The 72089-nt window shown below is 44.9% G+C and overlaps 1 protein-coding gene and 1 pseudogene across 2 annotated transcripts; both read right to left on the bottom strand.

Moving 5' to 3' along the window:
- Window positions 1-20334: 20334 nt before the first annotated feature.
- Window positions 20335-25764, bottom strand: LOC125509042 (annotated as a pseudogene).
- Window positions 25765-37522: 11758 nt separating this feature from the next.
- LOC125509039 (GBF-interacting protein 1-like) lies at window positions 37523-48174 on the bottom strand. 2 transcript variants are annotated; one of them, XM_048673907.1, is made up of 12 exons: window positions 47769-48174; window positions 45629-45672; window positions 45119-45224; window positions 44285-44408; window positions 43583-43698; window positions 43361-43495; window positions 43159-43263; window positions 41341-41725; window positions 40253-40514; window positions 39636-39794; window positions 38750-39250; window positions 37523-38332 (listed from the first exon to the last, which is right to left on the bottom strand). In XM_048673907.1, the coding sequence occupies exons 1-12, from the start codon at window positions 47923-47925 to the stop codon at window positions 38039-38041; spliced, it is 2388 nt and encodes a 795-aa protein (XP_048529864.1). In that variant the 5' UTR covers window positions 47926-48174; the 3' UTR covers window positions 37523-38038. The 2 variants fall into 2 exon arrangements, with proteins under 2 accessions (XP_048529864.1, XP_048529863.1); XM_048673906.1 differs by having other exon boundaries at window positions 43361-43698.
- Between the last annotated feature and the right edge of the window lie 23915 nt (window positions 48175-72089).

Here is a 72089-nt window from a genome sequence, read left to right as displayed (position 1 = left end):
CATGCTATGCTATTATTCTTGCCATGTCTAGCTTGCATTTTGTGTGTTCTTGATAGATGTATGCTTAGCTTATCATGTCTTGCTCTGTATTGAGTGCATCGACCTCGTAAACATGCCTTCTTGATATCTGTTTTCAGCATGCTCCAGTTTTCACCAAGTCTGTGATCTGATTATGTTTTTGCTATGTTCACATGCTTGAAATTGTATTTTCTGATCCCTTTTGGGTCAAGGTCACTAAGGGACTTTTGTTAAGCTCTTTGAGTAGCTCCATGCGATGCTTTACTTTTCCATATTCAGGTCCTGTAGCATGTAGTTTTGTTGCTCCGAAGAGTGCTACCTGATCTGAAATTCCAGACAAGTGTTGATTTCACTAAGTCTGAAATCTGTTTGCCATATGCATTTTTGTCATGCTTGTTTGAACCTGTTAATGGATGAATTGGTTGTAGCTCAGTGCTAGACTTTTGTTAAGCATCTTGAATGCATCCCTGCCATGTATTTTGTTGTCATGTTTGAGTGTTGTAGCATGTTCATCTCATTGCATTTAGATGGCTACTTGCTGTGAATCGCAGACCGGTGCCATATTTGAATCGCTTGCCATTTCCAAACCGTAACTCCGATTCCGGCGTTCTTTATATCGTTTTCAAGCGATTTCATCTCATCTTTCCAGTGGCACACTTGGATTCCCAAGTTGAGGCCAGATTCATGCATTCCTTGTTAAATCTTGCATATGCATCCCGCATCGCATCCCGCATAGCATATCATCTTTGCATCATCTTGTTTGATCCTTGCACGTGGTTGATTGTGTCATTGTTGCTTGTTTGTCTTGTTTGGGTAGAGCCGGGAGACGAGTTCGCTAATGAGGAGCCCGTTGAGTTTGCTTTCGAGGATCCAGTCAACTCTGACAACTTTGCAGGCAAGATGATCATACCCTCGAAATCACTACTATCTTTGCTTTGCTAGTTTGCTCGCTCTTTTGCTATGCCAATGCTACGATGCCTACCACTTGCTTTCAAGCCTCCCAAATTGCCATGTCAAACCTCTAACCCTCCATATCCTAGCAAACCATTGATTGGCTATGTTACCGCTTTGCTCAGCCCCTCTTATAGCGTTGCTAGTTGCAGGTGAAGATTGGAGGTCGTTCCTTGTTGGAACATTTATTTACTTGTTGGGATATCATTATATTGCCATGTTATCTTAATGCATCTATATACTTGGTAAAGGGTGGAAGGCTCGGCCTCTCGCCTAGTGTTTTGTTCCACTCTTGCCGCCTTAATTTCCGTCATATCGGTGTTATGTTCCCGGATTTTGCGTTCCTTACGCGGTTGGGTTATAATGGGAACCCCTTGATAGTTCACCTTGATTAAAGCTTTTCCAGCAATGCCCAACCTTGGTTTTACCATTTGCCACCTAGCCTCTTTTCCCTTGGGTTTCCGGAGCCCGAGGGTCATCTTATTTAACCCCCCCCCCGGGGGGGGCCAGTGCTCCTCTGAGTGTTGGTCCAAACTGTTAGCCGCCGGTGGCTACCAGGGGCAACTCTGGGCTGGCCTACCGGAAGTTTAGACAATCTGAGTGTGCCCTAAGAAAGAGATATGTGCAGCTCCTATCGGGATTTGCCGGCACGTTCAGGCGGTGTTGCTGGTCTAGTTTTAACCTGTCGAAGTGTCTTGAAGAACCGAGATACCGAGTCTGATCGGAACGTCTTGGGAGGAGGTCTATTCCTTCGTTGACCGTGAGAGCTTGTCATGGGCTAAGTTGGGACTCCCCTGCAGGGTTTTGAACTTTCAAAAGCCGTGCCCGTGGTTATGGGCAGATGGGAATTTGTTAATGTCCAGTTGTAGATAACTTTAATCTTAACTTAATTAAAATGAATCAACTGAGTGTGTTACCGTGATGGCCTCTTCTCGGCGGAGTCCGGGAAGTGGACACGGTGTTGGAGTAATGTTTGCGCAGGTTGCTCTCTAGTTTCTCGCTCGCGCTTTGCCTCCTCTTCCCGCTCTCTTTGCGAATAAGTTAGCCACCATATTCGCTAGTCGCTTGCTGCAGCTCCATATATTTACATTGCCATACCTATAAGCTTAAATAGTCTTGATCACGAGGGTGCGAGATTGCTGAGTCCCTGTGGCTCACAGATTACTATTACACCATATGCAGGGCCTGATGATTACGCTCCAGGAGACGCGCTTGAGCTCAAGTGGGAGTTCGACGAAGACTCTCAACGTTACTACGTTTCCTTTCCTGATGATCAGTAGTGGTGCCCAGTTGGGGTTGATCGGGATCGTGTCGCTTGTTGGGTTATCTTTTATTTTGGCGCCGTAGTCGGGCCATGAGTGTTTGGATGATGTAATGTTATTTATGTACTTGATTGACGTGGCGAGTGTAAGCCAACTATGTTACCTCCCCTTTTATTATATTATTACATGGGATGTTGTGAAGATTGCCTAACTTGCGACATATGCCTTCAATGCGATTATGTCTCTAAGTCATGCCTCGACATGTGGGAGCTATAGTCGCATCGAGGGTGTGACAACCTATTAACCGGGGGCCCAGCCCAAATTGCTTTTTTTTGCCTATTTTAGTGTTTCACAGAAAAGGAATATCAAACGAAGTCCAAACGGAATGAAACCTTCGGGAACGTGATTTTCTCAACAAACGTGATCCAGGAGACTTGGAGTGGGCGTCAAGAAACAATCGAGGAGGCCACAAGGCAGGGGGGCGCGCCTACCCCCCTGGGCGTGCCCTCCACCCTCGTGGGCCCCTCGTTGCTCCACCGACCTACTTCTTCCTCCTATATAAGTCCACGTACCCCGCAAACATCCAAGAGCACCACAAAAACCTAATCCCACCGTCGCAACCTTCTGTACCCGAGAGATCCCATCTTGGGGCCTTTTCTGGAGCTCCGCCGGAGGGGGCATTGATCACCGAGGGCCTCTACATCAACTCCATGGCCTCTCCGGTGATGTGTGAGTAGTTTACTTCAGACCTTCGGATCCATAGTTATTAGGTAGATGGCTTCTTCTCTCTCTTTGAATCTCAATACAAAGTTCTCCTCGGTCTTCTTGGAGATCTATTCAATGTAATCTTCTTTTGCGGTGTGTTTGTTGAGATCCGATGAATTGTGGGTTTATGATCAAGTTTATCTATGAACAATATTTGAATCTCCTCTGAATTCTTTTATGTACGATTGGTTATCTTTGCAAGTCTCTTCGAATTATCAGTTTGGTTTGGCCTACTAGATTGATCTTTCTTGCAATGGGAGAAGTGCTTAGCTTTGGGTTCAATCTTGCACTACTAGAAAAAAAGCTGTTAGTGGCGCACCTATTTTGGCTATTAATGGCGCACTATAGGTGCGCCACTATTACCACGCCACTAGTAAAAAATACTAATGGCGCACCTCTGGTGCGCCATTACTATTGCTATAGGTGCGTCACTTGTAACTTTTTTTTTGAATTTTTTTGATTTTTTCTGATTTTAAAGGCGGGAAAATAGTAGTGGTGCACCGCCTAACCCCCATCGTGCGCCATTGCTATTTTTGAATTTTGAATATGGATCTGGATCACGATATTTTTGCCCTTTTTTGCTCTTTTTTGCACGATATTTTTTCAAATTTTGTTCTCGTTTTTGGATCTTGTAGGTTCTTTTGCCGGAGAGGAGTTCACCGAAGAGGAGGGTCGAGGAGAGACCGTGATAAGGAGAGGAGGGAGGAGGAGGAGGTCACCGGAGAGGAGCTCGCCTACATCGTCGGAGAGGAGGAGGAGGAGGTCACCAGAGAGGAGCTCGCCTACATCGCCGGAGAGGAGGAGGAGGTCGCCGGAGAGGAGTTCACCAGAGAGGAGGGAGGAGAAACCGTGAGGGGAGGGGAGGAGAGGAGGGAGGAGGAGCTCACCGGAGAGGAGGGAGGAGGAGATCACCGAAGAGGAGGGAGGAGGAGCTCACCGGAGAGGAGGGAGGAGAAACCGTGAGGGCAGAGGAGGAGAGGAGGGAGGAGGAGGTCGCCGGAGAGGAGGAGGAGGAGGAGGAGGAGGTCGCCGGAGAGGAGGAGGGGAGTATGGTGGAGGAGAGAAGGGGAGATGGAGTGGAGGAGAAAAATAAAGAGGTAAGGAGGAAAGGACCCCGCCCAGCCATATACCTATGCACACGCAAAACTGTTGGGGAACGTAGTAATTTCCAAAATTTTCCTACGCACACGCAAGATCATGGTGATGCATAGCAACAAGAGGGGAGAGTGTTGTTCACATACCCTCGTAGACCAAAAGCGGAAGCGTTAGCACAACGCGGTTGATGTAGTCGTACGTCTTCATGATCCGACCGATCAAGTACCGAACGCACGGCACCTCCGAGTTCAGTACACCTTCAGCCCGATGACGTCCCTCTAACTCCGATCCAGCCGAGTGTTGAGGGAGAGTTTCGTCAGCACGACGGCGTGGTGACGATGTTGATGTTCTACTGACGCAGGGCTTTGCCTAAGCACCGCTACAGTATTATCGAGGTGGACTATGGTGGAGGGGGCACCGCACACGGCTAAGAGACGATCAACTTGATCAACTTGTGTGTCTAGAGGTGCCCCCTGCCCCTGTATATAAAGGAGCAAGGGGGGTGCGGCCGGCCAAGGGGAGAGGCGCGCCGGAGGAGTCCTACTCCCACCAGGAGTAGGACTCCCCCCTTTTCCTAGTTGGATTAGGACTTGGGAGGGGGAAGAAGGAAAGAGGGGGGCCGGCCCCCTTTGCCCTAAACCAATTCGGTTTGGGCCTAGGGGGCGCGCCCCACACTTCCCTTGCTTCCCTCCTTTTCCACTAAGGCCCATGTAGGCCCATTAAGCCCCCGAGGGGTTCCGGTAACCCCCCGGTACTCCGGTAAAATTCCGATTTCACCCGGAACACTTCCGATATCCAAACATAGGCTTCCAATATATTAATCTTCATGTCTCGACCATTTCGAGACTCCTCTTCATGTCCATGATCACATCCAGGACTCCGAACAACCTTCGGTACATCAAAACATAAAACTCATAATATAACTGTCATCGTAGCGTTAAGCGTGCGGACCCTACGGGTTTGAGAACTATGTAGACATGACCGAGACACGTCTCCGGTCAATAACCAATAGCGGAACCTGGATGCTCATATTGGCTCCTACATATTCTACGAAGATCTTTATCGGTCAGACCGCATAACAACATACGGTGTTCCCTTTGTCATCGGTATGTTACTTGCCCGAGATTCGATCGTCGGTATCTCAATACCTAGTTCAATCTCGTTACCGGCAAGTCTCTTTACTCGCTCCGTAACACATCATCCCGCAACTAACTCATTAGTTGCAATGCTTGCAAGGCTTATAGTGATGTGCATTACCGAGTGGGCCCAGAGATACCTCTCCGACAATCGGAGTGACAAATCCTAATCTCGAAATACGCCAACCCAACAAGTACCTTCGGAGACACCTGTAGAGCACCTTTATAATCACTCAGTTACGTTGTGACGTTTGGTAGCACACAAAGTGTTCCTCTGGTAAACGGGAGTTGCATAATCTCATAGTCATAGGAACATGTATAAGTCATGAAGAAAGCAATAGCAACAAATTAAACGATCAAGTGCTATGCTAACGGAATGGGTCAAGTCAATCACATCATTCTCTAATGATGTAACCCCGTTAATCAAATGACAACTCATGTCTGTGGCCAGGAAACTTAACCATCTTTAATTCAACGAGCCAGTCAAGTAGAGGCATACTAGTGACATACTGTTTGTCTATGTATTCACACATGTATTATGTTTCCGGTTAATACAATTCTAGCATGAATAATAAACATTTATCATGATATAAGGAAATAAATAATAACTTTATTATTGCCTCTAGGGAATATTTCCTTCAGTCTCCCACTTGCACTAGAGTCAATAATCTAGTTCACATCGCCATGTGATTTAACATCAATAGTTCACATTACCATGTGATTAACACCCATAGTTCACATCATCATGTGACCAACACCCAAAGGGTTTACTAGAGTCAATAATCTAGTTCACATCGCTATGTGATTAATACCCAAAGAGTACTAAGGTGTGATCATGTTTTGCTTGTGAGGGAAGTTTAGTCAACGGGTCTGCCACATTCAGATCCGTATGTATTTTGCAAATTTCTATGTCAACAATGCTCTACACGGAGCTACTCTAGCTAATTGCTCCCACTTTCAATATGTATCCAGATTGAGACTTTGAGTCATCTGGATCAGTGTCAAAACTTGCATCGACGTAACCCTTTATGACGAACCTTTTGTCACCTCCATAATCGAGAAACATATCCTTATTCCACTAAGGATAATTTTGACCAATGTCCAGTGATCTACTCCTAGATCACTATTGTACTCCCTTGCCAAACTCAGGGCAGGGTATACAATAGGTCTGGTACACAGCATGGCATACTTTATAGAACCTATGGCTGAGGCATAGCGAATGACTTTCATTCTCTCTCTATCTTCTGTTGTGGTCGGGTTTTGAGTCTTACTCAACTTCACACCTTGTAACACAGGCAAGAACTCCTTCTTTGACTGTTCCATTTTGAACTACTTCAAAATCTTGTCAAGGTATGTACTCATTGAAAAACTTATCTAGCGTCTTGATCTATCTCTATAGATCTTGGTGCTCAATATGTCAGCAGCTTCATCGAGGTCTTTCTTTGAAAAACTCCTTTCAAACATTCCTTTATGCTTTGCAGAATAATTCTACATTATCTCTGATCAACAATATGTCATTCACATATACTTATCAGAAATGTTGTAGTGCTCCCACTCACTTTCTTGTAAATGCAGGCTTCACCGCAAGTCTGTATAAAACTATATGCTTTGATCAACTTATCAAAGCATATATTCCAACTCCGAGATACTTGCACCAGTCCATAGATGGATCGCTGGAGCTTGCATATTTTGTAGTACCTTTAGGATTGACAAAACCTTCTGGTTGCATCATATACAACTCTTCTTTAATAAATCCATTAAGGAATGCAGTTTTTTTATCCATTTGCCAGATTTCATAAAATGTGGCAATTGCTAACATGATTCGGACAGACTTAAGCATAGATATGAGTGAGAAACTCTCATCATAGTCAACACCTTGAACTTGTCGAAAACCCTTTTGCGACAATTCTAGCTTTGTAGATAGTAACACTACTATCAGCGTCCGTCTTCCTCTTGAAGATCCATTTAATCTCAATGGCTCGCCGATCATTGGGCAAGTCAATCAAAGTCCATACTTTGTTCTCATACATGGATCTCATCTCAGATTCATGGCCTCAAGCCATTTCGCGGAATCTGGGCTCATCATCGCTTCCTCATAGTTCGTAGACTCATCATGGTCAAGTAACATGACCTCCAGAACAGGATTACCGTACCACTCTGGTGTGGATCTCACTCCGATTTACCTACGAGGTTTCGGTAGTAACTTGATCTGAAGTTACATGATCATCACCATTATCTTCCTCACTAATTGGTGTAGTAGTCACAGGAACAGATTTCTGTGATGAACTACTTTCCAATAAGGGAGCAGGTACAGTTACCTCATCAAGTTCTACTTTCCTCCCACTCACTTCTTTCGAGAGAAACTCCTCTAGAAAGGATCCATTCTCAGCAATGAATATCTTACCTTCGGATCTCTGATAGAAGGTGTACCCAACATTTTCTTTTGGGTATCCTATGAAGATGCACTTCTCCGATTTGGGTTTGAGCTTATCAGGTTGAAACTTTTTCACATAAGCATTGCAACCTCAAACTTTAAGAAACGACAGCTTAGGTTTCTTGCCAAACCATAGTTCATACAGTGTCGTCCGAACGGATTTAGATGGTGCCCTATTTAATGTGAATGTAGTTGTCTCTAATGCATAACCCCAAAACTATAGTGGTTAATCGGTAAGAAACATCATAGATCGCACCATATCAAGTAAAGTATGATTACAACGTTCAGACACACCATTATGCTATGGTGTTCCGGGTGGCGTGAGTTGCGAAACTATTCCACATTGTTTCAAATGAAGACCAAACTCGTAACTCAAATATTCTCCTCCACGATCAGATCGTAGATACTTTATTTTCTTTTTATGATGATTTTCAACTTCACTCTGAAATTCTTTGAAATTTTCAAATGTTTCAGACTTATGTTTCATTAAGTAGATATACCCATATCTGCTTAAATCGTCTGTGAAGGTGAGAAAATAACGATACCCACCACGAGCCTCAATATTTATCGGACCACAAACATCTGTATGTATGATTTCCAACAAATCTGTTGCTCGCTCCATAGTTCCGGAGAACGGCGTTTTAGTCATCTTGCCCATGAGGCACGGTTCGCAAGTACCAAGTGATTCATAATCAAGTGGTTCCAAAGTCCATCAGTATGGAGTTTCTTCATGCGCTTTACACCGCTATGACCTAAACGGCAGTGCCACAAATTAGTTGCACTATCATTATCAACTCTGCATCTTTTGGCTTCAACATTATGAATATGTGTGTCACTACTATCGAGATTCAATAAGAATAGACCACTATTCATGGGTGCATGACCATAAAAGGTTTTATTCATGTAGACAGAACAACAATTATTCTCTAACTTACATGAATAAATGTATTGCAATAAACATGATCCAATCATATTCATGCTCAACGCAAACACTAAATAACATTTATTTTAGGTTTAACACTAATCCCGAAAGTATAGGGAGTGTGCGATGATGATCATATCAATCTTGGAACCATTTCCAATACACATCGTCACTTCACCCTTAACTAGTCTCTGTTCATTCTGCAACTCCCGTTTCAAGTTACTATTCTTAGCAACTGAACTAGTATCGAATACTGAGGGGTTGCTATAAACATTAGTAAAGTACACATCAATAACATGTATATCAAATATACCTATGTTCACTTTGCCATCCTTCTTATCCACCAATTACTTAGGGTAGTTCCGCTTCCAATGACCAGTCCCTTTGCAGTAGGAGCACTCAGTTTCAGGCTTAGGTCCAGACTTGGGTTTTTTCACTTGAGCAGCAACTTGTTTCCGTTCTTCTTGAAGTTCCCCTTTTTTCCCTTTGCCCCTTTACTTGAAACTAGTGGTTTTGTTTACCATAAACACTTGATGCTTTTCTTGATTTCTACCTTCGTCGATTTCAGCATCACGAAGAGCTTGGGAATCATTTCTATTATCCCTTGCATATTATAGTTCATCACGAAGTTCTACTAACTTGGTGATGGTGACTAGAGAATTCTATCAATCACTATTTTATCTGGAAGATTAATTCCCACTTGATTCAAGCGATTGTAGTACCTAGACAATCTGAGCACATGCTCACTCCTGAGCTATTCTCCTCCATCTTTTAGCTATAGAGCTTGTTGGAGACTTCATATCTCTCAAATCGGGTATTTAATTGAAATATTAACTTCAACTCCTGGAACATCTCATATGGTCCATGACGTTCAAAACGTCTTTGAAGTCCCGATTCTAAGCCGTTTAAGCATGGTGCACTAAACTATCAAGTAGTCATCATATTGAGCTAGCCAAACGTTCATAACATCTGCATCTGCTCCTGCAATAGGTTTCTCACCTAGCGGTGCATCAAGGACATAATCCTTCTGTGCAGCAATGAGGATAAACCTCAGATCACGGATCCAATCCGCATCATTGCTACTAACATCTTTCAACTTAGTTTTCTCTAGGAACATATCAAAAATAAAACAGGGGAGCTAAACGCGAGCTATTGATCTACAACATAGATATGCTAATACTACCAGGACTAAGTTCATGATAAATTTAAGTTCAATTAATCATATTACTTAAGAACTCCCACTTAGATAGACATCCCTTTAATCCTCTAAGTGATCACGTGATCCATATCAACTAAACCATGTCCGATCGTCACGTGAGATGGAGTAGTTTCAATGGTGAAGATCACTATGTTGATCATATCTACTATATGATTCACGCTCGACCTTTCGATCTCCGTGTTCCGAGGCCATATCTGTTATATGCTAGGCTCGTCAAGTTTAACCTGAGTATTCAGCGTGTGCAACTGTTTTGCACCTGTTGTATTTGAACGTAGAGCCTATCACACCCGATCATCACGTGGTGTCTCAGCACGAAGAACTTTCGCAACGGTGCATACTCAGGGAGAACACTTGTTCCTTGATAATTAGTGAGAGATCATCTTATAAAGTTACCATCGAACTAAGAAAAATAAGATGTATAAAAGATAAACATCACATGCAATCAAAATATGTGACATGATATGGCCATCATCATCTTGTGCCTTTGATCTCCATCTCCAAAGCATCGTCATGATTTCCATTGTCACCGGCATGACACCATGATCTCCATCATCTTGATCTATATCAATGTGTCGTCACATGGTCGTCTCGCCAACTATTGCTCTTGCAACTATTGCTATCGCATAGCGATAAAGTAAAGCAATTATTTGGCGCTTGCATCTTATGCAATAAAGAGACAACCATAAGGCTTCTGCCAGTTGCCGATAACTTCAACAAAACATGATCATCTTATACAACAACTTATATCTCATCACGTCTTGACCATATCACATCACAACATGCCCTACAAAAACAAGTTAGACGTCCTCTACTTTGTTGTTGCAAGTTTTACGTGGCTGCTACAGGCTTAGCAAGAATCGTTCTTACCTATGCTTCAAAACCACAACGATAGTTTGTCAAGTTGGTGTTGTTTTAACCTTTGAAGGACCGGGCGTAGCCACACTCGGTTCAACTAAAGTTGGAGAAACTGACACCCGCCAGCCACCTATGTGCAAAGCACGTCGGTAGAACCAGTCTCCCGTAAGCGTACGCGTAATGTCAGTCCGGGCCGCTTCATCCAACAATACCGCCGAACCAAAGTATGACATGCTGGTAAGCAGTATGACTTATATCGTCCACAACTCACTTGTGTTCTACTCGTGCATATTACATGAACGCATAAAACTTGGCTCGGATGCCACTGTTGGGGAACGTAGTAATTTCCAAAAATTTCCTACGCACACGCAAGATCATGGTGATGCATAGCAACGAGAGGGGAGAGTGTTGTCCACGTACCCTCGTAGACCGAAAGCGGAAGCCTTAGCACAACGCGGTTGATGTAGTCGTACGTCTTCATGATCCGACCGATCAAGTACCGAACGCACGGCACCTCCGAGTTCAGCACACGTTCAGCCCGATGACGTCCCTCTAACTCCGATCCAGCCGAGTGTTGAGAGAGAGTTTCGTCAGCACAATGGCGTGGTGACAATGTTGATGTTCTATCGGCGCAGGGCTTCGCCTAAGCACCGCTACAGTATTATTGAGGTGGACTATGATGGAGGGGGGCACCGCACACGGCTAAGAGACGATCAACTTGATCAACTTGTGTGTCTAGAGGTGCCCCCCTGCCCCTGTATATAAAGGAGCAAGGGGGTGCGGCCGGCCAAGGGGAGAGGCGCGCCGGAGGAGTCCTACTCCCACCGGGAGTAGGACTCCCCCCTTTTCCTAGTTGGATTAGGACTTGGGAGGGGGGAAGAAGGAAAGAGGGGGGCCGGCCCCCTTTGCCCTAAACCAATTCGGTTTGGGCCTAGGGGGGCGCGCCCCACACTTCCCTTGCTTCCCTCCTTTTCCACTAAGGCCCATGTAGGCCCATTAAGCCCCCGAGGGGTTCCGGTAACCCCCCGGTACTCCGGTAAAATCCTGATTTCACCCGGAACACTTCCGATATCCAAACATAGGCTTCCAATATATCAATCTTCATGTCTCGACCATTTCAAGACTCCTCGTCATGTCCGTGATCACATCCGGGACTCCGAACAACCTTCGGTACATCAAAACATAAAACTCATAATATACTTGTCATCGTAGCGTTAAGCGTGCGGACCCTACGGGTTCGAGAACTATGTAGACATGACCGAGACACGTCTCCGTCAATAACCAATAGCGGAACCTGGATGCTCATATTGGCTCCTACATAATCTACAAAGATCTTTATCGGTCAGACCGCATAACAACATACTGTGTTCCCTTTGTCATCGGTATGTTACTTGCCCGAGATTCGATCGTCGGTATCTCAATACCTAGTTCAATATCGTTACCGGCAAGTCTCTTTACTCGTTCCGTAACACATCATCCCGCAACTAACTCATTAGTTGCAATGCTTGCAAGGCTTATAGTGATGTGCATTACCGACTGGGCCCAGAGATACCTCTCCGACAATCGGAGTGACAAATCCTAATCTCGAAATACGCCAACCCAACAAGTACCTTCGGAGACACCTGTAGATCACCTTTATAATCACTCGGTTACGTTGTGATGTTTGGTAGCACACAAAGTGTTCCTCCGGTAAACGGGAGTTGCATAATCTCATAGTCATAGGAACATGTATAAGTCATGAAGAAAGTAATAGCAACAAACTAAATGATCAAGTGCTATGCTAACGGAATGGGTCAAGTCAATCATATCATTCTCTAATGATATGACCCCGTTAATCAAATGACAACTCATGTCTATGGCCAGGAAACTTAACCATCTTTGATTCAACGAGCCAGTCAAGTAGAGGCATACTAGTGACATACTGTTTGTCTATGTATTCACACATGTATTATGTTTCCGGTTAATACAATTCTAGCATGAATAATAAACATTTATCATGATATAAGGAAATAAATAATAAGTTTATTATTGCCTCTAGGGCATATTTCCTTCAATTGATACCTTGGTTCTCAAAAACTGAGGGAAATACTTACGCTACTTTACTGCATCACCCTTTCCTCTTCAAGGAAAAAACCAATGCAGTTCTCAAGAGGTAGCAGGGAGCACGCTGGTCGGTGTCTGCCGTGCGTGTTTCCTCGCGCCTCCAGATGACGAGCCACTGGCCACCGGGGTGGCGTTAAGGTCGATGGGCGTGGGTGTGGAAGGCGCGACCACGCTCACATCGGGCGAGCACTCCCCGGAGAGGCGGGAGGCCTGCGGGTACACGTGGAAGCCGGGCATCAGGTTGCAAGCCAACGTGCGGGGCGAGTCAGGCAGCACCATCCGACGAAACGCCGATGAGCCGATGCTGGCCGCGGCGACGGCGGCATTGAGGAGGTTGTGCTGGCTAGGGTTTAACCCTAGCATGTAGAGCGCATCCCTCGTTGCCGCCGCGACGCGGGCGTTGGTGACCTCCTGTTGCGCGGCGGCGGCGATGGCGGCAGCCGCGACGGCTTCATCCCTCATGTCCGCGGCGTGCCTCCGACCCTTCCTCTTGGCCGACACACTTGCCCGTTGTTCGGACGTCAGCGCCTTCTTTGGCTTGGGCGCGGCGGCGGTCTTGCGCAGGGCAAGAGGCTTGCCTTTGCCGGAGGGGGCGGCCGTCTTGCCGGACGAGGCGAGGAAGGCGAGGCCGAGGACGGCGTCGAGGTCGAGGTCGAGGTCTTCGTCCATGGTGGGTGGGGGGCGGGAGCTCGCGCTGGCGGGTTTTTTTGGGAAATGGGAGGAAATGGTGGTGGATGCCACTGACCAGCAGGCCCGGGGAAAGAAGTAGGCGCACGCGCGTGTCTGTCTCGTGCCCGCGCCGATGCAAATCCGACTCAAAATTGGGCCGAGAATGGGTCGTCATGCGGACACCAAACGGATGCGTATCCGTTTGGGTCGGCTCATTGGGCCGCATTTTGTATCCGCGCGAACCCAAACGGACGCCAGCAGACGAAATGAATCGCCCCATTGAAGTTGCTCTAAAGAATTATTGTGATCTTACGTAAAAAATAACTCTTCTCATTCACATCGGTGTCGCTATGCTTTTTTGTGCTAATTCAATACAGCGCCTGACCACAATTACTTACTACCTCCGTCCTCATTTATTGATCCTCTTCACATTTTGTGTCAAAATTTAATATAGATTTAACTGATAAAATATTAATGCATGTCATTAAAATTATATCATTAGATTCATGTTTGAATATAGTTTTAAATGATATTATTTTTTATGACATGCATTAATATTTTGTTAATTAAATCCATGATCAAACTTTGGCACAAAATACTAAGGTTGCCAATAACCACGGCAGCTGAGGCGGTGCTGCTAAAGGCCCTTGGCATTGCGCATGACGATCCGGCAGTGCATGATGGCGCGCTGGGACAATTGCGTGAACTGTTCGACTCGCCAATCCAAGAGCCCCAGCTCAAGGCGATTGCGGCCATTTTTGGCAAATCTATCCCGTTTGACCTGGGCAAGGAGGAGGCCACGAGGGTGATTGTGCTTGCCTAATTGGCAGGCCTCGGCGCGACTATCTGCTGCTATGTCGTCGCCCAATCTAGAGTTGGTGTGCTGGAATGTGCGCGGCCTCAACAGTCCCGCGAAGAAAAAGGCGCTGCGGGAATTCGCAGATACGACTCACCCGGCGATTTTCTGTATTCAGGAGACTAAATTGGCATGTATTGATGATTTTACAGTTATGCAATGTTTAGGCCCCGCCTATGATGGTTTTGCTTATCTTCCGGCGATTGAGACCGGGGGGTATCATGGTTGCCTGGAACTCTTCGTTGGCGCGCATTTCGAACCATGTGCTTGACACAAACTTTTTCACGGGCTACGTGACACCCATCGATGGTGCGCCCTGGTGGCTAACCACCGTCTATGGCCCGCAAGAAGATGAGGAGAAAATCGCCTTCCTGGAAGAACTAACTGCTAGAAGGTAGCTTTGCCCAGGGCCATGGCTTGTCATTGGCGACTTCAACATGATTATGCAAGCCTCGGACAAAAGCAATACGAACCTGGATAGGAGAATGATGCATAGGTTTCGCCAATTCGTTGATGGCACTGGTTTGAAAGAATTGATCCTACATGGCAGGAAGTTCACTTGGAGTAACGAACGCGAGGCCCCGACCCTCACCAAAATCGACAGAGCGCTGGTTTCGGTGGATTGGGAGATGGAGCACCCGGATTGCCTTCTGCAGGCCTTGTCGATGGCTTCATCGGACCACTGCCTGCTGCACTTGGCTCTGCATGAGCATTTGCACCCACACTGGAGGTTTAGGTTTGAGCTGTTCTGGACAAAGCTCGAGGGATTTGAGGATGCGGTGAGAGAAGCCTGGCAATGCGACCAGGAGATCACCGACCCCTTTATGAGGATCGACCTCCTGCTCCGGAACACGGCGAGATTTCTTACGGCTTGGGGTCAGAAGAAAATGGGCAATGTTAAGCTGCTTATAGCTATCGCCAATTGGGTTATTTTCCAGCTGGACGTCGCTCAGGAAAGAAGGAGGCTCTCTGAGGAAGAGAGGTGGTTGAGGAGAACTCTCAAGCTGACCACCTTGGGTCTAGCTTCGCTAGAGAGGACAATTGCACGGCAGAGGTCTAGAATTAGATGGCTCCAGGATGGTGACGCTAGCTCCAAACTGTTCTACCTCGTGGCCAACGGCAGAAAAGTTAAGAATTTCATCCCTGCTCTCTCACATGAGGGAAACCTGATCACGAATCAAATTGGCAAGGAACACATCTTCTACGATACTTACAAGGAGTTGCTGGGTACGACCACTATCCGCGAGCACACTTTGGACCTAGACTTTCTAGGCATCACACCCTTGAACTTGGAGGATCAGACCGTGATATTTACAGAGGAGGAGGTGTGGGCAACCATCAAGGAGATTCCCTCGGACCGTGCCCCGGGTCCGGACGGATTTATTGGTATTTTCTTCCAGAAAGCTTGGAGCATCATCAAGGATGATATTATGGCAGTGATTCACAAGATCTTCATGGATAATGGGCATGGCTTTGGCCGGCTCAACCAGGCCTTGATTACTCTCATTCCCAAGAGGTCGGACGCCTGCCACGTTGGAGACTTCAGACCCATAACGTTGGTGCACAGTTTGCCCAAAATCTACTCGAAGCTTCTGTCCAAAAGGCTATGCCCTCGCATGTGTGAACTTGTGCAAGCAAACCAATTGGCTTTCATAAAAGGGAGAAACTTGCATGACAACTTCGTGCTAGTTCGACAAGTGGCCAGATCCCTTCACCGTAGGAAGGCCAAGGGAGTTATGCTTAAGCTGGACATATCTCGTGCTTTCGACACCATAGCATGGCCCTTCCTTTTTGAAGTTCTCACGGCCAAGGGATTCCCTGATCTTTGGCTTTCATGGATTGCAACCCTACTCACCACAGCTTCGTCTAGAGTGGTAGTAAATGGATATGTTGGGCCGAAATTCATGCATGCCCAAGGCCTCAAACAAGGCGATCTGATCTCTCTCCTTCTCTTTGTCATCGCCATGGATGTCCTGACATCGATCGTGTCTAAAGGTCAGGAGATGGGAGTCCTCGGTACGATGCCAGGCTGCTCCTCGATGCAAAGAATATCGATATATGCTGATGATGTGGTGCTATTTATCCGGCCTTCTCTGCCTGATCTCCGGTTCGTCAAAGAGGCCATGCTCATCTTTGGGACAGCATCGGGACTGAAAATTAACTTTGCTAAATCTGCGGCAATTCTGATCCGCGAGGAGGAGGGAGACAAGGAACTTGTAGCTGCTGCCCTACCATGGAAGATGGACAAATTCCCATGCAAATACCTCGGGCTGCAGCTATCTATTTGGCAACTGACTCGAGCGAAGTGGCAACCGATCGTGGACAACATTTTGAACTTCCTCCCTGGATGGCAACGAGGACTTATTACTCGTGCGGGCCGGCTGGTTCTCGTTCATGACGTCGTTATGGCTAGGCCGACGCATCATCTTCATGTGGCAGATGCACCAAAATGGGCTGTTGAGTGTGTGAACAAGAGATGTCGAGCCTTCTTCTGGGAAGGAACAGAGCAGATTCATGGAGGGCAGTGCTTAGTCTCTTGGCAAAAGGTATGTAGACCTAAAGAGCTCGGCGGCCTCGGCATCATGGACCTAAAGAGACACGGTCTAGCTTTAAGACTGCGCTGGGAGTGGATGCATCGCACCGATCCTTCTAAACCATGGCACGATCTGCCGATGACTTGCGACCCACAAGTTCAGATAGCTTTCAACAGCTTGGTGCATTGGAGATTAGGATCTGGGGATAAGGTGCTATTTTGGAAGGACAGATGGATCGATGGGGCCTCGATCGATGATATTGCACCTGATGTCAAGAAACTGATTCGCACCCAAACCGTCAACAAGAGATTGGTGAAGGATGGATTGCTGAATCATAGATGGGCATCGGACATAGCAGGAGAGTTGTCCACTGATGGCCTAATCCAGCTGATCCGACTTTGGGAGATCATGTTGAACACGCAGCTCATCCCCAACCAGCAAGATGAGGCGATCTGGCCATGGAACGAACGCGGAGTCTACACTTCTGCTTCGGCTTATAAGATGCTCTTCATGGGAGCAATTAAGGCCGCTTTTGCTTGCTGGATCTGGAAGTGTTGGGCGCCTTTACCCATCAAAATCTTCATGTGGCTAGCTTTGCAATACCGTTTCTGGACTTCTGACCGTAGGCTGCGACATGGTCTGCAAGAACAAACTTCATCTTGCTTTCTTTGCGACCAAGAAGAGGACAACGTAGACCACATTATGACTCAATGTGCCTACTCTAAGCAAGTATGGTTCACGACCTTCTCCAGGAGCAGGATAGATACACTACTCATACCCGATGGCAACAACACTCTGGAGACTTGGTGGGGTGCTGCTCGCAAACACATCCACAAAACACACCGTCGTGCTTTCGACTCACTTGTGAGCCTAGTTTGTTGGAGCATATGGAAACAAAGAAACAACCGAGTGTTCCGCGATAATTCCAGTTGGATGAGTGCCACGGAGCTAGTCACAAGGATCTCCGAAGAGCTACATTTGTGGACGCTCGCAGGAGGAAAAGGAGTTAGCGTGTGGTGTGAGTAGTAGTGTGAGATAGCAGGAATAGGAGTGGAGTGTCCTTCATGCCTCAGACGACTTGTGGCTTTGATGCATCTAAACTCTTGTACATACGCTTTCTATCTTCTATCAAGCTATGGTACGCAATTTGCGTGCTCTCGAAAAAAATAGTACTAACATAATGGTTCTTTTATCTGTTTTGCCGTTGGTTGTGTCGACACTCCTTCATTTTCGCCACTACAAGTGTCAACAACTCAAAAATGCCATCTTTTCATTAAATGTGTGCTAAAAAATGCAACTCACCATCGCACGGTTAAAGGCCACTAACCGGAGTGCAATGGCCAAATTACCACGGCCAATTGTCTTTGACCGACGATAAAGGTGTCGACTATCATTTCTAAGCACACGCTTAACAGAAAGATTGCATTTTTAGATAGTTGACACTTTTAGTGCCAAGATCGAGTAGTATGACACAACTAGTGACAGAACTAATAAGAAAACTAACATAACTGTTGTTATTGTGCATCACAGAAACTTGACATCTACCAAGTAAATTTCGCTCAAAACTAATTTCATCATTGACACGAATTTTACTACTCCTTCGGATCCATATTACTTGCCGCTCCGATCCATATTACTTGTTGCTTAAACGGATGTATCTACCACTGGATCGAAGGGAGTGTCTCAACAACTGCCCATGTTGAACTTGCCACTGTTCCTTGCTCTTCTACTTCCCACTCAGGACAATCGGCGATGAAATGGCTATTCTTCTTGCATTTGAAACAATTATTTTCACTAGAGGAATTTGAGCTTGAGACGGAATTTGTGTTACTTTTCGAATTCTTCATCTTGCATTTGAAACAATAAAGTTCAGTCAACGACCGGGTCATCCACCTAGACGCCACTTGGCTCTCTCTTTCGCTCAGGACCAAATTGTCACATCTGCCACAAGTTTTAGAACGGCGGGGTGGACTTTTTCAAATTGTTCTAGGGCTTGGGTGCTTTTGACTCATTTACTTGTGTTGCATGGGCCCACCTTTGTAGGGCCACGAGTAATCATCTGACTGGCCAAGGACAAGAACGTAGGGTATAACAGCCTACCGCCGAGGTCCCTGGCCGTAGGGTTGCACGTCCTATTGCAAAAAAAAAATTAAGTTTCAGACACAATGCGTGTGTGCACCTACCGCCGGGCACCTTGATGGTAGGGTTACGCATGCTACCGCCATCCCCTGTGGCGATAGGGATGCGTTGTGCTGACGTGGTCAAGTTTGTTACCATCAGAGGCCTTGGTGGTAGGCTGCTATACCCTACCGCTATACCCCCTGGCGGTAGGAAAGGGTACCGCGAACACAGTTCTGCCTGTTGTCCAATTCTGCAGCATGGGGACAAGAATCCTTACTTTTTCCTCAGCTTTGGCAAGGTAAATTAGACTTTCATCGAACTGGAAACTGCATTGCTGACCAACAACAGAAAGCGTCTGTAGTCTGTACAATGTAAAGCAACGCTATGGGTAGAGAGCTTCAACTGCTCTGTCCGGCACCATCTTTATCTTCGGTCAGCCCACAGTCCGGTCCTGCAGTATGTAGACAACACACCCTTGCTCTTTTTTTTCTTTTACTCAGCTTTGGCTTGCACAGTGAAAACTGAAAGGCCATAACTTACACCAGATAGGAAACTGTCTCCCTTTGGTTCCCAAGCAAGTATAAAAGGCTTGCCCCAGACTGCGCAACTAATTGAGCATAGCTTTACGTGGTCTGTTTCCCGGCGAACAAAGGCCCTGTTTGGATTTTCTAACTCAGTTAGAGATTAAAGTTAGATTCTAACCCTGAATTAACTCTAAATTAACTCTAGCTAGAGAGGTGTTCGGATGGCAGGGTTAGATGAAGCGCGGATACGGCGAGACGCCTTCACGGACAGTGCGAGAGGTCGGGAGGAAGAGGAGGAGAAGCTTCGAGGAAGTGAGGAGGGATCTGCTGCAGGAAGAGCGAGAGAAAAATGTGTTTTTTAATGGCCCTAAAAAGAACTAACCCAAATAAGCACCTCTTGGATGGGTTAGACTTTTTGAATAGGTTAGATGCATCTAACCCAAACTAACCCTTCTGTTTGGATATTTTTGAATTAGTTGAGTCCAAACTAACCCAAACTAACTCTAATCCATGGATCCAAACAGGTTGACGGAATCGTGGTGACACAGGCGCATACTACCTACGTATTTCCAGACGAACGCAAGCTCACGGGTTCCAGTCCAGCGAGCATATGTAGCACTAAACTACATGTTCTGCTGAATGATGAATGCTACATGTTCTACACAAATTCGCTCAAGAGCAGTATTGAAACTAAGCTACAACATTTTTATTTTATTTTTGAAACTAAACTACCTAGGTTGAAGACTTGAACCAGTCCCTACGGAGACAATTAAATCTGGTTGTGTGTCCACGGTACACAACCATGCAGTTCAACAAATCAGGAGAATAGAATGTTAAGAATCAAAAGTGCGATGAGTATTACTGGCATGCTTAGATAACAGTTTTGAGAATATTAAGTCTAAATGATGCTTAGATAAAATACAAATATAGGAGCTGACATTGCTTAGATAGTCTAATTAAACAAGGTAATAGGAGCGCTTCTTCCTCTCGCGTTGCGTGGAGGTGCACATGGCATTAGTGAGCCGAGGTGATAGGATTCCAACTGACTTCAAATAAAAACTGTGCTGATTCCGCATCTCAGAAGTCAGGAACCTGATTCACATAAATTGCAGATATAAGCCATAAAAGCTAAACTGATAAGCAAAAGGAAATTTTAAGCTTATACTCCCTCCATTCCTTAATATAAGGTGTATTATTTTTTCAGAAAGTCAAACTTGTCTAACTTTGACCAAGTTTATAGACAAAAATATCAATGTCTAGACTACCAAACCATTATCACTAGATTCCCTATGAAGTACATTTTTATATTTTATATATTTAGTATTGTAAATCTTTATATATTTTGCTATAAAGTTGGTCAAACATAGGTTACGTTTGACTTTTTGAAAAACTAATACACCTTATATTTAGAAACGGGGGGAGTATATAGATGGTGTTACAAAAACTGAAACAGGCCTGAGAACTCACTTTTCCAATAAAAAAATTTCTGAAAGAGTTTTCTGAGAGTTTGCACAATTTCAGCTGAACTGAAAAGTGCTGAGTATTCTGAGAAGAATATTGTATCAATTGGGCTGTTTGCTAAAATGAAAAACTATTGACCAGTAGATTGCTATTCAGAACATTAAGCCATGTCTATGTACAAGCAAACTGCGATCACAAACATTAGGCCAGTGTACAAGTAAAGCAAAAGACTGCTGACAGCATTTAATGATTTTAAGCAATGAAAAATTCAAAATATAAGGTACTTCCACGAGAAAAAAACTATTTAAGTGCTAATGAGATGATGAACAACATTAAGCCCGTGTACAGGTAAAGCAAAAGACCGCTGACAGCATTTAATGATTTCAAGCAATCAAAAATTTAAAATATAAGGTACTTCCACGGGAAAAAACTATTTAAGTGCTAATGAGATGATGAACATAATTAAGGTTTCTTTGCTCTTCTAAGTGACCAAATACTACTCATTCAATAAAAAAATGACCAAATTTTAGGAAACACGCCGTTATGGTTATTTCTGGCTCTCTCCTTTTTAAGGCAGAGTTTAGCTAATGGTTAATTAATGGCTGCGACCAGCAGAACAAGTAGGAATGTTTACTCTGTTCGTTCTAGTAGTTGTTAACGGCTGTAACAAATAGCAATATTTGATTCGTTCAACAAACTCCATTGAATTGCGAAAGCGTTGGTATGCGAAATATGACAGACCAGGATAGAAATGAACATGCGTGCAGTGTAGCTAGAGACTATGATCCATGTAGAGGAAGAACGTATATGTATGCATTAGACCTTCTACCACCAGCATATATCGAAACCGGAATCGAGAAAGAAATCATGACTAGAAATTCTAAAACAGACATGTATTTTGGATTGATTGCTTCACATTTGTTACCACTTTGAGCACAGTGGCTTCAGAGGCCTGTCTTGCAATAAGAAATCCTGGCAACTTTGCAAAATCCGACAACAAATGGATATATATGTGCTACCAACGCCAGCAGCGTAAACTAAATCGAATGCACCTCGCAAACCTCTTTTTACCGGATACGGTACCTACCGGCAAACCATCTGCCACTCAAATGCGAAGTGATTCGTGCTATAGAGAGGCCCACAGACAATGTATAGATGTGTATAATGAGAGTCTATCTCTTGTATCTTTATTAATAGTCAAATCAATGTTAGATGAAAGGGGCCCATGTCAGCAATATAGTTATACTTGATGCATGCATGGTCCATTCTCTCTCCTCGTTCTCACGTACTGAAGATGTATCACATGTCAGACTAATTCATGTCCTTTATTTTCTCTTTGGCAATTTCATTCATTCATATATTTTAAATTGCAACTTGATTTTTGAAACTTTTTATATATTTAAACTCCTGATGCACAGACCTTCAGAACAAGATCACTCTTGAATACATTCAAACATCTTTTAATTTCAACATTTCAAATGAGTGAAACATGTTTTGTAAAATATACGAAATAAGTATTTGAGCAAAACCAAAACATGTGAGACAGATTATTTCAAAAAAAAATTATAAACGAGCGAAATCTATTTTATGAAGCGAATGAAATTGTTTTTTCATTTCATTTAAATTTCAGTTATTCAAGTTAAATTTTATATTTCAAACATTTGAAACTTGATTCGTGCTATAGAGAGGCCCACAGACAATGTATAGATGTGTATAATGAGAGTCTATCTCTTGTATCTTTATTAATAGTCAAATCAATGTTAGATGAAAGGGGCCCATGTCAGCAATATAGTTATACTTGATGCATGCATGGTCCATTCTCTCTCCTCGTTCTCACGTACTGAAGATGTATCACATGTCAGACTAATTCATGTCCTTTATTTTCTCTTTGGCAATTTCATTCATTCATATATTTTAAATTGCAACTTGATTTTTGAAACTTTTTATATATTTAAACTCCTGATGCACAGACCTTCAGAACAAGATCACTCTTGAATACATTCAAACATCTTTTAATTTCAACATTTCAAATGAGTGAAACATGTTTTGTAAAATATACGAAATAAGTATTTGAGCAAAACCAAAACATGTGAGACAGATTATTTCAAAAAAAAATTATAAACGAGCGAAATCTATTTTATGAAGCGAATGAAATTGTTTTTTCATTTCATTTAAATTTCAGTTATTCAAGTTAAATTTTATATTTCAAACATTTGAAACTAACTTTTGAGATGATTGAAATACATTTTAATATATTTCGTAAATACAAAGCGGAATTAGTTTTTGAGATATATTTTGTAATGAGTGAAATCAGTTTTATGAAATGGGTTATTTCAATTAACTGAAATGTGTTTTTTGAATTCAATGAAAACAATTTTATGAATTGAATGAAATCATTGTTTGAATGAGTGAAATTGTTTTTGAAATGAGTGAAATATAATATTTTTTTTAATGAGCGTAATCCGTTTTATGAAGCGAGCGATTTTTTTTTCTTTTCAATTGAGTGAAATCGGTTTTTTTTTAATAATTGAAATGAGTAATTTGAAACAAGTGACATCAAATGAGTGAAGTTAGTTCTATGAAATAATTTAAGTTTATTTTTGTGACATATACCAGCTTCTCGAAACAAGAATATTTTTATTTTCAAATGAGTGAAATTAGTTTTTCAAATTATTGAAACAGGTATTTCTTTCAATTGAACGACTCAAATCAGTTGTATCAAATGAGTGAAATGTGTTGTTTGATTCAATGAGTGAAATCAGTTATCTGAAATGTTTGAAATAAATTGTCGAATGAGTGATATCCATCATTTCGAATGGGCCTAAATCCATCTTTTGAAATTGAGTGAAATATGTTTATTCAAATGATTGAAAATGAACGAAACACTAGAAAAAACTTTGTGTGTTCCATATTCCAGTTTGTGAAAAATGAGCGAAACACTAGGAAAAGCTAGAAAAAATGTTTTCCTATCAAATATATCCGTGTCTCTGTGAGTTCCATATTCCAGTTTATGAAAATGAGTGAAACACTAGAAAAAACTTTTATGACATAGTGAAACAATCTAATGGTTTATGAAAGTGATTTCAAACAAGATTGAAATACATAAAATAAAATATATTTCAAACATATCCAAAATTGATCTTGTTCTAAAGGTCTTGTCACCATGAATTTAAATATATAAAAAAATTCAATAATAGACATTTGGTTCAAAAGATATGAATCATTAAAAATATGAGGAGAAAAATAAAAGCATGCCATATGTATGGCTTGAGAGAATGCATGCATGCATGCACCGTTCTCCCCACTCTAACTCTCTCTCTTCTGTAAAGCTGACCAGTACATGTATTACTATGTCTAATCTAATATCTGGAAATAGAGTATAAGATATGCACAGATCTTGACAAAAGTGATGGATGGTGGATTGGTCACCGGTACATACCAGCACCGGTAAAATAACTTAGTCAGAATGCACCTATCATCACATGCACATGCAAGGAACAACTCAAGGCAGCATTAAGCATATGATCAAGCAACGTCGATGAGTGGTATCTTGAAGAGGGAAGGAGGTTTTACCAATCACGGGGAAGTCAGTATTCTGGAGCGAGGAACGCAGGCGGCCACGCGAGGAAGTAGGCGTAGATCGGATGGCCGTACTCCTTGCCATGTTTGGTGTGCAGGCGCTCGATCGGTTTTGATGAACACCTTGCCGGTACGCCCCGCGTCCATGTCGCTGGGCCACACACTGTAGACCCTGTGGGCAAGGTCCATGGGCAGGCCTGGCACTGCATCCCACACCACGCGCATGTTGAGCATCTCCCTGTCCAGAAGCTGCCAGCCGTTGTCGCTCCCCCTGGCCTCCTCGCGGACCCAGAGCTGCAGCTGCCTTGAACGACTCTCCACGGCCAGGAGGCAAAGCCGTCGTCCTCCGGCGTCTCCCCGACGCGGTACGTGCAGAAATCGTCCGACAGTGCAGCTGGCGCCAGCAGGTAGGACAAGTGCAGCGTCGCAGGGTCCAGCACGAGCATGCGGTAGGAGTTGCAGATGTGCCAGTAGAGCTTCCCGGCGGCGTGCACGCAGCGTCGCTCGAACCACCAGGGGTCAAAACCGACCTCTACCTCCATGGTCCGCGGGAGCGCGCGCCAGCTGCATCGGCCGTCGTCCACGGACGCGACCCAGGCGCGCGGGTGCCCGTCGTCGATGGTGAAGCAGACGACCTCGAAGCAGAGCTTGCTCGGGTGCGCGCGGGAGAGCAGTGCGGAGCCGACGTAGTACCTGGAGCGGCGCCAGCGGTGGTCGTCGGGCACCGTGTCGCGCGGTGGCGGCGGGAGGAGCACGCGGCGGCGGGTGGCCGGGTCGATGACGAGGAAGCGCGGGATGGTCCCCTTGGGGAGCGACGCGAACGGTCGAGAAGCAGGAGGCCTTGGTGGCAGTCGTGGAGCACGAAGCGGGAGGCCTCCGGAGCGAAGTCGAGGGAGAGGTTCGGGGCGGAGGCGTCCAGGGGAGCGAAGGCGGCGGGGGTGTCGATCTCCTTGGATCGCGAGTGCAGGGGCGCTGGCAAACCGGTGGCGGTGGGGTGGAAGAAGTAGCCGAGAAGTGGGGCGGTGCGGGGGATGCAGCGTGCGGCGACGCGGCGCCAGCGGTGGCAGGCGAGGGCGGCACGGAGAAGGTCGGCGAGGGAGAGGCGACGGAGAATGTCGCGGAGCATGTCCACGGTGAGGGCATCGACCGTCGTCCCCGACTTTGCAGCCCCCGTCTGTGGCTCCTCCACCGGCGGTGGCGTAGGGAGAGATGGTCCGGCCATGGGTTTGGCTTTGCAAGGAAGGAGCAGTAGGCTTGGACGGAGGGAGGTGTTTTTCTGTACCGACGAAAAGAGCGGAGTACCGAGATCTGCCAAGGTGTTCTCATAGCTCATGTTCAGAAACAGGCTCTTGTGTAACGATCGGCTGTAAAGACGAGGCTGGCTAAATGGATATTTTTGCAGCCTCTGTCTCCGAAGCCTGGGGTTGGCGGTTCATCTCTTCTGAGAGTGCCGTTCTCCCGTCAAATTTGTTTCTTTGCCAGAGCCGGCTGCGAGGAAATGGTCATCGCCAAATCGCCGCTCCACTCTACAATGCAGCACTGCCTGCAAATAATACGTCACACGCCAGCGAGAGCACGAAAGGGCTTCAGAACGATGCTTTTTGATCGCCTGAAATTTGTAGAAGGAGAGAAACACATGCGTCTTCAGGGAAAAGCTACCATGCCACAATGACGTTACCCGCGCCATCAGGCTGGAATGCAAGCACCGGCACGCCGCCGGTACCGCCTGTCTAGAGCCCTCGTTCGGGGTCTATCCAATCGCTCCTTGTGAGCTCTAGTTTTCTCTTTCTTTTTTTATGTCTTCTTTTTTCAACCATGATCACTTAATCCTCCATGTATTTTTCATTGCTTTCTCCTAAATCAATGAAGCCGGCCAAATCTGGTCTTTCAAAAAAAAAGAGCAAGTACATTTGGATCAGGCTTTGGGAAGGAAAAGCAGCCTAGAGGTGCAGTACTGTTGACCAAACCACTTAGAGCATCTCCAGCCGTGCCCCCAACAAGGCCCCCTAGACGACTTTTCGACCGCCGGCGTAAAAAATCGGCCCAGTCGCGCTCCCAAGGATCCAATTTTCGCCGGCTCGGGCCGAAATTGGCGCCGGCGGACCCAACCCGAACCCGGCGTGCTGGGGGCGCTCGGGGCGTCGGGCGAATCTTTTTTGGCGCGAAAGAGCCGTGGGCCCTTCTTGCCAACGACTTGTCTCGCTTCTCGCCGTCGTCCTCATCGCCTCGTTTTCCGCGACGAATCAATGCCAAAGTTGCCGCGCGCTGCCGCCTCCGCCATTAATGCCTCACGGGCGACGGTGTGAAGACGAGACGACGCGCGTCCCCTCGCATGCCACGCGTAACGCGGCGGCCACGCGTACGCACGGCGCTTCCGCCTATATAAAGCCGACCCCCAGCGCGTCGGTGGCACACACAGAGTCTCCACCGCCGACGAGCCCTTTCTCCTCCTTCCTCCCTCTCCTCTCACCGTCTCCAATTCAAAGAATGGCCGAACGCTTCCCAGGCGACGGCGCGGCGGCGAACGGTTTCAGCCACCGCCACCTTCACGAGGACGAAACTCGGCTCCTCTTCAAGGCCGAGTACCCGGTCCCGCCGGACATGCGGGTGCCCGGGGCGTGGAGAATCAGCGCCGGTGGGGTCCGGTGCCACCACCGCCCACCGGGGCGGCGCATCCTGCGAAGATCGCGCGTATCCGCACCTCCCTACCGCGGGCGGCGAGGGACGGGCCTGTTGGGGAACGTAGCATAAATTCAAAATTTTCCTACGTGTCACCAAGATCTATCTATGGAGTCATCTAGCAACGAGGGAGGAGTGGATCTACATACCCTTGTAGATCGCGCACGGAAGCATTCAAGAGAACGGGGTTGATGGAGTCGTACTCGTCGTGATTCAAATCACCGATGATCCTAGTGCCGAACGGACGGCACCTCCGCGTTCAACACACGTACGGAACGGAGACGTCTCCCACGCCTTGATCCAGCAAGGAGGAGGGAGAGGTTGATGGAGATCCAGCAGCACGACGGCATGGTGGAAGTAGCGGGATTCCAACAGGGCTTCGCTAAGCGCTGCGGGAGGAGGGAGATGTGTCACGGGAGGGAGAGGGAGGCGCCAGGCCTTAGATTGGTTTGCTCCTCCTTTTCCCCACTATATATAGGGCCAAGGGAGAGGGGGGAGGCGCAGCCCTTGCCCCTTCCTCCAAGGAAGGGTGCGGCCAAAGGGGGGGAGGAGTCCATCCTCCCCAAGGCACCTCGGAGGTGCCTTCCCCCTTTAGGACTCTCCCCTTTTTTCTCTCTCTTGGCGCATGGGCCTCTTGGGGCTGGTGCCCTTGGCCCATATAGGCCAAGGCACACCCCCTACAGCCCATGTGGCCCCCCGGGGCAGGTGGCCCCACCCGGTGGACCCCCGGGACCCTTCCGGTGGTCCCGGTACAATACCGGTGACCCCGAAACTTGTCCCGATGGCCGAAATAGCACTTCCTATATATAATTCTTTACCTCCGGACCATTCCGGAACTCCTCGTGACGTCCGGGATCTCATCCGGGACTCCGAAAAACTTTCGGATTACCGCATACTAATATCTCTATAACCCTAGCGTCACCGAACCTTAAGTGTGTAGACCCTACGGGTTCGGGAAGCATGCAGACATGACCGAGACGTTCTCCGGTCAATAACCAACAGCAGGATCTGGATACCCATGTTGGCTCCCACATGTTCCATGATGATCTCATCGGATGAACCACGATGTCAAGGACTTAATCAATCCCGTATACAATTCCCTTTGTCTATCGGTATGTTACTTGCCCGAGATTCGATCGTCGGAATCCAATACCTAGTTCAATCTCGTTACCGGCAAGTCTCTTTACTCGTTCCATAACACATCATCCCGTGATCAACTCTTTGGTCACATTGCGCATATGATGATGTCCTGCCGAGTAGGCCCAGAGATACCTCTCCGCTTACACGGAGTGACAAATCCCAGTCTCGATTCATGCCAACCCAACAGACACTTTCGGAGATACCTGTAATGCACCTTTATAGTCACCCAGTTACGTTGTGACGTTTGATACACCCAAAGCACTCCTACGGTATCCGGGAGTTGCACAATCTCATGGTCTAAGGAAATGACACTTGACATTAGAAAAGCTTTAGCATACGAACTACACGATCTTTGTGCTAGGCTTAGGATTAGGTCTTGTCCATCACATCATTCTCCTAATGATGTGATCCCGTTATCAACGACATCCAATGTCCATGGTTAGGAAACCGTAACCATCTATTGATCAACGAGCTAGTCAACTAGAGGCTTACTAGGGACATGGTGTTGTCTATGTATCCACACATGTATCTGAGTTTCCTATCAATACAATTATAGCATAGATAATAAACGATTATCATGAACAATGAAATATAATAATAACCAATTTATTATTGCCTCTAGGGCATATTTCCAACAGTCTCCCACTTGCACTAGAGTCAATAATCTAGTTCACATCGCCATGTGATTAACACTCACAGGTCGCATCGCCATGTGACCAACATCCAAAGAGTTTACTAGAGTCAATAATCTAGTTCACATCACTAGGTGATTAACACTCAATAAGTTCTGGGTTTGATCATGTTGCTTGTGAGAGAGGTTTTAGTCAACGGGTCTGAACCTTTCAGATTCGTGTGCGCTTTACAAATCTCTATGTCATCTCCTAGATGCAGCTATCACGCTCTATTTGGAGTTATTCCAAATAACTGTTCTACTTGGAGCTATTCTAAATTGTTGCTCCATTATACGTATCCGGTATCTCTACTCAGAGCTATCCGGATAGGTGTTAAGCTTGCATCCACGTAACCCTTTACGACGAACTCTTTTACCACCTCCATAATCGAGAAAATTCCTTAGTCCACTAGTTACTAAGGATAACTTTGACCGCTGTCCTGTGATCCATTCTTGGATCACACTTGTACCCCTTGACTGACTCATGGCAAGGCACACTTCAGGTGCGGTATACAGCATAGCATACTGTAGAGCCTATGTCTTAAGCATAGGGGACGACCTTCGTCCTTTCTCTCTATTCTGCCGTGGTCGAGCTTTAAGTCTTAACTTCATACCTTACAACTCAGGCAAGAACTCCTTCTTTGACTGATCCATCTTTGAACACCTTTAAGATCATGTCAAGGTATGTGCTCATTTGAAAGTACTTTTAAGCGTTTTGATCTATCCTTATAGATCTTGATGCTCAATGTTCAAGTAGCTTAATCCAGGCTTTCCATTGAAAAACACTTTCCAAATAACCCTACATGCTTTCCAGAAATTCTACGTCATTTCCGATCAACAATATGTTAAAACATATACTCATCAGAAATTCTATAGTGCTCCCACTCACTTCTTTGGAAATACAAGTTTCTCATAAACTTTGTATACACCCAAAATCTTTGATCATCTCATCAAAGCATACATTCCAACTCCGAGATGCTCACTCCAGTCCTTAGAAGGATTGCTGGAGCTTTGCATACTTATTAGCATCTTTCAGGATTGACAAAATCATCCGGTTGTATCACATACAACCTTTCCTCAAGAAAAACGTCGAGGAAACAATGTTTTGACATCCTATCTGCAAGATTTCATAAATAATGCAGTAATCGCTAATATAATTCCAACAGACTCTTAGCATCGCTACGAGTGAGAAAGTCTCACCGTAGTCAACTCTTTGAACTTGTCGGAAAACATCTTAACGACAAGTCAAGCTTTCTTAACGGTGATACTTACCATCATTGTCTGTCTTCCTTTTAAAATCCATCTGCACTCAATAGCCTTACGACCATCGAGCTGTTCTGCCAAAGTCTACACTTTGTTTTCATACATGGATCCTCTCTCGGATTTTATGGCCTCGAGCCATTTATCGGAATCCGGGCCCACCATCGCTTCTCCATAGCTCGTAGGTTCATTGTTGTCTAGCAACGTGACTTCCAAGACAGGATTACGTACCACTCTGAAGTAGTACACATCCTTGTCATCCCACGAGGTTTGGGAGTGACTTGATCCGAAGTCTCATGATCAATATCATAAGCTTCCACTTCAATTGGTGTAGGTGCCACAGGAACAACTCTTTGTGCCCTGCTATACACTAGTTGAAGTGACGGTTCAATAACCTCATCAAGTCTCCACCATCCTCCCACTCAATTCTTTCGAGAGAAACTTTTCCTAGAGAAAGGACCTGATTCTAGAAACAATCCCTTATTGCTTTCGGATCTGAGACAGGAGGTATACCCAACTGTTTCGGGTTGTCCTATGAAGATGCATTTATCCGCTTTGGGTTCGAGCTTATCGGCCTGAAACTTTTCCACATAAGCGTCGCAGCCCCAAACTTTTAAGAAATGACAGCTTAGGTTTCTCTAAACCATAGTTCATACGGTGTCATCTCATTGGAATTACGTGGCGCCCTATTTAAAGTGAATGTGGTTGTCTCTAATGCTTAACCCATAAACTATTGTGGTAATTCGATAAGAGACATCATGGTATGCATCATATCCAATAGGGTGCAGTTATGATGTTCGGACACACCATCACACTATGGTGTTCCAGGCTGTATTAGTTGTGAAACGATTTCCACAATGTCTTAATTCTGTGCCAAACTCATAATTCAGATATTCATCTCTATGATCATATCATAGATATTTTATCCTCTTGTCACGACGATCTTTCAACTTCACCCTGAAATTACTTGAACCTTTCAATAATTCAGACTCGTGATTCATCAAGTAAATATACTCAACATCTACTCAAATCATTTGTGAAGTAAGAACATAACGATATCCACTACACGCCTCAGCACTCATTGGACTGCACACATCAAAATGTATTACTTCCAACAAGTTGCTTTCTAGTTCCATTTTACTGAAAACGAGGCTTTCAGTCATCTTGCCCATGTGGTATGATTTGCATGTCTCAAGTGATTCAAAATCAAGTGAGTTCAAAACGGTCCATTTGCATGGAGTTTCTTCATGCACATATACCAATAGACATGGTTCGCATGTCCCAAACTTTTCAAAAACGAGTGAGCCCAAAGATCCATCAACATGGAGCTTCTTCATGCGTTTTATACCGATATGACTTACGTGGCAGTGCCACAAGTAGGTGGTACTATCATTACTATCTTTTGGCATGAACATGTGTATCACTACGATCGAGATTCAATAAACCATTCATTTTAGGTGTAAGACCATTGAAGGTATTATTCAAATAAACAGAGTAACCATTATTCTCCTTAAATGAATAACCGTATTGCGATAGACATAATCCAATCATGTCTATGCTCAACACAAACACCAATCTCGATGGTAGAAGGAGCGTACGATATTTGATTATATCAACATTGGAAACACTTCCAACACATATCATCAGCTCACCTTTAGCTAGTCTCCGTTTATTCCGTAGCTTTTATTTCGAGTTACTAACACTTAGCAACCGAACCGGTATCTAATACCCTGGTGCTACTAGGAGTACTAGTAAAGTACACATCAACACAATGTATATCCAATATACTTCTATCGACCTTGCCAGCCTTCTCATCTACCAAGTATCTAGGGTAATTCTGCTCCAGTGGCTGTTCCCCTTATTACAGAAGCACTTAGTCTCGGGTTTGGGTTCAACCTTGGGTTTCTTCACTAGAGCAGCAGCTGAATTGCCGTTTCATGAAGTATCCCTTCTTGCCCTTGCCCTTCTTGAAACTAGGTTTCACAACCATCAACAATTGATGCTCCTTCTTGATTTCTACTTTCGTGGTGTCAAACATCACGAACATCTCAAGGATCATCATACATGTCCCCGATATATTATAGTTCATCACGAAGCTCTAGCAGCTTGGTGGTAATGACTTCGGAGAAACATCACTATCTCATCTGGAAGAGTAACTCCCACTTGATTCAAATGATTGTTGTACTCAGACAATCTGAGCACAAGCTCAACAATTGAGCTTTTCTCCCTTAGTTTGCAGGCTAAGAAAATCGTCGGAGGTCTTATACCTCTTGACGTGGGCACGAGCCTGAAATCCCAATTTCAGCCCTCGAAACATCTCATATGTTTCGCGACGTTTCAAAAAATGTCTTCGGTGCCTCAACTCTAAACCGTTTAACTGAACTATCACGTAGTTATCAAAACGTGTATGTCAGATGTTCGCAACATCCACAGACCACGTTCGAGGTTCAGCACACTGAGCGGTGCATTAAGGACATAAGCCTTCTATGAAGCAATGAGGACAATCCTCAGTTTACGGACCTAGTCCGCATAATTGCTACTATCAACTTTCAACTATTTTTTCTCCAGGAACATATCTAAACAGTAGAACTGAAAACGGAGCTACGACATAATTTGCAAAATCCTTTTTGACTATGTTCAGGATAATTAAGTTCCATCTTATGAACTCCCACTCAGATAGACATCCCTCTAGTCATCTAAGTGATTACATGATCCGAGTCAACTAAGCCGTGTCCGATCTGTGCGTGAGACGGACTAGTCAACGTCGGTGAACATCTTCATGTTGATCGTATCTTCTATACGACTCATGCTCGACCTTTCGGTCTCTGTGTTCCGAGGCCATGTCTGTACATGCTAGGCTCGTCAAGTTAACCCTAAGTGTTTTTGCATGTGTAAAACTGTCTTACACCCGTTGTATGTGAACGTAAGGATCTATCACACCCGATTAACACGTGGTGCTTAGAAACGACGAACTGTAGCAACGGTGCACAGTTAGGGGAGAACACTTCTTGAAATTGTTGTAAGGGATCATCTTATTTACTACCGTCGTTCTAAGCAAATAAGATGTATAAACATGATAAACATCATATGCAATCAAATAATAGTGACATGATATGGCCAATATCATATAGCTCCTTTGATCTCCATCTTGGGGCTCCATGATCATCTTGTCACCGGTATGACACCATGATCTCCATCATCGTGATCTCCATCATCGTGTCTTCTTGAAGTTGTCTCGTCATCGACATGCAAGTCGTGATTCCCTTGACAAGAACATGATCAATCTCATACATCACATATATCATTCATCACATCCTTTTTTGGCCATATCACATCACATAGCATACCCTGCAAAAACAAGTTAGACGTCCTCTAATTGTTGTTTGCATGTTTTACGTGGCTGCTATGGGTTTCTAGCAAGAACGTTTCTTACCTACGCAAAACCACAACGTGATATGCCAATTGCTATTTACCCTTCATAAGGACCCTTTTCATCGAATCCGATCCGACTAAAGTAGGAGAGACAGACACCCGCTAGCCACCTTATGCAACTAGTGCATGTTTGTCGGTGGAACCTGTCTCACGTAAGAGTACGTGTAAGGTTGGTCCGGGCCGCTTCATCCCACGATGCCACCGAATCAAGATAAGACTAGTAACGGCAAGCATATTGAACAAAATCAACGCCCACAACTACTTTGTGTTCTACTCGTGCATAGAAACTACGCAATAGACCTAGCTCATGATGCCACTGTTGGGGAACGTAGCAGAAATTCAAAATTTTCCTACGTGTCACCAAGATCAATCTATGGAGTCATCTAGCAACGAGGGAGGATTGGATCTACATACCCTTGTAGATCGCGCGCGGAAGCGTTCAAGAGAACGGGGTTGATGGAGTCGTACTCGTCGTGATTCAAATCACCGATGATCCTAGCGCCGAACGGACGGCACCTCCGCGTTCAACACACGTACGGAAGGGAGACGTCTCCCATGCCTTGATCCAGCAAGTAGGAGGGAGAGGTTGATGGAGATCCAGCAGCACGACGGCGTGGTGGTGGATGCAGGGCGTCACAGTAGCAGGGCTTCGCCTATACTACGAAGGAGAGACGTAACGGGGAGAGAGGAAGCACCAAAGGCTGAGGTATGAAATCCCTCCTCTCCCACTATATATAGGGCCAAGGGGGGGGGTGCGCCAGCCCGGCTTCTCCTTGGTGCGGTGCCCAAGGGAGGAGTCCATCCTCCCCAAGGCACCTCGGGGTGCCTTCCCCCTTTTAGGACTCTCCTTTCCCTAGGCGCATGGGCCTCTTGGGGCTGGTGCCCTTGGCCCATATAGGCCAAGGCACACCCCTACAGCCCATGTGGCCCCCCGGGGCAGGTGGCCCCACCCGGTGGACCCCCGGGACCCTTCTGGTGTCCCGGTACAATACCGGTGACCCCGAAACTTGTCCCGATGGCCGAAATAGCACTTCCTATATATAATTCTTTACCTCCGGACCATTCCGGAACTCCTCGGACGTCCGGGATCTCATCCGGGACTCCGAACAACATTTCGGGTTACCGCATACTAATATCTCTATAACCCTTAGCGTCACCGAACCTTAAGTGTGTAGACCCTACGGGTTCGGGAGACATGCAGACATGACCGAGACGTTCTCCGGTCAATAACCAACAGCGGGATCTGGATACCCATGTTGGCTCCCACATGTTCCACGATGATCTCATCGGATGAACCACGATGTCAAGGACTTAATCAATCCCGTATACAATTCCCTTTGTCTATCGGTATGTTACTTGTCCGAGATTCGATCGTCGGTATCCAGATACCTTGTTCAATCTCGTTACCGGCAAGTCTCTTTACTCGTTCCGTAACACATCATCCCGTGATCAACTCCTTGGTCACATTGCGCAATATGATGATGTCCTATCGAGTGGGCCCAGAGATACCTCTCCGCTTTACACGGAGTGACAAATCCCAGTCTCGATTCGTGCCAACCCAACAGTCACTTTCGGAGATACCTGTAATGTACCTTTATAGTCACCCAGTTACATTGTGACGTTTGATACACCCAAAGCACTCCTACGGTATCCGGGAGTTGCACAATCTCATGGTCTAAGGAAATGATACTTGACATTAGAAAGCTTTAGCATAACGAACTACACGATCTTTTGCTAGCTTAGGATTGGGTCTTGTCCATCACATCATTCTCCTAATGATGTGATCCCCGTTTATCAACGACATCCAATGTCCATGGTTCAGGAAACCGTACCATCTATTGATCACGAGCTAGTCACTAGAGGCTTACTAGTGGGATTGTCTATGTATCCACACATGTATCTGAGTTTCCTATCAATACATTATAGCATAGTAATAAACGATTATCATGGACATGAAATTATAAATAACCAATTTATTATTGCCTCTAGGCATATTTCCAACAGGGCCACGCTACGTCCCAGACAGCCCGCTCTGTGAGCCATACTTCCGGCGTCGCCACGCCGAGCAGCTCGAGGCCACCAACGGCGTCGTACCCTCCGGCAGGCTCAACTTCGAGGGGGCGGCGCCGATGGTGGGGCGTGCCCGGCCGCACGCTGGAGGCCGTCCTCGAGTACATCGAGGGCGGCAACACGCCAAGGCTGGAGTACCCCGACCCCCCGTCCTTCTCTCGCCGCCGTGGGAGCTCGTGGACGCTGAGGCGCATGGACCTCGGGGCGTACTCCTCCTCGTCCGGTCGGTCGGCCGGCTCCCCCTGCCTCCGCCCCGTCAAGCCGGAGCCCCAGGACACGCGTGTCAGCCGGCGCACCCGCAGCTCCGGCGTCCGCATCGGCGACTCCACCCCCGCCTCTGGCCGCCTCGTCCTCGTCGCGCCCAAGCCGGAGCCCGGCCTACCCCCGGAGTACGAGGAGATAGCCCGGCGCGGCTTCTCCGATGACGATGCCCTACGGTGGGCGCGCGACGAGATGGTCCGGCAGCGCCGGGCCCTGGAGGAGATAGCCGCCCGCAAACGTGGGCGCGAAGACGAGCACGACATCGTGGTCCTCGACAACGACGACGAGGACACCCCCGGACCGTCCAACCCGCCGCGCCAATCGGGGGTGGGTTGCCGCGGCGGAGGCGACCGCGGCGGAGGCGACGACGACGACGACGACTACACGCGGTTCTACCGCCTCCTCGGCATGTAGAACTACAAGGGCGGCAGGTGACGAGGAGCGGCGAAGGAGACGGAGAGGAGCAGACTAGTAGTGTTTTTTTTTCTTTTTTGTAAAATATTTTAAATATGAACGAACTCGCCGAAGTTTGATTTAATTTGCGCCGTGTTTGTGACGAAATTTAAGTTTTCAAAAAAAAATGTGGGCGCCACGACTGGGGGGCATCACGCCCCCAGCACACGGTTTAGCGCCGGTGCGCCCCCAATCGGCGATTTTAGGCACCTCCTGGGGGGGCGCAACGATTGGAAATGCTCTTACCTCTATATTTTGAACTTGACACAGCACTCACCTTGGGTGAACTCTCTTCGAAATATGAAATTTGAAATGCTCTGCTTAATTCTTGTGAAGCGAGTAAAGAATTATTCTGATTCTACCTAAAAAAGAATTGTTCTAGCTCACATCCATATCGCTATGCTTTTTCATGAGAATTTAATACAGCCCATGACCAAAATTATTTATTGACACGAGGGTGTTTATCTATTTTGCCGTTAGTTCTGTAGCACTACTTCATTTTGCCACTACAAGTTTGAACAACTCAAAAATGCCATCCTTTCATTAAATGTGTGCTCAAAAATGCAACTTGCCATCGTATCGTATGGTAACTAACGCTCAAAGCCCATTGATGGGAGTGAAATCACCAAAATACCCCAGTCAATGGTCTTTGACCAAACGATAAAGGTGCTGACTCACGCTTAACAGAGGGATGGCATTTTCAAAGTACTTGAAACTTCTAGTGCCAAAATTTAGTATGGCACTAAGTGGCAGATATGATAATAAAAAACCCTAACATAACTGTGTGCATCACAAAAACCTAGCATTGAGCAAGTACATTTTGCTCAAAACTAATTTCATCATTTCAACGGAGCATGTGTTACTGATCCTGATTTCATGTTAACACCGAATTTTTCACTGACAATCTTCCTGTCCGATTGGCAGTGGAGTAGTAATCACTTCTGGTTTATTTTAGGAGGACCATGCAGCACATCAACCGACAAAACCTCGTTAGTACGTACGTCAGAATATTATTACCAAACCGAATATCAGAAAACGCAAAAGAAATAAAGCTTTGCTGCAACTTCGGGATTGGTTTATACTACTGTTCATATTACACCCAAGTACAAACAGTACAGACATGTCCTCGTAGCACCAAAATTTACTACTTTACATGTAAAGCAGCGGAAAGAATGAAAATCCCCCTAGCTCACTTCCATACCACGACTCCGAAGTCCAGAGCATCTATTACCTCAAGAGAGACGAAGCTTGGAACTTTTTTTGCAGCAAAACTTAAAATGATGTGGGGGTGCGAGGCAAAAGAACGGGTACCTGCGTAGACCCTCGTTGTCTAACATAATGGTCAGTTCCTGCTACAAATCAAACCAGTGATGAACGAACACCATCTGGGAATCTGCAACCCTTCCCTGCAAATCACCCATGCTTGATGATATATACACTCTTGATCAGGCACCCCCTATGCTGAAAACTCTGGAAAACTTCCTTTACCAACACTTTGAGGTATCCAACAAATGACTGCTCTCTTTGTTCATCCTATGGTGGCTACTCGCAAGAATATACTGCCTGTGGTCAATAGTTAGCCCAGTTCATCTGAGCATGTTGCGGCTGCTGATAACCATTGGCAGGCGGCCCAACCATTTCAACAGCTCCAGCAATTGTCTGTGATGGCTGGAGAAGAGGATGAACGGCAGCTCCAGCAAGAGTCTGTGCTGGGTGGTACATCCCTCCGTAGGCACCATGACCAGCTTGGGCAGGGGCAAATGCCAGGTGCTGCCCCTGTGGAGGCAGGCCATAGAAGGAGCTAGATTGGAGAGCAGATAGGTCCCGTCCGGGTGCAGGAATCCAGACAGTGGAGCCTTCACTCTGTCAAGATGTACCAAGCAGTGAGAAACAAGTGTATTTGCTAAGTAACACTAAGAAGACAAAATGCCTACTGCATATGTTTATGAACTTTATCCTGGTTTTACAGTAGTACTAGCAAGTATTTGCAAGGAACTTAGTTATTGTGCAACTGCATCACAATTCAAGCTAATAAGCCATAAATTTAGGAAGTGAAGCCATTAAAAGGGCAAACATTAACAGCAGAATTGCTCTTAGCAGCCCAATATGCGAATAACCACACATGAAGTTTCCATATACTACATCTCCAAGCAGGTACTAACTAAAATAATCCCAAAACAGATCTTATATCTTCTACTCGTCAATGGCAAGGAAATTCCAAGAATTGAGATATTATAAAGAAAGTTAAGTGCGATTTCACAGACATGCATAAACGTTTACCTGCTGTCCGGCAATATATATGTTATTTTCTTTGAACTGTGATCCACTGACATCACCGTTCTCTGCCGAAGTTCCGCTTGGCACCACATTGTTATTTGTATAGACTGATGGATTAGAACCATATGTTCCATAGGCACCAGGCGTTACAGCATATGTCTGGCTTCCAGTGTTGGCACCAGGTTTGTATGCTGTGGCTGAGTATTTGACTGGAGGTGCAACAGCTGAACTTACAGGTGGATACATGCTTCCAGGTGAAGGAGCTTGAGGAAACGCAGCATTGCCCATGAAATGGTGAAGGGCATGTGGTGGAACATAGAAAGGAGAGATATACTGATTGTATGGGATAAAGCTAGGTTGATAATGGGGTACATGTACACCCACAGGCTGACGGAACATAGGAAGAGGTTGTTGCGGAATAGAAATAGAACTTGGAACAGCTCCAGGAGTTAGAGTGGCAAGTGGAGTGGGTCCAGACGAAGACAGCATCACTGAGTTGAGTTCCTGTGGTAGTTAAAAGAGAACAGTCAAAAGGATATACTGAAAAAGGAAACTGTAGATGTTTAGAGGAAACATAAAAAAGCTGACAAGGAAATACTGGAAATTATTTACTGGGTTCAGCTGTTAAAAACAAACTGAAATCTGCAGGTTGAGGTTCGTGTTTGAAATTTTGACGCCATAGAGAAACAACATCAATATTTGACCTATCTAACTATTGAGGATGAAAAGCAATCAAGGAAATGGATGAAAGACATGGTGATGCACTGAACACAAAATATATTAAATCAAATACATAGATTAATTAGCATTGATTGGCAAAGGTTTCAACAGGCTCAGCAACTGAGATGCAACAGAACAATTGAATATGTAGAAAGGTCTAGATGCAAACCTCTGGAGTCTGGCCAGTTTGAGAAGGCAGAACTGGCATGTTCCCAGACTTGATCGCAGCTCCAGGAGCAGTAAATGGTGAGATATGGCCATCGGCATCAGCCATTGGCCGGTAAATTTGTGTATAATAATTCGCTGAAAAATCGTTTGGTTGTTGCACCTGTATGCGCAATTTGGCAGTATTATATCAAAACAGCGTTATACTTCAAAATTAGAGCAATTAGAAAGGAGACAGGATAGTATGGAGTGGCAGGTTAGAAAGGGTAGTCTACTCTGAAGCACCTCATGTTGGGAAGCACACCACGAAAATAGAAGTTTGGCCAAGGCCAACAACAATCGGATCAGCCCATTGGGACAGAACAATTGGCTTGTAAACAAGTGCACTAAGGTTAAGAATGTAGGCCAGCTAGAAAGCCTACTGTTTGCTAGGGAATAATATTTCTAGTAAAGTAGAGCAATGTAAAGTGATGATGCAACGTGCAACTTCAAACAAAGAAAATAAAAATTAATCTTGTGGGATGAAAGTGACTTTGCAGTCATGCATGATGCATCATACCACTTTCATATGAATGGAAAATATATGAACACAAGCATAGGTCAAATAAGTGCAGCACGTGCCTGATATTCAGATGTCTCTAGTAATGGAATCTGGTTCCCTTGCGATTGCGGTGGAACTGCAAATGTTGAGTACGCATTTTGGACAGAATCTTGGGGCATGTGTGAAGCTGCTGTGTCCTTCGATTCATCGAACTCTGCAGTTTTAGGAGTACTGGACAAATTATCCGCCTCTTGAGGTGAGATATTATCAGTCATTTCAGCAGTCAGCTGCTGCTGACCAGATTCAGCTGCCGCTTCAACAGTGGAGGATGCACTCTGATGACTGCAATTCAGTTACCAAACAACTATTAAGGATTGATGAATTAAGTTACCAAACAACTATTAAGTACATGGAAACTGAAAGGTACTAAACTTCCTGACAGCACACGGAAACTGATGACAAAAATGTCAGTTCAGACGCAGAAAATAACTTCAATCACAAGAAACACAAATGGTGAAAAACTAATATTGGTTTAGGACCACGATAGCTATTGTTATATGCTGAGATATATGTACTGCAAGAAAGCTACAAGAAAATATTGGGGAAAATGGCAAGCCCAACATGCAGAGAATTTGTACTGCAAGAAAGCTCCATGACCTCTCGGAAGCAAATTTGTACTGAAAGGCCCCATTTTGTTCAAAGGACTTTTGGGGGGTCACTACTCCACAGTAATTTCCCCCAGGCATCTGGATTGACAAATTGCAATTCACACACAACAATATCAAGGTATGGGTTGGCAAGAATGAAGCGCAGAACTAACTAAAATGTGGATAAAATATGCTAGCAAAATCCTAACACTACTGAAATGAAGTTAACAATTTAGATATAGAACCATAACAAGCATCAATTGACTGAATCTAATGGAAACTCCTCGAAGCATAAGCAAGCAATTTTCTGCCACTGGGTCCATATCTTTACCATCAGGAAGGATTCTATGTACCAAAAATGAGGAGATTGCTGCTAAGATCAAACATTTACTATCCACACACACACTAAAAAAATCCATCATTAAGTATGGAAAGCATGGCATCTGGTTTACTAAGCATAAGCATCTGGTTTACTAAACCTGACATTGCATGAGATGAAAGACCGGAACTAAAATACAAACCTAGAGGCAGGTTCTTCCGCAGCTTCCTCCAGATCTTGTGATGATTCATATTCAGGCAGTATAGAGCTCTTCTCACTCCCATGGTCATTTGGAATGCTCGGAGCTTGTTCAAAACTGGTGCCAAAACTGCCAAAACTGAGTCCGTATTTTTCTGACTCTGTGACCTGAAGATGATCCGGAATAATGACATGCTGCTTGTCGAATAACTGCATATCACCGAGTCTTTTGTCCAATCCCGAAGAGATATCTTCCTTATTAATGGAAGTTGGTGCAGGAACTGACTGTGGAACAACCTCCACAGTAACAGCTACATCATCACGGGCAACATTTTCAGCTTGGGCGGGTTTGTTCGTTGGTTTTGGCTTCCACTCTTTATTTGGAACAGCTAGATAACAAAGTTTGTATTATGATTAGTAACACAAAGGAAAGATTTTCAATAATAAATGACAGTTAATATAGAACAATGACCTACAAACATTGTAAGAACTACAAAAAAACTAATAAGCTTTGTTATTTGTCTGAAAGGTAGCTGTCAGCTATAAAGAATCTGTAAGTGCATGGTATAAAGCAAACATAGAAGAAATGAGTGTTGGCGTGAAACGAAGAATTACGTTAAGTGATCAGGATTAATCGTTGAATGTTGTTATTTGCAGAAAGATGCCATCACTTTCACGGTAGAATGAATTACGCAAATCAACTAAAAAGAATTTAATCATGCATCAATTAGAGAACAACTTATCAATATCACAATCGCATCCTGGCTCACTCAACAGTTAGCAAGGAACAATGACAGCTTTTCATGTGCATTAGTAAACCATATGAACAAGGCATAAAAACTATTGTTAGTAAAACCGGTCCAGCTACTTTACTGGTCCAAGTAGAAGTTCTTTATTATGACACTAAGTTTATTTCAGTAGGTTTCAGTTTAGATCTAATCAGAGATCCATATATAAGTCGCGCCTTCCTGGACACAAAAGCCCAGTCTAGCAGATTTCCACCTCTCCTTGCATGAGAGAAGAAACAAGGAGCCAGATAATCAAATCCAGACCTCCACATGTGAAACAGGAGGCACAAGAAGAGTGTTTGTTCCTGGGTTTCTTAAACTTCAACCACTTGCTTAGATAAGCTTACAAAACTACGATAAGAACCAGCAACTGGGAGCATGCACAGTTGCCAATGGTGTCAAAAATATTTCTTTAAAACCTCCTTTTCTAGCAACAAAATATTAAATCAAATATACTCCCTTCGTTCCAAATTACTCGTCACAGAAATGGATGTATCTAGAACTAAAATACATCTAGATACATCCATACCTGCGACAAGTAATTCGGAACGGAGGGAGTAGTGTACTATTACAAACAACAGTGTCTATTGAAGGAAAAAGGTTTAGGAGATAACTATGATAGTTCAGATGGCTTCGTATTATTTTCACTGATCCTTATACTGGGTCTTCTTAAGAGAACATGCAAAAGACATTTTCACATCTTTTCATCAACGGAGAAGCACAATAGTTACAGGAGTTTTGAGTCAAGACAACAAGTACTCAAGCCATATACCAACACAGATCCCAGAATGATATTGGCATGAAAGCCTAATTACATGTCCAATAAATAATCTAATTATATGCAGCAACTGCTATTTCCACCATAACAGTGATTCAATAACTGCATGTGCTCTATGGTATGGCATCTGAAGTTAAAACAGTAATAGTGATACTAACCACGACTTATAGAACTGGTTGCAAAACTTGCAATAGATGCATGCTGTTCTGCAATAAGAAATGCAGAGGAATGCTCATATATTGGAGTTCTAAAGTACCTTTCTGCGAGCCACTTGGCTGCTGTGAGCGACTACTGTAGCTAGAAGATGGCCTGCTACCAGATGGCGGCACAGTAGAAGATGAACCAGAAGACTGGGGGGTGTCTAGACACATGAAAATGTGTTAATAACATAACAAAAGATAACCAAACTACGGGTTACTGGTTCCAACTGGAGAAAGTGTCTGCATATATACATGTACCTTTCGGAAGTGCTGATGCATCATCGGAAACCACCTTATATTCACCTGCTGACCGCTGACTTCTGACAGCATGTTTGTTGGCAACGATCTCACCACCATGACTGTGGGGTTGAATGGCCGGCGTGAGCAGTGGGTCTGAAACAGAAGTACCCACTCCTAGCGCCTGAATTGATGAGTTGTTTACATGTGAAACTAAATCCAAGACAACCTCTTCTGGGGTACCTTTAACGCCCGCCAGTCCTTTTGAATCTGAAGGTGGCAAGTGACAAGTAGGCTGAGAATGTTTCGCCACGGGAGCAAGAGGTTGTGATGGACCATTGGATAAGCCACCTGACGAACTGTTAAAAAGTCAGTTGCGTTTCTAAACAGCTGCAGCAGGACTCAGGTGCACATGCTCCGTTTGTAAAGCCTACTTGTAAAATTTCAAAATAGGGAAAATGCACACATGTGCATTTATGATTGATATTAGTCATTCTTATCTTGTTTCTTGTGTATAAACTCGCAAATGATCATGCTTTTTGGCAAAATTTGCTAGTACAATATAAAAGTCCTACGCTTCTCTACATACAAGGTGATCCAAGAAACCTTAGAAAAATGATCAAGATACAAAGTTGCAACATCTAACCACACAGCCTGTTCTAAAATGCAGTGGCACACTGGCACTACATTTGAAAGGGTGTTATAGTAAGACTAATGAATCCTCCGAGAACCAACATATCATTTCAAAGAAGAAAATGAAAAGAAGCACACTTCTGCCAAACATGTATTTATTGTCATCAATTTCAGAATATTAATTGACCACACTAAGAAAAGCACAGAGCACCAATAAGATAACTAAACAATAATACAATATACAGGGCAAACAAAAAGACAGAACTTGGTGAACAGTAAATGTTCAATGCTGTTCCTTTCCAACATAAATACCTTAAAATGGAAGTTGATAGCTTCGTTTCTGTGCTTGGATTGACAGGTGAAGGGCTAGTACATTTATCCATACTCGGATTCAGGTCATTTTCCTTTCCAGCAGGAGCATTTCTCCCGGTGCCATCTACAATAACAGGAAATTTGACTATTATGTAAAGGATTGCTTATTATAAATTAGTTTTCACTTCTGGGATACTTTGAAATGGATACAGGAAGATAGATGGGTACATCGTGTATGAATATGTAACCCTACTAACTGTAAAATGCATATTCACATTAAAGGGCAGCCCGGTGCACGTAGCTCCCGCTTGCGCAGGGTCCAGGGAAGGGTCCGACCACTATGGGTCTATAGTACGCAGCCTTCCCTACATTTCTGCAAGAGGCTGTTTCCAGGACTCGAACCTGTGACCGGTGCATGTAGCTCCCGCTTGCGCAGGGTCCAGCGAAGGGTCCCACCACTTTGGGTCTATAGTACGCAGCCTTTCCCTACATTTCTGCAAGAGGCTGTTTCCAGGACTCGAACCTGTGACCTCATGGTCACAAGGCAACAGCTTTACCGCTGCGCCAAGGCTCCCCTTCTAAAATGCATATTCACATTGCACTGACAAAATGGAACGGCAATAGCGATCATGTAACATCGATTACATGTCGTCATTCCCACCAATTGTAACTTCATCTAACTACCCATATGTTTCAAGATTATAAAGGCAGACTTCTAAGAAAAATAGTTAATGCCACATCCCTACATTATCAGACTGGACATAATCCAAAAACTGAATGCCACATCTCTATACTTGCTACGGCACTTCATTCTCCAGAGTAATGCAAGCTTACCACTACAGTTGCTTAATTGGCGTGAAGAATAGTTCCCACGGCCACCTTTTCCACCTCGCCCCTGTGTCCCAGGTCTCCATCGGGGGTCAACAGATTCTTTGTTGCTCTGTAAGATAAAGAAAAGGATATGTTAACCTTCGCAAAAGAAAAGGGTACGCATATAGTAACTATGTCAATATGTTATATGACATCTTATGCCCATCTTAGTAACTGTTATAAACCAATACAGTTGACTTGGTCAAAGTTAAACAAGTTTGACTTAGGACAAAGCTAGAACTTCGATTAATTTGGAACGGAGGGAGTATCACCGATGAAATGAGCCAAACGCCCCATGTTAGCTTATGCCACAACAATACTTATCCAAAACTATTTTTATCATCACTATCTTGCAATGACATATCAACTAATGATGAAAGCTTGATTGTGCAAACAGATTAAAGACCAGATAAAGATGTGGGAAAGTATTGCACGGTAACAATATCAGCGTCAAAATAGGGGGGGTCCTCTTACCTCCTTTTTCTTGTCACGCTTTCTTTTCACCTCATGGAAGGTATCTGAAATAATAAGAGATCTTGTTAAGGTACAATTATACCAAAAGATCTAGCATCAAATGTGCAATAATAAATACACACTGGTGATATGACATGCAGCGAAGCAAGAAAGGGAAACCTCAAACAAGCCATTACTTCCGTTTACCTCAACATATCTCCAGAGAATAAGATATAAGAGTGGTCCGTTCTCTACATACAAGAACATAAGCTTTTCTCACAGCGAAAAAAAGCTTTGAGTTTAATCTCTGGCAGTTCTAAACATAGAGTGAGGTTGAAACTCCACTAACTAGGATTGGGAGAAAGTGAAGTTACGAGACATTCTCACATTCATCCTATCGATCAATCACAGGCTGAATAACCAAAATAATATGTTACTCCCTCTGTAAAATAATATAAGAGTGTTTAGATCACTACTTTAGTGATCTAAACGCTCTTATATTTCTTTACGGAGGGAGTACTTTAACTCAACATGATATCCACTCTCCAGCGAGTAAGATATTAGAATGGTCTACTTTGCACATATAAGAACACACGCTTTTTCTAGAAGCAAAAATACTAGACTTAAACTTTTGCAGTTTACATAGAAGTTAAGTTGAAGCTAACTCCATTCAACAAGGTCTCAAACAAAAGTTCATGCTACCACAAGTCCAACATATCCATCTTGAACATGAATCACAATTGATATCGGGAATCTTCAAAACCATCTCCCTTGGTTAAACTCCAGCATTTAAAGAGTTCCCCAATTAGCTGGAGTGTACACAATACTAGCTGTAATCCTAAAGACCTAAACCAACATAATCAAGAAGCACAAACACACACACACCCCTTTCATACAATAACAAAGGAAATGAAACAGAAGACGTATCCCTATTTGATTAGCCTTTGCTCAGACTTTCACAAAAAAAATGAAGCGCAGACAAAGGGCTAGCTTTTATTGGCTGGCTGTGTGCAGCCGGACCCATGAACTTATACAAAAGTGACAATTAATGTAGAAAGGCAATTTCAAATGGCCCTAATATACAAAAGCGATTATAAAAGAACAGTAAGCAGCAGACATGCATAGTTGTGCAACCAGAGGCAGCCTCGTTAACTCGCAGAAACATCTATGATTCAACTCAAAGGCCTCAGACATACAGTAACCTTTGTGGCAACCGGAGGTTAATTAATCCAACTTTCAGGTCAAAAGATATTGTCCCATGTCACCAGCCTTGCCACTCTACGCATTTGACCTCGTATGACACGAGTTTCTAACGAGGTTCCCAGCCTTGCCCCTTGAGGCATTCTGCCTAGTAAGACCCCATAATTATTGCTTAGCAGTTTCTTTTAACCTTTTTCTAAATCCATTTTCAGCACGAAAATTCAAATGATATTTGTAACTTGTAGGTGAAACTGAACATAGAGAACGATGTCTTGTGTGTTACACTGTTTCATACATATCTTATTTTGGTACAAATGCTTATGTATCCAAGTTTAATTTGCTTTGCTTGAATCAAATACCTTCTACGCTTTGCTTCCCGACAAATTAAGTCAAGCCACAAACTGCTCTTAAGGAGCCGCACCCAAACAGCACCCCCCCCCTTCCACCACCACCACACACACGATTGGAAGATCCAGGAAGCACCCACAAACACACTAGTACTGCCATCCTTCAAAACAGGATACCATGTTTCCACTAATAAAATCAATACATGACGTAGTATCAACTACTCGGCTTTTCCCCCAAAGATATTGCAACCCTGCAGAACTAGCTAGCCGAATCCAACAGGAGAGAAAAAACTAAAACATGATTTCACCAAGCTCTACTACTCTTGATTGGTTGTTGTACTCTAAAACAGGATCTCGGGCACAGCAATCACGAAACCTCAAACAACGAGAGGAAACGGCACAAACCCTAGGACACAGAACCAACCAGGCTCGCATCAAATCGGGCGCCGTCAGAGGCGTACTAGGCATCGCGCGTCCTGCGTTCACCTACGAGAGAGAAACCCTCATTTCTCGCTGCCAAGACCTAGCGCGCCAACGCCGCGCGAGATGAGAGAGGCTGCCTGCTCCACGCGGAATCGAATCGAAGGGGGCCGGGATGGGGGGAGTGGGGATACCTTGGTGGAGGAGCTTCTGCGCGGTCTCGTTGGGATCCATGTCGCATTCGCGGAGCGCGGCGTAGACCTCCTCGTCGGTGTGGTTCCCCGCGATCTCCTTGATGTTCTGGATCGTCCGCCGCACCGCCGCCGGGATCGAAACCCTAGCCGCCGCCATCGCCTCCCCTCTTCCTCCTGCCGCCGCCGCCGCTCCTCGCCGCCGCCCTTTCCCTGGTTTCCTGCCCCCGCACGAACGAACGCGAGAAAGGGACGGACGCGAATCCCGAGGCGGGGAGGGGTGAGCAGAGCGGAGGGAGAGAGGAGGGGGAAAGGAGGAGAGAGAAGCGGAGGGAGGTGGGAGGGGAGGGGAGGGAGGGAGAGAGATTTGTGGGAGGGTTTTGTGGGGGAGCAAAGGAAAGGAATGTGCGTGTGACTCCGTTTGTGTTTGTGTTTGTGTTTGTGTGTGGGGCGGCGGCAGCTCGCGAACAGGAACAGTGCGAGAACTGCTTTCTTTTCCCTCGGTGGAATAGTGGTAGTACGAAATTTACTTTCCGGCTCCGGACCTCTGTTTCCGATGGCATGCATGTAATTCCGACGTAATGCGTGTAAATTGCAGCGTAGCTGCCAATGAAATGCATGTAAATTGCAGCTTACAATAGAATACCCCACGCGTTGTTGCGAGGATTGATTAATAAAAATTTTGATTAATAACATGAGAATCAAAATTAAGGATGCATTTGGATGCAAAGTATTTTTGCAATTTTTCTGGAATATCATGGTTTCTGAAGAAAAAAAGACGGTACAAAATACTTTGAGACGTTTGGATGAAACAAATATTGTAGCTCAAAATACCCTGATATCTCTCATATCGCAGTTTTCTTGCATTATCTGGAAAACAAACTCTGACCTCCTTTTCTAAACTGGGCCAAGAGAAATTGCGAGAGCGCTCAGCCTTCTCCGACTCTTCCTCCGTATATATCTATTAAACGAAGTTTAGTCTATCTCCTAACAGTGGCGAATCTAGCACGACAAAGAAGGGTAGGCTCAATACACCAATTCCTAGGCCTAATTAGCAAATGTATTGCAGTTGGTGCATATAAAACACCTCGATATAATTTTGAAACGGTAATGTTTAGCTAATAGGATTTTTGAAGGGTAAGCTTAAGCCTATTGAAGCCTCCCTAGTAGAATCGCCACTGTCTCCTAACTATTATAAATGATTATTTTTTTACGCCTGTTGCGGCTAGCTGAGTACATATTACTTTCTAGCAATCGTGTACGCTTGTATTCAGTGGCTGCTCATTACACATGAATCGAAGCTCGCTCGTAGAGTAGATCAACTCGTCGTTGGAGCACACTCGTACGCGGTAGAATAAAAACTAGCCAGTGGCGCACGTACACACATACACGATTTTGCCCCAGCTAGGAGAGGAGTAGGCGTGCATGGCATGGATATTTGCAATGGGCGGTTGTTTCTCGTAACAGATCATCTAATTAATTGTAGCTGACGTTGATGCAATGAGTCAAAGCTATCCAATACCCTTCTCTCTATAATATTGTTCAGTGAAGAGACGCTTACGTTGCAACAGTATTACAGTCCAACCCTCTCAATATTCAATTCGGGAGGACTTTAGCGGGAAACCGTTGGGAAGCTTGGCTCCATTTTGTGAGAAGATTGATGGATGTTCACCTCTTTCAACAATCAGATCAGTTACACTGGAAACTCACTAAGAATGGAGAGTTTTCGGTCAAGTCCATGTATATGGATCTTATTAACACTGACCATATTCCTAGATCGAAACATGTTTGAAAAGTTAAAGTGTTTATGTGGTTGTCCATAAATAAGTCATTCTAACTAAGGACAATTTGGACGCAGCTGGACAGGATCTAGAAGATGTAGCTTCTGTGATCAGAACAAATCCATCAAACACCTCTTTCTTGATTACCCAATGGCAAAAATACTATGGCAGTCTATCCACATAGCATTTAATATTACTCATCCGAATACTATCAACACATTGTTTGAGACGTGGTTAGATGGAATAGATTCGAAAACGGCGAGACAGATTCGTGTAGGAGTATGTGCTTTATTATGGGCAGTGTGGAACTGCAGGAATGATATGGTTTTTAACAGAACAACAAATTTTCACTTCTTGCAGGTTATTTTCTGGGCCACTGCATTGATCTGTATGTGGTCGCTACTCACTCCAACGGATGCCAGGGAGCGTTTGGTTACTGGATCTATCCGGTGGGAGATGGTAGTACGAGCTATCTTCAACCAGTTTGGATGGTGGTCATGTAATAGGATCGAAACTACTCTACAGACGACTGCGCATGCACGATGTCTGGACGACGGCATCCTTGAACAGTGCAGATTTGTTAAACAATACTATCCAACGGATGCTGTTGTCCATCGTCCACAAATCATGCACAAGCTATTGTCTGTGTAGCACTACTCTAATAGGATAGGTGTTTAGTTTCCTATCTTCTATATGCCGGCCGGTTGTGGCTTTTCTCCGTTTATGCTCTTTGTGAGCTTTTTTACCTTTGAGACCTGAAGACTTTGTTGAACCATTTTATTTGTTTAATAATATGACCGTATGCATCGTTCTGATGCAGAAGCCGAGGGATAATCTTCTTTTCGAAAAAATGAGTCAAAGCTATGATAAAACAGCACTTGCCAAACACATAGGTTGTTTTGCCAAAACAGGGGAAAACTATGGTCTTTGACAACCGAAGTATTTATTGTGCACACATTAAAAATTGAGATTTTGAGTTACTACAGTACTTTTAAAATTTCCAAGCTAGGCCTAAGGGTCTCTTTGATTCGAAGAATTTGTAAGACGTAGGAATAGAAAAACATAGAAATGGAGTGGCATGGCATCTTCAATACTATGGGGTTAGTGCAATCGATTGTGCACAAAAAAATGTATGATTCTTCATTCTTCCCATGAGCTTGTAGTGAATGGTAATTTTCCTATGAAAACTTGCAAACCTACCAATCAAACAATATTTGAAATCCTATAAAATTCAAACAGGAAACCTTTGAATCAATACGCCCTAAAAATACATGTGACTTGTTATATTTGATTATGTATAATTATAACAATATTTATCGAATATATGTAGAATAATTGAAGGCAAAATATTTTCATATGCATGGTTGAATGTTGTGGTAGGTTTTTTCCCATGCATGAGAGGTGGGATCCTATTCATAATGGTAGGTGAAGTGACTTGCTTTCATGTTGAGATAAAATAAGTTAGTGGGGATGACTCTCTTAGGTATATCCAAACTATTTGAAATAGATATATAGGATGTGCATCATATATATTCAGAGCTACCACACTAATGTACCCCTCATCATCTCAGACCCTAGCAGATGTCATTGGCAATAATGAAAATATGAGATTGTTTTTGTTAGATATGATGTGATATATCATTGTTAAAGTCGTACTAAGCAACAAGGACTAGTTTCGAAGTGAGAACACTATAACCGCCTCATTGTACTCCTTGAGATAATCTAGACATTGACCTATCCATTAATGAACAACTATATTATGTCGTGTCTTTGGAGGTTCAGACCCCTTGATCAAGACGAAATGGGAGGGCCCATTCAAACCCTAGCTATCCGATCTATAAACTTTTACCTCGGTTCCTTTGGTCAATATAGTTTATGTTGTTGATTACCCCATGTAATTGATGCTTAGAAGTTTTATTGGTGAAAAGTCCATATGTTTACATTGTTATTCATATATTCATCTTCATTAATCACGATCCACGTAATGCATTGTGAGTAGTTCGTTGTGGTACCGAGGACATGTGATGTTAATCTTGTGAAGTTAAATCTAATCCAATGCTTTGATATTATGTTGTGATGATGTTATTTTCTAGTGGTGATGCGCGAGCGTTGAGTGCATATCACTTCACCTTCATGGGCCTAGAGAAGATCATTGTGTGATTAGTATGTTCATGGCAGGTGGTTGGGGTGACATAAAGTACCATCCCCTGAATTTATGGACTACTGCATGAGGGGTTGATGGAACTCCAAAGTTCATGGCTATTGTTAGATGTTATCTTGATCGTTCTCTTGTATTTACGAATGCTTACAGAGATGACATAACTGTAAGTATGTTGTTGTTCCAAACAGTGAACAGTAACTCAATGAAACTTGATGTCAGCAACTTGGTGAAACTCATGTGTGTCCTCGAAAGCGATTTGATCCCTATATGTAAAATCACTGGCTTGTCCTTGTCACAATTAAGGACTGGACCACTTGCTGCATCGTTTCACTTTTGTTACTATTTACTTTCCTGCAATTACTCACGTGATCGACAAACTATCAAACATTATTTGCAGCTTTTACAGTGATTTTTTACTAGTTTCCCATCAACCAATTCCTTTAGCTCCTTGTTGAGTTTGACGTTCTTGCTTATAGAAAAGGGTATGATAGATCCCCTGCACTTGTGGGTTCTCAGTCACCGCGGGCGTGCATGTGCCTTTCTCGGTTATTGGATGCGTTGGGTCAGGTTATGTCGGGTGGTTTCTCGGGTGGTGGGCAGTCGGTGGTTCCTGATACGTCTCCAACGTATCTATAATTTATGAAGTATTCATGCCATGTTCACAATAATTTTATATGGTTTTGGTATGATTTTTTTGTTGTTTGGTATGATTTATATGGTTAGGTCTAGATTGATTTTGTTGTTGTTTGGGTATGCCCGGGTGGGTTGTGCCCACCTCGGTGGCCTCCCGCACCCCCTCTTTACCCTAAATTCACAAATATTCCAAAAATCCTCGGGGTTAACCTAGATCAGAAGTTCCGCCGTCACAAGGCTCTGTAGCCACCGAAAACCAATCTAGACCTCGTTCTGGCACCCTGCTGGAGGGGGGAATCATCTCCGGTGGCCATCTTCATCATCACAGCGGCCATCACGATGAGGAGGTAGTAGTACACCCTCGGGGCTGAGGGTTTGTACCAGTAGCTATGTGTTTAATCTCTCTCTCTCTCTCGTGTTCATGAGATGTCATGATCTTGATGTATCACGGGCTTTGTTAATATAGTTGGATCATATGGTGTTTTACCCACTCTATCTTGTTGTGATGAATTGAGTTTTTCCCTTTGAGATTTCGTTGTTATCGAATTGAATACTTTTATGGATTTGAGAACACTTGATATATGTCTTGCAATTGTATACTCGTGGTGACAATGGGGTATCATATTGACTCACTTGATATATGTTTTGGCACTCGACTCGCGGATTCCTGAGGTGACATTGGGATAATCTATGCATAGGGGTTGATGCACGTTTTTGTCTTTGTTTCTCTGGTAGAAATCTTGGGGCACTCTTTGAAGTTTTTTGTGTTGGATTGAATATTATGAATCTGAATTTGCTTTGGTGTTATTTTAGTACGAACTCTTGGATAGATCAATCTGAAAGAATAGCTTCGTGTTATTTTAGTATGAACTATATGATAGATTGATTGGAAAGAATAGCTTTGAGGTGGTTTCGTACCCTACAAACAATTATGTCTTATGTTCTCTGCTAGATATGAACTTTGGAGTGATTCTTCGTCACACGTTGAGGGATGGTTATATGATCCAATTATATCAGCAATGTTGAGAGATTGCACTAGTGAAAGTATGGACCCTAAGCCTCATTTTCAAGCATTGCAATACCGTTTTTGTGCCCGTTTACTATTTTCTACATTGTTGTTTTATTTATTCAGATTATAAAAATACATTTCTACCATCAATATTACACTTTTATCACCATCGCTTCACCGAACTAGTATTGGGTGTGGTGGGGACACAAGAGACTTTTTATTATTTGGTTTCAGGGTTGTTTGAGAGAGACCATCTTCATCCTATGCCTCCCACTGATTGATAAACCTTAGGTCATCCACTTGAGAGAAAATTGCTACTGTCCTACAAAACTCCGCGCTTGGAGGCCCAACACATGTCTACAAGAATAAAGTTGCGTAGTAGACATCAAGCTCTTTTTCTGGTGTCGTTGCCGGGGAGGTGAGCGCTTGAAGGTATATCTTTAGATCTTGCAATCGAATCTTTTAGTTTCTTGTTTATCACTAGTTTGGTTTATAAAAGAAAACTATAAAAAATGGAATTGAGGTTGCATTGTATTATTCATCTTTATAATGTATTCTGTGAAAATGATGGAAAGGAAAATTGTGCTCAATTGATAGAAGAAGAATTCAATAGAATGTTTGGTATAAATGATGAGCATGATTGCAATGTTGTTGGTATGAATTCTTTGAATATCCATGATGCTAATGATATGCAAAGCCATAAGCTTGGGGATGCTATGTTTGATGAAGATGATATTTTTAGTCCCCCAGGATTTGATGTGCAAATTTGTTATAATGATTGTATGCCTCCTATTTATGATGATTATAATGATGAAAGTGGATTCGGAGAGGTCATGACTTTATTTAATGATGAATCCACCATTTTGGATGAGGCTTCAATTGACTATGAGAACAAGGTTGCTATCTATGATGATTATGGTGATGACATGTATGCTAAATTGAATAATGATAACCATGAAACTTGTCATCATGATTTTAATTTTCAATCACATGGTAGCTATTTTGTTGAGTTTGCTCCCACCATTATTGATTAGAATAAATTTGCTTACATGGAGAGTAATAAAATTCCTATGCTTGTGGATCATGAAGATAATGCTTTATGTGATAGTTATATTGTTGAATTCATTCATGATGCTACTAAAAATTATTACGAGGGTGGAACTTATGCTTGTAGGAATTGCAATAAATATCAAGTTTCCTCTCTATGTGTTGAAAATCTTGAAGTTGCACTTGTTTTGCCTTCCTATGCTAGTTGATTCTTGTTCCCATAAATTGTTTGCTCACAAAATCCATATGCATAGGAAGTGGGTTAGACTTAAATGTGCTTGCCATGTGATTCATGATGCTCTTGTTGTGTTTCAATTCTTATCTTTTATGTGAGCATCATTGAAATCATCGTGCCTAGCTAAAAGGCATTAAAGAAAAGTGCTTGTTGGGAGACAACCCAACACTTTTACCTATTGTTTTTGTGTGTTCACATGATTATGCTACGGTAGTGATCATGTTTTATTGCTTTTGTTTCAATAAAGTGCCAAGTAAAGCCTTTGGGATGGTCTATGGTGATAGTTGATTTGATCTTGCTGAAAAACAGAATCTTTTGCGCTCGGGAAAACAATTCTTATTTTTAACAGAAGCATGATAAAATGTTGATTCTTTTTGCAGAAGATTAATAGACAAATTTCTCAGGTTTTCCTAATTGTTCAGAATTTTTGGAGTAGCATAAGTATGGCTGGAGTACAGATTAGTACAGACTGTTCTGTTTTTGACAGATTCTATTTTCAATGCATAGTTTGCTTGTTTTCTAGTTTCTATGGCTTATATTGCTCAATATAAATTGTGGAAATGATATGCTACAGTAGGCATTGTGTGGAAAAATTATGAATCTTGTCTTTGACAGTACCAAAGTGAAATGGTTTGCTCTTTATCATACTAACCTATCTCACGAAGTTCCGTTAAGTTTTGTGTGATTGAGTTTTCAAGTTTTAGGTGAGATGTCGATATGAGGAGAATAAGGGGTGACAAGACCCTAAGATTGGGGATGCCCAAGGCACACAAAGGTAATATTCAACGAAGATCCAAGCAACTAAGTTTGGGGATGCCCAAGGCACCCCAAGGTAATATTCAAGGAATATCCAAGCAACTAAGTTTGGGGATGCCCCGGAAGGCATCCCCTCTTTCGTCTACAACATTATCGGTAACCTCACTTAGAGCTAAGTTTTCATTCGTCACATGATATGTGTTTTGCTTGGAGCGTCAATTTATTTTGTTAGGATTTGCTTGCCGTTATTTAGAATAATGTTTTGCATCTTTTATTTCAATAAAATTGGAAAGGATAGCCTTTGCTATGCTTATTTTGCAAGTATACATGTTGTTGTTTGAAAACAGAAAGTTTACCGCTGTTGCAAAAATTCCCTAGAAAAGTCAGAATGTGATAAAATGTTGAAACTTTTTGCAAAATGAGATCTGATAAATTTTCTACAGTGTGGCAAATTTTCATAACTTTTTGAGTTAGGGAAGTATTGATACTCTTGCATTCTTTACAGACTGTACTGTTTTGGCAGATTGCTGTTATGTTTGCATTGTTTGCATATGTTTGCTTGTTTAATGATCCTATTTGAGGATAGGAGTATTAAATATGCAGGGGCATTTAGTATGCAATGTTTAATAATAATTTTAGTGATTTGCTACAGTAGAGCATGATAAGGTTTTTGCATTGGTTTATACTAACTTATCTCATGAGTTCTTGTTGAGTTTTGTGTGGATGAAGCTTTTGAGATTTAGGAAAACCGTGATATGAGAAGAATTAAGGAGACACAAAAGCTCAATCTTGGGGATGCACAAAGCATCCCAAGATAATATTTCAAGAAGTCTCAAGCATCTAAGCTTGGGGATGCCCCGGTAGGCATCCCACCTTTCTTCTTCAACAATTATCGGTTAGTATCAGTTGAGCCTAAGTTTTTTGCTTCTTCATATGATGTGTGCTATTCTTAGGATGTCATTTTATTTCCATTTTGCTTGTTGTTTTAATAAAACACTTAGATCTGAAAGTTTTTAAATAAAATAGAGTCCTCAAATAGTTGCCATGGAGGCTAGGTAAGCGGCATTCACATCCCGTCAATGAAGCTCTTTCCTATGGAATTGCTCTAGTGCTTCACTTATATATTTTTGAGCACGGTGTGCTTTAATATTTTTGAAAAAATTCTCTCTTGCTTCACTTAAATTAATTTTATAGAAAGAAATATTATGCTCATGATCTTCATTTATATCTTTTTGGAGTAGCTTGTCATTTACTCTTGTGCTTCACTTATATCCTATGAGTAAATTGTTGAATAAATTGAATGTCATGAAGTTGAAATCATATCATGCCTAGTGGTAGCTTCAAATTGGGTTTAGAAAGTAAATCTTTCGAGGCTTGGCAATCACAATATTGGTCATGCAAGCAATTCACGAATAATTAGTATAAGGAAGAGAACTTTCACATGCAAATACACTATCATGGGAATCTTTTGTGATTGCGAGCCCCCATCAAAATATTATATGCCAAAATTGTTGATGTTGGACAAGGAAGACAATGTAATGGTTTATGTTTGTTCATATTCACATAGAAGTTATATTGTCATAGATCCTTCAACATGTGGTGTTGCCCCCATCTTTGCTAGCCAAAAATTCCGCACCAAGTAGAGATACTACTTGTTCATATGATGTCGCTTGAAGCTACGTCGGTATTTCCCCAAAGAGGAAGGGATGATGCATCATAGCGGCGGTAGGTATTTCCCTCAGATGTGAAATCAAGGTTACGGGACCAGTAGGAGAACCAAGCAACACAACGTAAACATCACCTGCACACAAATAACAACTTCTCGCAACCCGACGTGTTAAAGGGGTTTGTCAATCCCTTCCGGGGTACGACGCCTCAAGATAGGCAAACGGACATGAGGTAAATTTGTAGTAGATTGCTAGATCAAACGCCAAATAAAATAAATAAGGATAAATTGCAACAAGGTATTTTTGTATTTTTGGTTTAGTAGATCTGAAAATAAAAGCAAAGGAAAAGTAGATCGCAAAGGCAAATACATGAGAAAGAGACCCGGGGGCCGTAGGTTTCACTAGTGGATTCTCTCGAGAAAAATAGCAAACGGTGGGTGAAAAAATTACTGTTGGGCAATTGACAAAACTTCAAATACTCATGACGATATCCAGGCAATGATCATCACACAGGCTTCACGTCCAAGACTAGTAGAGCGACTCCTGCCTACATCTACTACTATTACTCCACACATCGACCGCTATCCAGCATGCATCTAGTGTATTAAGTTCATGGAGAAACGAAGTAATGCAATAAGAACGACGATATGATGTAGACAAGATCTATCTATGTAGAGATAGACCCCATCGTTTTATCCTTAGTAGCAACGATACATACGTGTCGGTTCCCCTTCTGTCACTGGGATCAAGCACCGTAAGATCGAACCCACTATAAAGCACCTCTTCCCATTGCAAGATAAATAGATCAAGTTGGCCAAACAAAACCCAAATATCGGAGAATAAATATGAGGCTATAAGCAATCATGCATAAAAGAGATCAAAGAAACTCAAATACTTTCATGGATAAAAAAAGATAGATCTGATCATAAACTCAAAGTTCATCGATCCCAACAAATACACCGCAAAAGAGTTACATCATATGGATCTCCAAGAGACCATTGTATTGAGAATCAAGAGAGAGAGAGAGAGAGAGGAAGCCATCTAGCTACTAACTATGGACCCGAAGGTCTACAAAGAACTACTCACGCATCATCGGAGAGGCACCAATGGAGGTGGTGAACCCCATCCGAGATGGTGTCTAGATTGGATCTGGTGGTTTGCTACCTCTTAAGCATGCGTTGGTTTTCCCTTGAAGAGGAAAGGGTGATGCAGCAAAGTAGTGTAAGTATTTCCCTCAGTTTTTGAGAACCAAGGTATCAATCCAGTAGGAGACTACATGCAAGTCACCTTGTAACTGCACAAACAAACAAGAACCTCGCAACCAATGTGATAAAGGGGTTGTCAATCCCTTCACGCTCACTTACGAGTGTGAGATCTGATAGAGATAATAAGATAAATATTTTTGGTATTTTTGTGATATAGATTGGAAAATAAAGATTTCAAAATAAATAGTAAACTAGAATTGTAGATTGGAAACTTATATGATGTAAAGTAGACCCGGGGGCCATAGGTTTCACTAGTGGCTTCTCTCAAGATAGCAAGTATTACGGTGGGTGAACAAATTACTGCCGAGCAATTGATAGAAAAGCGCATAGTTATGATGATATCTAAGGCAATGATCATGAATATAGGCATCACGTCTGTGACAAGTAGACCAAAACGATTCTGCATCTACTACTATTACTCCACACATCAACCGCTATCTAGTGTGCATCTAGAGTATTAAGTTCATAAGAACGGAGTAATGCTTTAGGCAAGATGACATGATGTAGAGGGATAAACTCAAGCAATATGATATAAACCCCATCTTTTTATCCTCGATGGCAACAATACAATACGTGCCTTGATGCCCCTGCTGACACTGGGAAAGGACATCGCAAGATTGAACCCAAAGCTAAGCACTTCTCCCATTGCAAGAAAGATCAATCTAGTAGGCCAAACTAAACCGATAATTTGAAGAGACTTGCAAAGATATCAAATCATGCATATAAGAATTCAGAGAAGAATCAAATAATATTCATAGATAATCAAGTCATAAACCCACAATTCATCAGATCTTGGCAAACACACCGCAAAAATAGTTACATTGAATAGATCTCCAAGAAGACCGAGGAGAACTTTGTATTGAGATCCAAAGAGAGAGAAGAAGCCATCTAGCTAATAACTATGGACCCGAAGGTCTGTGGAAAAATACTCACACATCATCGGAGATGCTATGGTGTTGATGTAGAAGCCCTCCGTGATCGAATCCCCCTCCGGCGGGGCACCAGAAAAGGCCCCAAGATGGGATCTCACAGGGACAGAAGGTTGCGGCAGTGGAAAAGGTGTTTCGTTGCTCTCCCCAAAGGTTTTAGGGTATAAGAGTATATATAGGCGAAAGAAATAGGTCGGTGGAGCTGCGAGGGGCCCACGAGGGTGGGGGCGCGCCCACCCCCCTGGGGCACGCCCTCCTGCCTTGTGGCTCCCTTGTTGCTTCCTTGACATCCACTTCAAGTCTCCTGGATCACGTTTGTTCCAAAAAAGATCCTCGCGAAGGTTTCATTTCGTTTGATATTCCTTTTCTGCGAAACACTGAAATAGGCAAAAAAACAGCAATTTGCACTCGTCTTTCGGTTAATAGGTTAGTCCCAAAAATAATATTAAAAGGTATATTAAAGACCATTAAACATCCAAAACAGATAATATAATAGCATGGAACAATCAAAAATTATATATATGTTGGAGACGTATCATGGTTCTGGACTCTGCGGCGGCTGGATGAATATTTCATCGACTGCCCTAGGGTTTTGGGAATGTTGGGGTATTTATAGAGAAAAGAGGCGGTCCCGGGGGCACAACCCACCAGGGCGCGCCTGGGCTTGCTGGAGCGCCCTGGCGGTTTGTGCTCTCCTCAGAGCACCCCCCAGGCACAGCCAGGGCCCATTATGTTCCTTCTGGTCCATAAAAAATCTCCTTAAAGTTTCGTGGCATTTGGACTCCGTTTATATTGATTTTCTATGATGTAAAAAACATGGAAAAAACAGCACTTGGCACTATGTCAATAGGTTAGCACAAAAAAATGATATAAAATGACTATAAAATGATTATAAAACATCCAAGATTGTTAATATAAGAGCATGGAACAATAAAAAATTATAGATACGTTGGAGACGTATCAGCATACAAAAAACCCTTAAACCCAAATCTTATCTTCAAGAGTCCATCATACCTACCTAAGGATTGAGCAAGATCCTTCAAGTAAGTTGTCATCGGTGCAATAAGGCAATAAAAATTGCTTCTAAAAGTGTTAGACCATTTAGTGTAAGAGAAAATTGTGAAGGAAATATTCCCTAGAGGCAATAATAAAGTTGTTATTTATATTTCCTTATATCATGATAAATGTTTATTATTCATGCTAGAATTGTATTAACCGGAAACTTAGTACATGTGTGAATACATAGACAAACAACATGCCCCTAGTATGCCTCTACTTGACTAGCTCATTAATCAAAGATGGTTAAGTTTCCTAACCATAGACATATGTTGTCATTTGATAAACGGGATCACATAATTAGGAGAATGATGTGATGGACAAGACCCATCCGTTAGTTTAGCATGTTGATCGTTCAGTTTTATTGCTATAGCTTTCTTCATGTCATATACATATTCCTTCGACTATAAGATTATGCAACTCCCGGATACCGAAGGAATACCTTGTGTGCTATCAAATGTCACAACATAACTGGGTGATTATAAAGATGATCTACAGGTATCTCTGAAGGTGTTTGTTAGGTTGGCATAGATCAAGATTAGGATTTGTCACTCTGAGTATCGGAGATGTATCTCTGGGCCCTCTCGGTAATGCACATCACTATAAGCCTTGCAAGCGATGTGAATAATGAGTTAGTTGCGGGATGATGCATTATGGAACGAGTAAAGAGACTTGCTGGTAACGAGATTGAACTAGGTATGGTGATACCGACGGTCGTATCTCGGGCAAGTAACATACCGATGACAAAGGGAACAACATATGTTGTTGTGCGGTTTGACCGATAAAGATCTTTGTAGAATATGCAGGAGCCAATATGACCATCCAGGTTCCGCTATTGGTTATTGACCGAAGATGTGTCTCGGTCATGTCTACATAGTTCTCGAACCCGTAGGGTCCGCATGCTTAACGTTAGATGATGATTTGTATTATGAGTTATGTGATTTGATGACCGAAGTTTGTTCGAAGTCTCGGATGAGATCATGGACATGATGAGGAGTCTCGAAATGGTCGAGACATAAAGATCGATATATTGGACGATGTTATTCGGACATCGATGAGTTTCGGGGGTCACCGGATAAATATCGGAGTCTCGGGGGGTTATCGAAACCCCGGGGGAACTAATGGGCCAGCATGGGCCTTGTGAGAGAGAGGAAAGGGCCCTAGGGCTGGCCACACGCCCCCTTGAGGAGTCCGAATTGGACTAGGAGGGGGCGGCGCCCGTCCCTTTCCTTCTCCCTCTCTCCCTCTCCTTCCTTCCTCCTCTCTTCCCTCATTGGAAACCTACTAGGAATAGGATTCCTATTCATAGTAGGAATCCTACGTGGGGCGCACCCCATGAGGGCCAGTCGGCCTCCCCCTTGCTCCTTTATATACGGGGGCAGGGGGCACCCTAGAACACACAAGTTGACAGTTGTCTTAGCCGTGTGCGGTGCCCCCCTCCACAGATTTCCACCTCGGTCATATCATTGTAGTGCTTAGGAGAAGCCCTGCATCAGTAACTTCATCATCACCGTCATCACGTCGTAGTGCTGACGAAACTCTCCCTTGGCATCAACTAGATCAAGAGTACGAGGGACGTCACCGAGCTAAACGTGTGCAGATCGCGGAGGTGCCGTGCGTTCGGTACTTGATCAGTTGGATCACGAAGACGTTCGACTACATCAACCGCGTTACTTAACGCTTCCGCTTTCGGTCTACGAGGGTACGTGGACACACCCTCCCCTCTCATTGTTATGCATCTCCTAGATAGATCTCGCGTGATCGTAGGGATTTTTTTGAAATACTGTGTTCCCCAACAAATTGAGCGTTGTACGAACTTGTGATGGCAAAGAATAAAAGCGACAGACTGCATAATAAAGGTTGCTATCATAAGGGGAAATATAACGTGACGTTCTTTTGCACTAAGGGGTTGAGCATACAAATAAATAAGCGCATGGCAACCTCTTCTTCCTGATAACCCACAAGTACAGGGGGTCGCTGTTGGGGAACGTAGCAGAAATTCAAAATTTTCTACGCATCACCAAGATCAATCTATGGAGTAATCTAGCAACGAGGGAAGGAGAGTGCATCTACATACCCTTGTAGATCGCTAAGCGGAAGCGTTCAAGTGAACGGGGTTGATGGAGTCATACTCGTCGTGATCCAAATCACCGATGATCCTAGTGCCGAATGGACGGCACCTCCGCGTTCAACACACGTACAGCCCGGTGACGTCTCCTACGCCTTGATCCAGCAAGGGGAGAAGGAGAGGTTGGGAAGACTCCATCCAGCAGCAGCACGACGGCGTGGTGGTGGTGGAGGAGCGCGAGACTCCAGCAGGGCTTCGCCAAGCACTACGAGAGACGAGGAGGGAGAGAGGTAGGGCTGCGCCAACAGGGAGAGCAAATCACCTGTGTTGGGCAGCCCCAAACCTCAAGTATATATAGGGGGAGGGGAGGGGCTGCGCCCCACCTAGGGTTCCCTCCCTAGGGGTGGCGGCAGCCCCCAGATCCCATCTGGGTGGCGGACACAAGGGGGAGAGGGGGAGGCGCACCTGGGGTGGGCCTTAGGGCCCATCTGCCCTAGGATTTGCCCCCTTCCCCTCTTGGAGGCGCCTTGGGCCTTGGTGGGAGGCGCCGAGCCCACCTAGGGGCTGGTCCCTTCCCACTATTGGCCCATGTAGGCCTCCGGGGCTGGTGGCCCCACCTGGTGGACCCCCGGACCCCTCCGGTGGTCCCAGTACACTACCGGTGATGCCCGGAACACTTCCGGTGGCCAAAACCATACTTCCTATATATTAATCTTTACCTCCGGACCATTCCGGAACTCCTCGTGACGTCCGAGATCTCATCCGGGACTCCTAACAACATTCGGTAACCGCATACATACTTTCCCTATAACCCTAGCGTCATCGAACCTTAAGTGTGTAGACCCTACGGGTTCGGGAGTCATGCAGACATGGCCGAGACAACTCTCCGGTCAATAACCAATAGCGGGATCTGGATACCCATGTTGGCTCCCACATGTTCCACGATGATCTCATCGGATGAACCACGATGTCAAGGACTTAATCAATCCCGTATACGATTCCCTTTGTCTAGCGGTACGATACTTGCCCGAGATTCGATCGTCGGTATCCCGATACCTTGTTCAATCTCGTTACTGGCAAGTCTCTTTACTCGTTCCGTAACACATCATCCCGTGATCAACTCCTTGTTCACATTGTGCACATTATGATGATGTCCTACCGAGTGGGCCCAGAGATACCTCTCCGTTTACACGGAGTGACAAATCCCAGTCTCGATTCGTGCCAACCCAACAGACACTTTCGGAGATACCTGTAGTGTACCTTTATAGCCACCCAGTTATGTTGTGACATTTGGCACACCCAAAGCACTCCTACGGTATCTGGGAGTTGCACAATCTCATGGTCTAAGGAAATGATACTTGACATTAGAAAAGCTTTAGCAAACGAACTACACGATCTTTGTGCTAGGCTTAGGATTGGGTCTTGTCCATCACATCATTCTCCTAATGATGTGATCCCGTTATCAACGACATCCAATGTCCATGGTCAGGAAACCGTAACCATCTATTGATCAACGAGCTAGTCAACTAGAGGCTTACTAGGGACATGGTGTTGTCTATGTATCCACACATGTATCTGAGTTTCCTATCAATACAATTCTAGCATGGATAATAAACGATTATCATGAACAAGGAAATATAATCATAACCAATTTATTATTGCCTCTAGGGCATATTTCCAACAGTCTCCCTGTCGGTGTCAAAACCGGCGGATCTCGGGTAGGGGGTCCCGAACTGTGCGTCTAGGCCGGATGGTAACAGGAGGCAGGGAACACGATGTTTTGCCCAGGTTCGGGCCCTCTTGATGGAGGTAAAACCCTACGTCCTGCTTGATTAATATTGATGATATGGGTAGTACAAGAGTAGATCTACCATGAGATCAAGGAGGCTAAACCCTAGAAGCTAGCCTATGGTATGATTGTTGTATATGGAGTTGATTGCCTACAGACTACAACCCTCCGGTTTATATAGACACCGGATAGGGTTAGGGTTACATAGAGTCGGTTACAATGGTAGGAGATCTTGAATATGCGCATCGCAAAACTTGCCTTCCACGCCAAGGAAAGTCCCATCCGGACACGGGACGAAGTCTTCAATCTTGTATCTTCATAGTCCTGGAGTCCGGCTGAAGGTATAGTCCGGCTACCCGAACACCCCCTAATCCAGGACTCCCTCACGTAGCCCCCGAACCAGGCTTCAATGACGACGAGTCCGGCGCGCAGATTGTTCGGCATTGCAAGGCGGGTTCTTCTCCAAATCTTGTGTACCTGTAGGAATAATGTCCGATTTTTGTAATGTAGTGCTCCTCGGCTTCCACGCCCAATAATGGCCGTCTTCCACGTGTCAAACGAATGCGAAAAGCCGGGCGTTTTTACATCCACACCCCTAGCCGTATAAACGAGCCGCCTATTTAACGGGATGGGGATTTAGGTCCAAACCACATCTTCTCCTCTCCGCGAGTTATCATCAGAGCGCTTCCAGCAAAGGTCCATTCCAACATGACCAGCCGTCGCAGCTCCTCCCCTCGCCCCTCCGGTCCCAAACCCGGGGACTGGGAGAGTTGCACCATCCCGCATAGCGAGTTAGTGTCGCTTCAGGCCAAGGGATTTCTCCCTCAGGCATACATGGTCCCGGTCCGAGCCGGTCTCGCCACCTACAATGGCGGAAAACAAGCGGAGAGCACCCCCAATCCTTCTAAAGGAGAGCGGGTGTGCCTCGTCCCCTATCTAATAAGGGGACTGGGATTTCCAATTCATCCATTTCTCCGCGGGCTTCTGGAGTTCTACGGCCTCCAGCTGCACAATCTCACGCCCGCCTCCGTATTGCATATTGCGGGTTTCGTCGCCCTTTGCGAGCTATTTTTAGGCGTTGAGGCTCATTTCGCGCTGTGGAAGAGGTTATTCTGCCTGGTGCCCCGTTCTCAAGAGGGGTCTATATACCAAGTGGGCGGAGCCGAAGTATGGCGCATCGCCGGGACCGGATACCTATCCGGAACCCCAAAGAAGGCGTCCGAGGACTGGCCTTCGGAATGGTTTTATAGATGACGTCCCGCTACCGGACCCTATCCGGGTCGGTCTCCCTGAGTTCAACAGTGCTCCATTGAAGAAACGCTTGAGCTGGCGTCCGCGGAGCTCTCAGAGAGAAAGCGACAGAGACGTCCTTTACCTGATGGGCCGGATAAGACTGTTGGCTCATTCCGGACTAACCATGATTGGAGTCATGGCCGCATGCATTATGCGGGGGGTGCAGCCGCTTCAATATAGAGGCCACCCCATGTGGGATTTCAACGGGGAGGATGACGCCACACGTTACGGTCGTAAGGGGCCGGCCTCAGCCGCCGCCTTAGTAAAGATCTTATCCTCTTTGTACAAGGGAGAAAAGGAGGAATTCCTCCGCGTCAACCCGCGGGCCGGATTCAGTATGTACGATCCTCCAAGTTGGGTAAGTGAACAATTGCGCTTGCCCGTTTGTTTTATACTCCCATGGTTAGATAGGTAGTCTAACGACTTCAATGCAGGAACTGCGACAGGAGGTAAAGGATATAAACAGCCGCCCTCCACAGCCCGAGGACCCAGAACGGTCCCTCAATCCGGACTCCGAAGAGGATCCGGACATATCGGTGGAGCTTATCGACGGGGTGTTCCATCAGCTAAGCAAGGACAATACCTTGGTAGCCATTACGGCGGATTACCCAGGGTTAATCCCGGCCTCCCAGGTGACAGAAACGGGGTCTTATTCCCTTGAAAGAGATTCCACCCTCACGTAGCCCGGTGTTTCTGACGACACCATGTTTTGCAGGGGAGATTTCCGAGGCAGGAGGCCGAACCTGCGGCGGCTAGCCAACGAGGGGCCGCAGGGCCCCGTGGGGCAAAAAGGAATGAGTCCGGACTGAGATGCCGGCGCAAAGGTATAGTGCACCCTCTGTTTCCCTGGAGTTATTCTGTCAGGGCATATTAACGTTCGTGCTATCTTCAGAACGAAGAGACCTCGCCGGACTACATCCGGAGAGGTTGCCAATCGCGCCTCCACCAGCCAGGCTCCAATCGTCTGGCCAGGAAGCGGAGGCGAGCACAAGGCGCGCACCGGACGCTCCTCCGACAGAGGATGCGGACAGGCTGTCTGCCACAAATTCTGAAGTGGAGAGTGCCATGAACCACAGGCGTCGCCGGACAGTTCTACGCGACGCTTGTTTCTCCCAAGAGGCTTTAGATGCCTTTAATTCGGGAGATGCGTACCTCCGTGCCGCTCAAAATGGTTTAGCCAGAGCCACGGAGCAGTATGTAAAAGACATACGGGGTAAGAAAATTTTGGTTATATATATATATGCCAGTAGCCCCCGAGACTTGAAGCAGTTAGAGCAACTGATTTAAGGATCATTTAATATGCAGCTTCTTACAGAGAAGAATACCGTACTGTCCCAGGAGCTGGAAAAGTGCAAGGCCCAACTAGAGGCTGCACTAGCCGCAGCAGGGGAGCCCAAAGAGACCCCCTCGGGTAAGATACACTTCGAAAGATTAGTATTGTGCGGTGTGGGTGCAAATCTGACAAATCATATTGCAGATGGCGCCGGACTCGATCCTGACGAGCAACAACTCTTACGCCGGCTAAAAGCCGGTGAGAGTACGTTGACAAAGGTGAGGCGAGAGAAGAATGATCTTCAGGATGCCAACACCAAGCTAGACGTCGAACTTAAAGATGTTCGTGGCCAGCTGTCGGACTCCACGAAGGAGAATCAGCGGCTTCGACGCGACATTTTTAGTAAGTGCTTGAACGAACTTTGAAAAAAGAGTTCAGCGAGGAAGTCGACTAACAGAGTAATGTCTGTAGGTATGCTCACAGGTCGTCCAACAGAGGAGATGCCCGGTTCTACGGGTGACCTTCTTCCCGAACTCTTGCAACTGCACGAGCGAATTCGGCAGGCGATGCGGGATATTGCCCAAGCCTTATGGCCTGCCCACTCCGTGCCCGAGGACCTTGGAGAGCTTACGGAGAAGCTGAAGGGAGCTCGGCGGCGCTTCCGGTTGTGGAAGATATCGGCCTGCCGACAAGGCGCTAGGGAGGCCTGGGCCATGGTGAAGACCCGTTTTACGAAGTCTGACCCAAACCACATGGCCGAGGTCGGACCAGTGGGGCCTGACGGGAAGGAGATCCCTGTAAGCTTAGTATACGGCCAAGTAGAGTTGGCCGCGAAGTATTCCCAGCAGGACTGTAAATTAGACATCCTGTTAGATGGTATAGAAGAGGAATACAATCAGTCAGAATGACTGTGTAATTTTGAATTGACATGTGTAATGCCTTCTAGCCGGATTGTAGATCGTTTGTCGTTGCCGACCTTTTCGCTTCAACCTCGGGACCTGACGGTCCGGAGTGTGTCCGAATACCCTAGCGGTTATATAAGAACCGGGGTATGCGTGGAGACCAGGCGCGGGGGTCATCAGTGCTTTATCAGACAAGTGCCCAACTAGTTATGTTATATTACATGGTTAGTAAGAAACATCTTCCAGAGAGAATAGTTCCGTTAAGGGTTCCTTTCGCTGGGAGGCATGCCCTAAGGTGCATGTCCGGACTGCGTGAAGAGACGCAGAAAAAAAAGGCATCTGGGGCGCATAAAATGAGTAAAAAGATCATCTTTTATTTCACCGACCGAATATTCCCTTAAGAACGCTAGCTTTCGGCTTCACCCAGTCCGAGGTACACATCCAACTGACCCGGCAGTAACAATCGCAGAGGTGCTCCCTCCGCCTAGCTGAACAATCGGGAACGTAGGGGTAAGCACAGGAGCCAGGCAACCCAGCTTGGCCAAAACTTAAGTCATATCGATGCATATAATGGTGAAGAAAAAAGGTACATGTGGAAGTTTGACGCATGTGTTGGGCGTGAAGCCCGTATAAATAAGCTTCTGTTAAAGAAGCCCCCAGGTTTAATGAGCGCGAGTGGCGCGTCACTAGATGAGCCTTTAAGGGCTATGAAAGAAAAAAAATGGGAAGGAGAGAAATGTAAGACAGAAAAATACAAAAAGGGATGGACAGAGGAAGGAGACGAACACAGAGTCCGGCGCTAGGCATAGAATCTTCGGAGACGGGTGGCGTTCCACGGGTTCGACTCGAGTCGGTTGTTCGACGCATCTCGCAGGCGGTACGCCCCACCAGTCAGGACTTGGTTGATTATGAATGGACCTTCCCACTTGGGCTTGAGTTTGTCCTTTTTCTTATCCGGCAGGCGTAGAACTAGTTCGCCAACATTGTAATTTTTGGCCCGTACTTCTCTGCTTTGATATCTTCGGGCCTGCTATTGATAAAATGCGGAACGTGCTTTTGCCACATCGCGCTCCTCCTCCAAGGCATCCAAGTTGTCCTGCCGATCGAGCTCGGCTTCTCTTTCTTCGTACATGCGCACTCTAGGTGAGTCATGAATTATGTCGCAGGGCAGAACTGCTTCTGCGCCGTACACCATAAAAAATGGTGTGTACCCGGTGGTGCGATTTGGCGTGGTCCGCAGCCCCCATAGCACGGAGTCGAGCTCCTCTACCCAGTGCGTGTTAGATTCCTTGAGGGACTGCACCAGTCTGGGTTTGATGCCGCTCATGATAAGACCATTTGCACGTTCGACCTGGCCGTTGGTTTGTGGGTGATGGACGGAAGCATAATCGAGCTTGATGCCCATGTTTTTGCACCAGAGTTTTACCTCGTCGGCGGTAAAATTTGTACCGTTGTCGGTTATGATGCTGTGGGGGATGCCATAACGGTGTACAACCCCGAATATGAAGTCTATCACAGGTCCGGATTAGGCCGTTTTAACAGGCTTGGCTTCTATCCATTTGGTGAACTTATCCACCATGACCAGTAAGTATTTTTTCCTATGGGTTCCACCTTTAAGGGGTCCGACCATGTCAAGCCCCCGGACCGCAAAAGGCCAGGTGATGGGTATAGTTTGGAGTGCGGTGGGTGGCATATGGCTTTGGTTGGCAAAAAGTTGGCAACCAACGCATCGTTGGACTAGGTCCTGAGCGTCTGCTCGGGCTGTCGGCCAGTAAAAGCCTGTACGGAAAGCCTTACTAATGAGGGACCGAGCAGCAGCGTGGTGACCACCGAGTCCGGCATGAATTTTGGCTAGGAGGTTCCGCCCTTCCTCTTCGGAGATGCACCTTTGAAGGACTCCGGTTCTTATAAAGTTCTCCCTCATGGACTCTGTAGGCCTTAGATCGCCGCACTATGCAGCGGGCCTCGTTTTGGTCCTCCGGGAGTTCCTGCCTAGTAAGGTAGGCTAGGAATGGTTCTGTCCACGGGGTGATAACCGCCATTATTACGTGGGCTGAAGGTGTAATTTCGTTGGCAGAGCCTCCAATTGTGTCAGATTGTTCGGCGTCGAGTGGTGCGGCTGGGTTCGGGCTGTTATTTGTGGGTTCCCCCTCCCATGCTATGGATGGCTTGAACAATCTTTCCAAAAAGAAGTTGGGGGGGCTGCATCGCGTTTTGCTCCGATGCGTGCTAGGACGTCCGCCGCTTGATTGTTTTCTCGGGCTATGTGGTGAAACTCCAGCCCTTCAAACCGAGCTGACATTTTTAGGACGGCGTCGCGGTAAGCTGCCATTTTTGGGCCCTTGGCGTCGAAGTCTCCATTTATTTGGGATATCGCGAGGTTTGAATCCCTGCGTACCTCTAGGCGCTGGATACCCATGGATACTGCTATCTGGAGGCCATGTAGGAGGGCCTCATATTCGGCTGCATTGTTGGAATCCGTGTACATGATTTGGAGCACATATTGGACTGTGTCTCCTGTGGGGGACGTCAGGACGACGCCGGCCCCCAGTCCGGCCAACATTTTGGAGCCGTCGAAATGCATAATCCAATTTGAATATGTGCCGTACTCTTTAGGGAGCTCGGCCTCCGTCCATTCTGCGACGAAGTCGGCCAAAACTTGCGATTTAATAGCTCGCCGTGGCTTATAGGTTATATCGAACGGGAGAAGCTCGATGGCCCATTTTGCAATCCAGCCCGTTGCATCGCGGTTGTTGATAATATCGTTTAGTGGCACTTCCGAGGCTACTGTTATGGAACACTCTTGAAAGTAGTGTCGTAGCTTCCGGGATGCCATGAATACCGCGTATGCAATCTTTTGATAATGCGGGTACCGTGATTTGCATGGAGTGAGGACAGTGGACACGTAGTAGACCGGCCTTTGAAGGGGGAATTTGTGTCCGTCCGTTTCCCGCTCGACAACGAGCACTGCGCTGACAACTTGGTGTGTTGCTGCAATGTACAATAACATTGGTTCGCCGGTGATTGGCGCGGCCAGGACTGGGTTTGTTGCCAATATGGCTTTTATTTCATCAAGTCCGGCCGTGGCGGCATCCGTCCACTCGAAGTGTTCGGTGCGCCGAAGGAGGCGATAAAGGGGTAGTGCCTTTTCTCCCAAGCGGGAGATGAAGTGGCTTAAAGCCGCCACGCACCCGGTTAATTTTTGTATTTGTTTAAGGTCCTTTGGGACATCCAATTGTGACAAAGCTCGGATCTTGGCTGGGTTTGCTTCAATTCCTCTACCGGATACAATGAAGCCCAAGAGCTTTCCGGCTGGAACGCCGAAGACGCATTTTTCTGGGTTGAGCTTGATGTCATATTGTCGGAGGTTATCGAATGTAAGCCTCAAGTCGTTTACTAGGGATTCGACATGTCTTGATTTGACGACCACATCATCCACATACGCCTCCACTGTTTTGCCGATCTGGTTTGCCAGACATGTCTGGATCATGCGCTGATATGTTGCGCCGGCGTTTTTCAGCCCGAAGGGCATTGTGTTGAAGCAGAATGGGCCGTATGGTGTGATGAATGCTGTTGTAGCTTGGTCTGATTCTGCCATCTTGATTTGATGGTAACCGGAGTATGCGTCGAGGAAACACAACAAATCGTGTCCTGCGGTGGCATCGATAATTTGATCGATGCGGGGGAGGGGGAAGGGATCCTTTGGGCAAGCCTTGTTAAGGTCTTTAAAATCGACACACAGGCGCCAGGATTTGTCCTTCTTTGGTACCATCACCAGGTTTGCTAGCCAGTCCGGATGTTTTATGTCTCTGATGAATTCGGCCTCCAATAGCTTGGCTAGCTCCTCTCCCATAGCCTGTCTCTTGGGTTCGAAAAAACGCCGAAGGGCTTGTTTGACAGGTTTAAATCCTTTTAGGATATTTAAGCTGTGTTCGGCCAGCCTGCGTGGGATCCCTGGCATGTTTGAAGGGTTCCAGGCGAAGATGTCCCAGTTCTCTCGTAGGAACTCTCGCAGTGCGGCGTCTGCATCAGGGTTCAGTCGTGCCCCGATTGAAGCTGTTTTATTGGGGTCCGTTGGATGGACCTGGAATTTGACTATTTCATCGGCTGGCTTGAAGGATGTGGATTTGGATCTCTTATCGAGTATCACATCATCCCTGTTAACCGTGGAGTGCAGCGCAGTCAGTTCCTCGGCCGCTAAGGCTTCGGATAGCGCCTCAAGGGCTAATGCGGCCGTCTTGTTTTTGGCGCGGAGTGCTATGTCCAGATCACTAGCTAGAGTGATAATTCCATTCGGTCCGGGCATCTTAAGCTTCATGTACCCGTAATGGGGTATTGCTTGGAAGATTGTGAATGCTTCCCGCCCTAGTAAAGCGTGATATCCGCTCTTAAACGGGGCCACCTAAAACGTGACTTCTTCAGACCTGTAATTATCCAGCGTGCCGAACACCACATCTAGT

The sequence above is a fragment of the Triticum urartu genome, chromosome 5 (genome assembly GCF_003073215.2).
Source record: "Triticum urartu cultivar G1812 chromosome 5, Tu2.1, whole genome shotgun sequence".
NCBI lineage: Eukaryota > Viridiplantae > Streptophyta > Magnoliopsida > Poales > Poaceae > Triticum > Triticum urartu.
Note: the sequence above shows the minus strand (reverse complement) of the source record. Positions and strands in the feature narration are given on the sequence as shown.

Excerpts from the sequence above, each read along its gene's own strand:
- LOC125509039 (XM_048673906.1), bottom strand. The coding sequence starts at position 47,925 with ATGGCGGCGGCTAGGGTTTCGATCCCGGCGGCGGTGCGGCGGACGATC. Across the intron at positions 40,515-41,340 it reads GCGGAAGAACCTGCCTCTAG|TCATCAGAGTGCATCCTCCA; the intron begins GTTTGTATTTTA and ends ACTGAATTGCAG. Across the intron at positions 39,795-40,252 it reads TAGAGACATCTGAATATCAG|GTGCAACAACCAAACGATTT; the intron begins GCACGTGCTGCA and ends TTGCGCATACAG.